The sequence below is a fragment of the Microtus oregoni genome, unplaced genomic scaffold, assembly GCF_018167655.1.
Source record: "Microtus oregoni isolate MIOR12 unplaced genomic scaffold, Mior012 000001F_ref0000356, whole genome shotgun sequence".
Classification (NCBI taxonomy): Eukaryota; Metazoa; Chordata; class Mammalia; order Rodentia; family Cricetidae; genus Microtus; species Microtus oregoni.
Genome location: NW_024543060.1, coordinates 887,742 through 953,443, shown reverse-complemented (window position 1 = coordinate 953,443; position 65,702 = coordinate 887,742). Strand labels below are relative to the sequence as shown.

The window sequence follows — 65,702 nt, the reverse complement described above, 5'->3', positions numbered from 1 at the left end:
GAATGCTATGAAAGCACATTAAGTTTCTCTGACTTTAATCAAGACAAAAAAATAAATCAAAGTTTCATTTCATTTTTGTTTTCTTATGTTTATTTTGGTTTTGTGAGACAGGGTTTTCCTGTGTGTTGACTTTGAGCCTAACCTGAAATTCATTCTGTAGACAAGGCTAAGCTTGAAATTACAGAGATCTGCATGTCTCTGGTACCAAGTGCTGGGATTAAAGGAGTGTACCATCACTGCCCAACTCAAATGTTTATTTCTAAAAGCAAGCTGCAAGTGTCTAGGGAAGGATTCAGTGAGTTTATTGTTTACATATGTAAGCATGTACAATGATCCTATGTCAGAAGGAAGCCCATGGAATTTGCTGCTCCAGTCTCACAGCTTCTTCTCTGCTGCTCTCTCACCTGAGGTAGAGCTCGGGGTCATTACTACCAAGGGAGGGATATTTCCAATAATTCTTTTCAGGGGAGATGATACCTGCTTTCATGAGCATCCTTTAAGCTGCATATAAGGCTGGGAACACAGATAAAACTAAGGAACTTCTTCCCTCAACAGGGATGAGGAGAGGAATCCTGTTGCACTCCCTTGAGCTGTTAGGTAAAAGTTTTTGCCCCTCTTCTCTTTCTTTCTGTTAGGTTATACCCTGATACAAAAGACAAAAGCCATACATGTAGTCCCAGTGGTAGCAGTTTGTACCATAAAATGAACAATTTTAACTAAAAAGCTGAACAAGAGTCTTAGTTTCCCTGAAGAACAAAAATGTGTATAGGATCATGGAATTTTTTTTTCCATTTTGAATCTGTTGTTTTGTTTGTGAGACACCATCTCATTGTTAGGTAGTTCTGGCTGTCTTGGGAATCACAGGGATCCACCTGCCTTTGCCACCCATGTGCTGGGATTAAAGTTGTGTGCCACCATCCAGACTCTAGAATTTTTCTCAAGTGTCATTATCCCAAAGTCAAACAAGAACCACAGAAGCTATTTTGTGACACAGTCAATTGATGCTTATACTGGTAAGGATGCTACTCTCCATCTGTCTGAGAGAGATCATTTAGGATCATCTCAATTGTTTATGGGTGGGTGTTTAACTTTAGGTATTATGCTTGTTAAATTTAAGTCTTCTTTTATTTGAAATATTAAGAAAATGAATGAATTCCCCATGAGGAAATTTCTTACAAAGGAGTATTTACTCTAGAATAATCTAGATTAATCTCAAAAAATTATACTATTTGTCTAATAATTTTATGTGTTATATTTCTCTAGCATTGTAATGAATTAATTTTGATTTTTTTAGAAGAAAATTTCAGCACTGACATAAAGCCTTCTTGCAGGTAAGGTCTAACAATATATAAAGACTAAGGAAATTCAAAGATAACAAGCTAATTATTGGTTGTATTCTCAGATAGATACTGATTTATACACTCAATTTTTGTGTTGTCTTACAACCCCACAGTTTTTTCAATGTATTTTTAGACTGAAAATTTATTGTTTTTAGATCGTGGACATGAGTTGTATACTCAACCATCATGTCCTGTAGTAATAGGGGGCGCGGCGGGGCTGCCTCCCCGGCACCCCGTCTGCCTGCTCGGCTAGCTTTACCCGAAATAATTACAAGGACACTGTATTTTTTTAAACACTGCTTGGCCCATTCTCTTCTAGGCTAATTCTCATATATTAATTTAGTCCATTTCTAATCATCTGTGTGTGGCACCCTAAGGTGCGCTTACCGGGAAGATTCTAGCCTATGTCCATCCTGGGTCGGAGCTTCATCCCGGGAGCAGGGCATGGCGTCTCTCTCAGGCATCTGCTCCAGAGCAGAGCTGTCGAGTCTGACCTCACTTCCTCTTCCTCCCAGCGTTCTGTTCTGTTTACTCCTCCCACCTATCCTCTAACCAATAAAATGGGCCAAGGCAGTTCCTTTATTAGCTAATGACCAATGACCTTCCTCCATCATTTCCCCTTTTTCGGTTTAAACAAAAAAAAAAGGCTTTAACTTTAACATAGCAAAATTACATATAACAAAACAGTTATCAAGTAAAAGTTACAATAATCTTTATCATAACTAAGGAAAACTATAACTAACTATTCTTAACTCCATCAAAGACTCCAGAAAGATACAATACTATATAAGCAAACAAGAAAAAAGCAACTTTTAAAACTCTAGAAATGACAGAGACATCTTGCTGCCTGGACAGTCACCCAAAGTTCCTCTGTACCGTTGGGGCATCCATCTTCAGCCTTCAGGCCCATGGTATCCAGCAGACATTTCCATAAAGCAGGAAAATTCAAAGTCAGTTCAGTCACTATCTGTTGTGTCCTGCAGAATGTCTCGCAGACTCTTTCATGAATCAGGAAACCCGAAAGATCATCTCACCTTAGGCAAGTTCAGTAGTCCTCTCTCTGCGGGTTCTCTGTGTCCAGTTTATACAATAGTCCAGGCAAGAGCAGTTTCTTGCCCAAATGGCTATCAAACTCCATAAGGTGCCTCTTTGATGCCCATCTTCCTCTTGAAGTAGATTGGTGCTGCCAGGAGCAGAGTGTCTCATTGTCATGAAAAGTCCTCAGTTATTAAAACATTAAATGTCCTATTCTATAATCTTTGAAAGACATGAAGAATGTCTATCTAAAATATATCTCTATATATCTAGAAAATCTAACTAACATGACTACAAGCTTTACTATTATCAATGATTATCCATTAACAACCTATATTTCTTAATTATTCAGTACATATTTAAATGAACTACAAAATCACAATACCTTAATCAAAATCAGAAACACTTATAGATATAACAAAATTGACCTTAAATCTCTATCAATAAAGCAAAATCTATACTAATGCAAATTATTCATATCTATATCATATCCCCCTTTAAATGTAAAAGGACGTTTATAAACCATATTTGGGAACATGGGCACAGTTTTTTCTCTCCAAACTGCTTCCTGCTGAATGGGGGCATTGTTAATTAGGTCTTTCATGGTATAACCTGTGTGCTAGTTTCATCTCAGTTAGCAGTTGAGCGAAGCAATTTTTTGAAGGTGTGCACAGGAACCATTCAGGAGGACGTGGTCCATCATACCAAATCGGAATAGAAGAAATGAACAGCGTCTCATCCTCTGTGAAAACAAAATAAGAAACTCCTTTCCAAAGTATCATATCCTTAGATCCAAATTCAAAATATCTATGTTGGATTAGTTCAGCAGCATTTATAAATAAATATCTTTTAGCAGCTCTTGCTCCTTCCTCAGGATTCAAACAATTCAAAGAGAGCATAATAGCATACAATATCAAGATTCTCTGTGTATTTTCCATCTTTGTTCGTTTTATTTTAACCTCTATTTTGTTTATTTTTACTTTTAACTTTTTGCTTTTTGAGATAGGTTCTCTGTATCTTTGACCTGAAGTAACTCTGTAGACCAGGCTGTCTTTGAACTCTCAGAGATCTGCCTGTCTCTGCCTCCCAGGCATTCGGGATTAAAGGTGTACACTACTACACCTTGAACTCACAGAGATCTGTTTGTCTCTGCCTTCTAGGCACTGGGATTAAAGGCGTGTGCTACCACACACAACAACTCTCTTCCTTTTTTTATGTTTTTTACTTTAAGAACTTCAACTTTTAGTCTGCATATATTTTTAACACACTGTAAACCATTTAAAAATTTTCTTTGTCTTTGAATCTCTCTTTACTGTATATCTCTCTTTTTCTGACCACATGAGTCTTTAATTTACCAAGCAATCTCAGTAGGACTAAAGGCTTGGCTTTGCCAGCTAGATCCAGTCCATTTCTTAGCTTTCCAGCCTCATGGCGGATATACAGGCTGTAGCTATGTTTACTGCAACAACTGTATGGCATTTCAAGGTCCCTGCCAGCAAGTGAGCTACAACAGACAACACTCAAGTCCTCTCTCGGTAGCTGGCCCTCCTGCCTCAAACAGTCAGAGTTTGCCCTGGCAGGATGGCCCAGAAAGCCGGCATTTTTAAACGGCGCAGCTTTTTTCCTGCTACGGCTGAAAACCGAAAAGCATGCGTTCAGCTTTTAGTCAACACCGTTTAAGTGTTTCATGGCAGGACCTCTTAATGAGCTACAGGCTTTGCAGCTAAAGCTGAGTCAGGAAGCCTCTCTTAGATGAAAGCGCATGCTTGCCTCTAACAAGCAGAGCAGACCCGAGAACACTGCGAGTCTAGTTGCCATCAAACAAATCATAGCACTTTACTCCAAATGCTCTATTCAAAAGCTCTGTCTCCCGCAGGAGCCAGACAGAGATCGCAATGGCGGCACAGCCCCAGGAAGTCGCGCTTTAAAAGGACACAGCGTTTTTTCTGCTACTGTTGCCGAATCAGGAAATCTCTCTACAGCACGCCACCAACAGCAAAAATCTGTGATAAACTCTCTCTCCCTTATTTTTAAGACTTCTCAGGTTTTTTAAGTGGGTTTAGTCCATCACCTGGGGTGCCATTTGTAGTAATTGGGGCGGCGGGGCTGCGTTCCCAGCACCCCGGCCGCCTGCCCAGCTAGCTTATGCTCTGAAATAACAACACAAACTGTATTCATTTAAACACTGCTTGGCCCATTCTCTTCTAGGCTAATCCTCATATATTAATTTAGCCCATTTCTAATCATCTGTGTGTAGCACCCCAAGGTGCGCTTACCGGGAAGATTCTAGCCTATGTCCATCCTGGGTCGGAGCTTCATCCTGGGAGCAGGGCATGGCGTCTCTCTCAGGCGTCTGCTCCAGAGCAGAGCTGTCGAGTCTGACCTCACTTCCTCTTCCTCCCAGCGTTCTGTTCTGTTTACTCCTCCCACCTATCCTCTAACCAATAAAATGGGCCAAGGCAGTTCTTTATTAGCTAATGACCAATGACCTTCCTCCATCAATGTCCCAAGTACCAATTCTGCATTTTGGAAAATGAGCCTGCTGATGATAACCACACTCACTATGTCCATCTGACACTTAGTGCCTTTTCAAATTTTTTCTGAAATCAGCTAGTGAACTAGATCTTCATCGCATTTGTCATTCTGAGAGCTGACAGGATTTGGGATCATTCTGCATTATCACACAGTGTTACAAGAAGCCAACAAAGTACTTTCTTCCTTTGACACCATCTCCACATGCAGAGGCCCTTTTGTTCTGTGTAGGACCCTTTTATAGATGGTGGAAGATCCCATGCCTTCCTCCTACCACAGTGCTCCATCCATCACTTTTCCATTCCTTTGAGCTGTTTTCTACAGTAATGAAGTCTCTGGATCTCAGTAGATTATCTGGATGTAGAGAGCCAAACTGTGGCATGTTTACTCTTTATGTGTCTATAAAAGGGGCTTTGTCTTCCCCATCAGTAGGACATGAACATAGAGTAAAAGGCCCCTTCTGTCAGTGATCTGCTATCTCAGACACTGATTTGGCAGAAAATTAAAGGTGGTATGTCAAGCTAGTTCTGTGCTCATCTTAATTGATTACTTCCATAATAGAGGACAATGGTGTTATCATTTGTGGGAACATGTATCATAAAGCATTCGATACACATTTGTAAATTGCTTATTACTAATTATTTATTAATAAATTACTCCAAGTTAAAAGGTCCAAAGTGCAGATTCATAAATTACAGTAGCTACAACTGTTCAAAGACACACCTTGTAAAAACCATGTTCTCTTCTACTAAGAGTTCTAAACTGTCTCAAGCTGAAATTATCCACTGAGTTATATTGTTGTTTGTTCATATTTTTATCTCGTTAAGTGAATAGCAATGCTCATTTGGCATAGAAACAGGCCGATTGTAGTTTCAAGTCCACTCATGAATGGACTACTAAGGGACAGCCTGAGCATATCCTAGGCCATGGTATCTTGTCAGAGTGCTAGCAGAAGCAGGAATCTATTCTATGGTCCACAAACAAACCTTGTGAGAGATAGCATCACAAGCATTGAGAGCCCACGAAGTAACCTGAGAGAGACGGGTTCTGTGATGCTCTAGGAGCAGATGATAACATGACAAGTGGAATCGGGGTACTAATTACATTGAGCACAAGAGTGACCATCAGTTACTACAGCATTAAAAAAGTTCTGTGGAGAAACTAGTGTCTTTCTTCGTGTGTGTGTGTGTGTGTGTGTGTGTGTGTGTGTGTGTCTTTCTATGTTTTTAGTGGACTAAATTCTTTTTTCACATGAGAAAAAGTGTTTAGGAAATTGTCACCAAACCTAATCAACTGATTGAAGGACAATTTAATGGCTAATGGTAAATCTCTAATGTATTTTAGGAAAACATTTGGTAAATGTTTTTATATGAATATTAAAATATTACTTTTTAAAATATGCCACAGTGCAGTAAGACCAGCAAGACAGCTAAAATCCCTATTGAAGAAGTCTTTCCTGATTAAGAGAGGTAAGAGTAATGGTGAATACTTGACTACCAACTCCCTAATTTCAAAAACAGCTTGGTTTTTTCAAAATATGAACAGAGGAAATAATATAGAAATGTAATTCCATCTTCTTTTGATCTGCCTTCAAATGGGTTTGCATTCAGAATTATTTAAGTAGTTTCTGAGAAATTGTCAGTCTCAAACTTTATCATCTGAAACATGTTTGTTTATTTAATGTGAGTTTCTGATGTACACGGTATCTTTGTATAAATAAAAAGATCTCTAACTATTCCACAGTATGTGTCCTCTATGGTCATGTAACCACAAGTTGGCTTGTTATAAATGGATTTTTTATTAAAACCACATTGTGTTTATGCTACATATTATTATATACATCAATGTCAATGTCAATAAGATGACCATATTAAAAAACCAAAAATAAAGCATTCAATTATTTTAAGTTTTTTGAGAACTAAATGCTAATAAGTTTTTCTGGGTTTTGTTCCTTCTATAATTTCTCAATTTAGACATATTAGACAATTCACATATGGTATTATGTTTATCTTTAATTATCTGTTATTTAATCTGAATATATCTTGACAAAAATCTTGACCTAAGAAATAATAGACTTGCCCAAAATTTAAAGAAATAAATGGACTTTGAGTCCTGTAGGCAGTTCGGGGGATTGAACACTGCTCTTATAAACATTCTCCGGTAGCGCACGCCCTATTGACTATATTGCCAGCACCTTTTTCCTTTGGTTTTATTAGTTAGTTTAAGATATGATGATACTTGGTTTATATGATGATAGACATAATTTCCAGAGCAATTTGCCACAATAGGAGGAAGGCTGAGAAAGTGCATCATTCTACAGTCGACAGCACTGATTGATGCATTGAGTATATGGTATCTATCTAAAAAATTTTTCATTTCTTTTACATTTTCCAATATTATGTAGTACAGGTTTTGTAGAATGACCTAATGATTTTCTGAATTTCCTCAATGTCTGTTGTTATGTCCTTCTTTTCATTTCTGATTTTGTTAATTTGAATGATCTCTCTCCATCTTTTGATTAGTTTGGATAACAGTTTGTCAATCTTGTTGATTTTTTTTCAAAGAACCAGCTCTTTATGTCATTGATTCTTTGTATTGTTTTCTGTGTTTCTATTTTGTTGATTTCAGCCCTCTGTTTGATTATTTCCTGTCTTCTACTCCTTCTGAGTGAGTTCTTTTTTTTTGGGTGGGGGGTGGAGTGTTCTATAGATAATCAGTTAAGTCCATGTGATTCTTTACATCTGTTAGTTCTCTTATTTCTCTCTTAAGTTTCTGTCTGGTTGAACTGTCCATTGGATAGAGAGGAGTGTTGAAATCTCTGGGCGATGGTGGCGCACGCCTTTAATCCCAGCACTCGGGAGGCAAAGGCATGCGGATCTCTCTGAGATCGAGGCCAGCCTGGTTTACAGAGCTAGTTCCAGGACAGGCTCCAAAGCCACAGAGAAACCCTGTCTCGAAAAAAAAAAAAAAAAAAAGAAATCTCCTACTATTAGTATGTGTGGTTTGATGTATGATTTAAGTTTCAGTAATGTTTCTTTTACTAAGAAACATTCTTTTAGTAAGATTTCTGTGGTGTTGTGGGTGTAGTTAGCTTCCTTGGGTGGAAGTTTTCCTACTAGTACTTTCTGTAAGGCTGAGTTTTTGGATATGTACTGTTTAAATCTGCTTTTGTCATGGAGTATCTTGCTTTATCCATAGATGGTGAGTGAAAGCTTTGCTGAGTATAGTAGCCTGGGCTTGTATCCATAGTCTCTTAGTGTCTGCAACACATCTATCCAGGACCTTCTGGCTTTCATGGTTTCCATTGAGAAGTCAGGCATAATTCTGATAGGTTTGCCTTATAGATTACTTGACCATTTTCCTTTGCACCTTTTAATATTCTTTCATTATTCTGTATGTTCTTTGTTTTGATTATTATATGGCTAGGGGATGCTATTCTTTTGATCCAGTCTATTTGGTGTTCTGTAAGCTTCTTGTGTCTTCATAGGGATATCCTTCTTTAGGTTGGGAAAGTTTTCTTCTATAATTCTGCTGAATATGTTTTTTGTGCCTTTGAGCTGGAGTTCTTATTCTTCTACTCCTATTATTCTTAGTGTTGGCCTTTTCATGGTAGCTCAGATTTCCTGAATGTTTTGTGTTAAGAATTTGTTGGATTTAATGTTTTTTGACCAATGAGTATTTTCTTTATAGTATGCTCAGCACCTGAGATTCTTTCTTCTATCTCTTATATTCCCTTGGTTATACTTGTCTCTGTAGCTCCTGTTCATTTACCCAGATTTTCCATGTCCACAATTCCCTTGGTTTGTATTTTCTTTATTACATGTATTTCAGTCTTCAAGTCTTCAACTGTTTCTTTCACTTCTTTGATTGTTTTATCATGGGTATTTTTGGGTGTCTTTGAGGGATTTATTCATTTCTTCCAACTTTGTTTATCTTCTCTTCAATTTCTTTAAGGGAGTTTTTCACTTCCTCTTTAAAGGTATTCATCATTTTCATAAAGTTATGTTCAAAGTCGTTTTCTTCTACTTCTGGGTTAGAATGGTCAAGTCTTCCTTTTGTGTGTCTACTGGATTCTCGTGTTACCATGCTGTGTTTTAGGATATTGGAGGAATTTTTGCATAGGCACCTACCATCTCTTCCTTCAAATGAGGCCAGCAGTGTCTTGGCATCTTGGTCCAATTTTTGCTGTGGCTGTCTCGTAGGTCTCTTCAGTATTGGAGCAAGCTATGTTTCAGAATTCCACGGAGCTCGCAGGCTCTTGGGGCCCGTCAGTGTTGGAACAAACTGTGTTTTAGGGTTCCACAGAGCTTGCAGGTGAACAGGCACCACCTTGGATTTTCATTGTGGTAAAGAGGGTTGATGGAGTTCTCCCACATGCTAAGCCTCATTGGCAGGCCATTTGTTGGTGGGGCCAACACTCTGCTTCAGCCATAGGCAATGCCAAGGAAGTTATATTACAGTTTATATACTGTGAATAAAATAAACAAGAATTTGCTTTATTCCTTTTCAGAGGGCGGGCTTTTAGCATGCAGTGGAGCTTGATACATTGTCTGTGGGAACTCTGATGTTTCCTGTAAGGTACTACTACCATGGAATTGCTGCTTGGTCCCCATGTTTTTCCATGCTTCTCGCCCTAGAGATACAGTTCAGGGTGCATAACTACTGCAGGGGGCTTTGCAATAGCTCTTACCATGGGAGGTGATAGCTACTAATGCTGAACTTCTTTGCACTGCCCATTAGTGAAGGACCAGAAGCTAGAACTGAGGAGCTTCTGCAGCTTCCTCAGAAGCACTTAAGGAGAGTACACACCTTGACCCCTCTCTGGAGCTTTGCCAACCTATCAGTTTGAAATTCTTTGCAGGGGCCATTGTCCTTCGTCTGCTTGTGGTTTTGTTTTGTTTTAATTTTGCTATGCTGCAAAGGGCAGTCACCATAGACTTAGCTTCCTTGTGTCTGGAATTTTCATCTTCAATGGAATAAGGTCAACTCAAACCTTAGAGAAACTCTTTTCACTTCCATACAAGATGAGTATACTCACTTACAATTCTCCTACCACCACTAGTCCAGAGACAAAGCAACAGCAGCAACACTGTGCTACTGCTTTAACACTTCAGCTTGTGATATTGATTCTGGCTAAGATGTCTTATAGTGCTCAAGATCATAGGTGTTTTGTACACCAATTTATTATAAGTAGTAACTTTTGATAAGTTTGTCTCTATTTGAAACATACAAAGAAGTCTCAATTAAGAGTTATCTATATTTGTTTTCTATAAATCAATATTCGCTTTAAATTTTAAACTCATTTGGGGACAAAGTATATGTAGTAAAAAAAATATTGGCCTTGGCATTTAATGCTCTTATATTTTACAATTGATTATAACATATTTTGGTTTTCTACTTTATAGGTAGTCGAAGACTAAAAGATGAGGTCTCACTCAGGTAAGAATGTCTGGATTTTAAAATACACTGAGCATGTAGCGAATATAAAGTTTAGAAGCTGCCACCATGTTTTTCTCTGTGTAAGGCAGTTTCAGCTTCTTGATTATATGCTAATCAAAGCTGAATATTTATCTATGGAGAAGCATATAGTTTTAAATAACTGATTATTCCTCTGATACAGCATGAAATGCTATTAGGACTCCCTGTCTGTGGAGGTGATTCAGTGGGTAAAGTGCTGGCTGTGTATATGGGAAAATGGGAGACGGATTCCCAGGGTCTATATGAGGCCTGTTGGTCTTGTGTGCTTCTAAAATTCTGGTGAGGTTATGATGAGATTGCACGTGGACAGAGAGCATCTCCTGACATTTTCTGGATTGCTTGCCTGAGGTTTGCATTCATGAGTGAGAGATCCAGCTAGTAAACTAATGCTTAAGGTTAGGGTCAACTCCCAAGTCTATATTCCAATCACCACACCTACACACTGGCATGTATTTATCTTAAATCACACATACATAGAAATACACAGCATATAACATATTTTGCACATATATGTAAAAGGATCAATTTTCAAGTCATTAATCTTTTTCACTAATTTGTTTGTTTGAGTTGTCTGTGGGAAGAGTGTGAATAATATGGCAAGGTTCAAAACTCTCCAAGGCTTTGCTAAAGATTACCTCAGAATGGCCTTATAGACATGCTTCTGTCCAGCAGGTTAATAGCTTCCTTAATGAGTTACCCAACTGTGGTGATTCACAAGGTAGGTGAAGTCAGAAAAACAAACTGGTTAGTCCAGAGCTTACCAACCAGAAGCCCTGAAATTTGGAGCTCTTAGCTGTAGTTCGGATGGAGTAGAGCTGAGGGTACTGTATTGCTCTGCAGTGCCCTGTAAATACTCAAGACTTGTGCAGGAAGTACTGGCCATTGTGTATAAAGAGGATCCTCATAGATCAAGGTGGTTTTGGTGCATGCTTTTAATCCTAGCACTCAGAAAAGCAGAGGCAGGCGGATCTGTGAGTTCAAGGCAAGCGTGGTTTACAAGAACCAGTTCCAGGACAGGCTTCAAAACTACAGAGAAACTCTGTCTCAAAAAACAAAACAAAACAAAAAAAAAGAATTTCATCATGTACTTGCGCACAGACTACCAATAAAGCAGCTTCAAATCACCAAAATATGGTGAATTCTGATATTGTTGGCAGCTTGAGGTTTAGATGTTTAGATTTTTCGATGTTTGATGTTTAGATCAAGATGTTGCTCCCGAAGCAATATCTTGGGAGAGAGTGAGTGACTAAATGTAATGCCTAAAAAGTTTCTTGACAGAAAACAGGACAAGGTGCTGTAGGTTTAGGGGGAGAAATGAAATAGGAGCATTACGTACTTAGAGCATAAAACAGTCAGTTACTGCAACCATCAGAACAAAGTGTGTGGAAAAACCGCCATTCCCCTGTCTTGTGTGCTTGGATGTGTGTGCCTGAGTGTGTGTGTGTGTGTGTGTGTGTGTGTGTGTGTGTTGTTTTAATCAAGAGCTAAATTTTCTATGTTATTCTCCATGAGGAAAGGTGGAAAGGAGAGCAGTCATTAATCATCACCAACTGTTGAAGAATGAATTCAGAATTATTTGGCTCGGCCTCTTTGCCCATGCCTTTAATCCCAGAATGTGGGAGGCAGGAGGCATAGATCTCTTTGATTTCAAGACAAACACGAAACATATAGTGTATTAAAAGTTAGCTGGAATACATAATGAGATCCTGTTTCAAAAAATGTTTTTGTAAATATGTAACGTAAGATGTATGAGGGACTCAAAAATAAAGAATTTATGTAATATGTAATATAAGATGTATTAGGGACTCAAAAATAAAGAATTTATAAACATGCTAAGTGTTTTTATATGGATAATTAAATGATGATCACTTTCAACATATGTCACAGTGAAGGAACAATGACAAGAGAGCCAGAGCAGAGAAAGAAAAAGTGTGTCACCTTCAACAAAGGTAAGAATTACTCCATCTGTCCTACCTTCCCCGAAGAAGAAGGAATAAGGAAGAGTAAAGATTTTTAGACCCCAAAAAGGAGTTAAGGAAAACAAGTATAAATCAAGCACTTTCAAGTGTGAAGTATTTTTGTCAAAACATTGCTTATTTCACTTTAATGCTGATATCTGTACAGCTTTTGAATAAATGAGAAAACATCTTTACACAGCACATGTCTTCCATAGTCACATTGCAGCAAATAGGATTGTCAGAAATACAGATTCTCCTTGAGTTTATGACAAATGCCTTGTATTTTGCACTGCATATCGCTAACACATCTCACTGCCACTAAAATAAAATTAAGTCACAAAAAACCTTAATCAATTATTTTCATTAACTAATTTCCTACCTTATGATGTTATTAAATCATCTGAGTTCTTAAATGTCTGTGAAAGTTCTCAGTTTGGAAAGTTTTGGCATACTGTATAATTGTTTTCTTTAGAAATCTCCTACTTTAGGGTGGAAGTGTTTCTTTTACAGTGAATGCATTGATTTTAGGAAGACTTAACAATCCTTATATGTTTTCCTTTTCTTTCTTTTTCTTCTTCCTTTTTCTTGGTCCCTGCCTCCCCTCGTTCCTTCCACCCATCCCTAAATCAGTCCCTCCCTCCCTCCCTCCCTCCCTCCCTCCTTTCTTTCTTTCTTTCTTTGTTTGTTTCTTTCTTTTCTCTGAAGTGCTAGAGGTTGAACATAAGGCTTTGGGAGCATTGTAGGCAAGCACCCTACCCATTATCTCTGCCTTCTGTTTTTGTTAAAAAGAACATGGTAAGGGTGTATATCATTTCCATACTGCAAAGCATGATTCAAGAATAAAAACTGAAACAAGGAGCTGGAGAGATGGCTCAGAGGTGAAGAGCACTGGCAGCTCTTCCAGAGGTCCTGAGTTCAATTCCCAGCAACCACATGGTGGCTCACAATCATCTGTAATGAGATCTGGTGCCCTCTTCTGGCCTGCAGGAATATATGCAGACAAAACACTGTAGCTATAATAAATCTTAAAAAAATTGAAACAAAAAGCAAAGTGAAGAAAATGACATCATTCTGTATTTCAAATAATTATCTGCTTCTCCGTTGAGTCTGGAGAGACTTTGTGGCAGTGGCAGGAGCACCACGTAGTATTTACTTTCATCAGCTTTCATCACAGTGTCTGTCAGTGACAACCACACTAAGTAGAGAATGCAAAACCCTCTTCTCTCAAGAGGTAAGATGAAGAGAGTCAATATTATTGTGATGGAGACAGCTTTGTGTCACTGTATTATGAAGTTTGCTGTTCATGGCATCTGTGGTGGTGAGAACTGACTGAGGCCTCCTGCATAATAAGCATAGGCTTTCCTACTGAGCCGCAATCCCAGTCCACTAGTTGGTGGCTGAAATGGCTGTCCTGAGACATGGGGGAATGCTGAAAAGGCACACTAAGTTTCCTTGACTTTAAACAAGACAAAAATGAATGATTTCATTTCTTTTTTGGTTTGTTTATGATTATTTTAGGGGTTTTTTTGAGACAGGGTTTTTCTGTATGTATATTTGGAGCCTTCCCTTTAATGTATTCTCTACACAAGCTTGTCTTGAACTCCAATAGAGCCTCCTGCCTCTGTTTCCAAGCACTGGGATTAAAGGTGTGAGCCACCACTACCAGCCTCCAATGTTTCATTTCTAAAAGCAAACTGCAAGTGAACAGTGAAGGACTGAGTGAGTTTATTGTTTACATATGTGAACTTGTACAATGATCCTATGTCAGAAGGAAGCCCATGGAATTTGCTGCTCCAGTCTCACAGCTTCTTCTCTGATGCTCTTGCACTTGAGGTCGAGCTTGGGGTTATTACTCCCAAGGGAGAGATCTTTCCAGTAATTCATTTCAGGGGAGATGATGCCTGCTATCATGAGCATCCTTTAAGCTGCATATAAGTCTGGGAACACAGATGGAACTAAGGATATTCCTTCCCCAAAAGGGATGAGGAGAGGAAGCTTGATGCCTGCCCTCCCTTGAGCTGTTATGTAAAGGTCTCTGTCCCTCTTCTCTTTCTTTCTGCCAGGTTTCATCCTGATACAAAAAGACAGAAACAATACATATAGTCCCAGTGGTAGGAATTTGCCTGATAAAATGAACAATTTTAACTAAAAGGCTCAACAAGGTTCTTTGTTTCCTTGAAGAACAAAAATATGTATAGGCCCATGGATCTTGTTTTCCATTTTGAATCTGTTGTTTTGTTTGTGAGACACAGTTTTATTGTTATGTAGTTCTGGCTGTCTTGGGAATCACAGGGTGATTGTTTATTTTTAGGTATTGTGCTTGATAAGTTTAAGTCTTGTTTGATTTGAAATAAACAAAATGGATTAATTCTACATGAACAAATTTCCTAAAAAAGAGTATTTAGAATAGTCTAGATTAGTCTCAAAAATGGATACTATGTATCTAATCATTTTATATGTTATATTTCTCTAGCATTGTAACAAATTCATTTTGATTTTTTTAGAAGTACATTACAATACCAATAAGAAGCCTTTTTGCAGGTAAGGTCTAAGAATACAATAATACTAAGGAAATTCCAAGATAACAAGCCAATTATTGATTGTATTCTCAGATAGATACTGATTTATACACTCAATTTTTGCTTTGTCTTACAATCCCCATAGTATTATCAATGTATTTTAGCAAGAAATATTGTTGTTTTTAGATCGTGGACATGAGTTGTATACGCAACCATCATGTCCCAAGTACCAATTCTGCGATTTGGAAAATGAGCCCACTGATGATAACCACACTCTCTATGTCCATCTGACACTTAGTGCCTTTTCAATTTTTTTCTGAAATCAGCTAGTGAACTAGATCTTCATCGCATTTGTCATTCTGAGAGCTGACAGGATTTGGGATCATTCTGCATTATCACACAGTGTTACAAGAAGCCAACAAAGTACTTTCTTCCTTTGACACCATCTCCACATGCAGAGGCCCTTTTGTTCTGTGTAGGACCCTTTTATAGATGGTGGAAGATCCCATGCCTTCCTCCTACCACAGTGCTCCATCCATCACTTTTCCATTCCTTTGAGCTGTTTTCTACAGTAATGAAGTCTCTGGATCTCAGTAGATTATCTGGATGTAGAGAGCCAAACTGTGGCATGTTTACTCTTTATGTGTCTATAAAAGGGGCTTTGTCTTCCCCATCAGTAGGACATGAACATAGAGTAAAAGGCCCCTTCTGTCAGTGATCTGCTATCTCAGACACTGATTTGGCAGAAAATTAAAGGTGGTATGTCAAGCTAGTTCTGTGCTCATCTTAATTGATTACTTCCATAATAGAGGACAATTGTGTTATCATTTGTGGGAACATGTATCATAAAGCATTTGACACACATTAGTAAATTGCTTATTACTAATTATTTATTAATAAATTACTCCAAGTTAAAAGGTCCAAAGTGCAGATTCATAAATTACAGTAGCTACAACTGTTCAAAGACACACCTTGTAAAAATCATGTTCTATTCTACTAGGAATTCTAAACTGTCTCAAGCTAATAACCTGAAATTATCCACTGAGTTTTATTGTTGTTTGTTCATATTTTTATCTCATTAAGTTAATAACAATGCTCATTTGGCATAGAAACAGGCCAATTGTGGTTTCAAGATTCACTCATGAATGGACTACTAAGGGGCAGCTTGAGCATAGCCTAGGCCATGGTATCTTGTCAGAGTGCTAGCAGAAGCAGGAATCTATTCTATGGTCCACAAACAAACCTTGTGAGAGATAGCATCACATGCATTGAGAGCTCACAAAGTAACCTGAGAGAGAGGGATTCTGTGATGCTCTAGGAGCAGATGATGACATGACAAATGGAATCGGGGTACTAATTACATTGAGCACAAGAGTGACCATCAGTTACTACAATTTTAAAAAATGTGCTGGAAAGAAACTACTGTCTTTGGTGTTCTCTCTCTCTCTCTGTGTCTCTCTTTCTCTCTCTATCTCTTTCTGTCTTTCTCTCTTTGTCTCCCTCATGTGTGTCTATGCTTTCGGTGGACTAATTTCTGTAGACTAAATCTTTCCTTTCTTTCACATGGGAAAAGTTTTAAAAAAGTGTCACCAAACCTAATCAACTGATTGAAGGACAAGTTAATGCTTGACTGTAAATCTCTAATGTATGTTAGGAAATCAAACAGCAAATAATCAAAGCATTTGGTAAATGTTCTTGTATGAATATTAAGATATTACATTTTAAAATATGCAACAGCGGCATACGACCACCTGGAGAGCTGAAACCAATACTTAAGAAGTCTCTTCAGATCAGTGGAGGTAAGAGTAATCATGAATACTTTGCTGCTACTTACCTAGTTCCAATAGCAACTTAATTCATTCAAAAAAGGAACAAAGTAAATAAGATATAAACGTAATTTCATTTTTTAAAATTTGCCTCCTAATGTTCTTCACATTCAAAATTATTTCAGAAATGATTTTCTGAGAAATTTCAGTATCAAACTATATTATCTGAACCATGTTTATTTATTTAACATAGCCACTGATGCACACAGTATCTTTGTATAAATATAAGGACCTCTAACTAGTCCACAGTATGTGTCCTCTAGAGTTATGTGACAGCAATTTTGCTTGTTATAAAATGAATTTTTCTTTCATTTTTATAATAAATATATTACATTTTTGCTACATATATATTAGTGTCAATGAAAGGTGATCATGTAAAAAACAGAAATACAGTATTCAATTACTTTCATTAAGGATTTTGAGAACTAAATTAACTACATTTTATGGGTTTTGTTCCTTTCTGTAATTTCTCTACTTAGACATATTAGAAAATTCACATATGGTTTTATGTTTATCTTTAATTATCTGCTATTTAATCTGACTATTTCTTGGCATACGAAATAATAGGCTTGATCAACTTTTTTAAAAAATGGACTTTGAGTCCTGTAGGCAGTGCTGCGGATTAAACACTGCCATTCTAAGCATTCTAGACTAGCGCTCGCCCTAATGGCTATACCGCCAGCACCTTCTCCTTTGGTTTTATTAGTGGAGGATATGGTGATACTTGGTTTATATGCTGATAGACATAATTTCCAGAACAATTTGCCACAGTAGGAGGAAGGCTGAGAAAAGAGCATCATTCTGCAGGGGACAGCACTGACTGGTCCACTGAGTCTGGATAAGATTCTAAGAGTGGAAGGAACACTGCAGAGTTTGGGCTCTCCGCTGTCACCACAGTGTCTTTCACACCTGCTTTGCCTATAGAGAGCACAGCATCAAGTGAATAGGAGTATGTGGAGTGTAGAGGGTCTGAAAGACTTTATTGAAAAGAGTCAGTATTATTGTAATGTGGGTGACTGTCCTTTACATTATTTCCACACTAAATTTCCTTTGTGGTGACGATGGTTGATGGAGGTCTCCCACATGCTAAGCCTCATTGGCAGTCCATTTGTTGGTGGGACAAATGCTTTGCCTCAGCCATAGGCAATGTCAAGGAGGTTATACTGCAGTTTCCATACTGTGAATGAAATAAGCAAAAATTTGCTTTATTCCTTTGTAGAGGGCAGGCTGTTAGCATGAAGTGAAAGCTGCTCACTTGAAGCTGTGTATGTGTGGACACAAACGTTTCCTGTGAGGTACTACTCCCATGGAATTGCTGCTTTTTCCCCATGTCTCTTTCATGCTTCTTGCCCTGGAGATACAGTTCAGGGTCATAACTACTGCAGGGGGCTTTCCCATAGCTCTTACCATGGGAGGTGATAGCAGCTAGTGCTGAGGTTCTTTGCACTGCCCATTAGCAAGGGACCAGAAGCTAGAATTGAGGGGCTTCTGCATCTTCCTCAGAAGCACTTGAGGAGAGTACACACAATGCCCTCTCTCTCTCTGTATGTAGCTTTGCCACCCTGGCATCTGGAAATTCTTTGCCCTTGGTCTACCTGTGTTTCTTAACTTTTGCTATGCTGCAAAGAGCAGTTCTCATAGACTTAGCTTCCCTGTGTCTGGAATTTTCATCGTCAACGAAATAAGTTCAACTTAATCTTTAGAGAGGCTCTTTTCACTTCCATGCAAGATGAGTATGCTCACTTGCAATTCTCCTAACACCACTAGTCCAGAGATAAATCCAGCAGCAGCAACACTGTGCTACCAATTAACACTTCAGCTTGTGATATTGATTCTGGTTAAGATGTCAGTTTCTCTGTTTGATAATGCTCATGATCATAGGTATTTTGTATACCAATTTATTATTAGTATCGACTTTTGATAAAATTGTCTCTGTATTTTAAACATACAAAGAAGTGTAAATTAAGAGTTATCCTTGTTTTTATTGTCTATAAATCAGTATTCACCTTGAAGGCTACACAGATTCAAAGTATATGTAGTAACAAAGCATTGGCCTTGGCATTCAATGCTCTTTTTTCTACAGTTGCTTATAACATATTTTGCTTTCTACTCTGTAGATAATGGAAGAAATCAAGACCAAATCCCACTCAGGTAAGAATGTCTGGATTTTAAATACAGTATGTAGAGAATATAAAGTTCAGAAGCTGGCACCAAGTTTTCCTCTGTGTAAGACAATTTTAGCTTCTTGATTATTCGCTAATGAAAGCTGAATTATGCCTCAGATACAGCGTGCAATGATGTTAGGACTCCCTGTCTGTGGCGGTGATTCAGCAGATAAAATGCTGGCTGTGCATATGGGAGAATGGGAGATGGATGCCCAGGGTCCACATGAGGCCTGTTGGTCTTGTGCGCTTCTAAAATCCTGGTGAGCTTTGGTGAGATTGCAGGTGGAGACAGAGCATACTCTCACATTTTTCTGGATGTCTTGCCTGGATTGCTAGCCTGGGGCTTGCATTCATGAATGAGATTCAGCCATATAACTAAGGCTGAGGGTGAGGGTCGACACCCAAGTCTGTACTCCAATCACCACACCTATACATTGGCATGTATTTATCTGAAATCATACATACTTACAAATACACTGCACATAACATGCAGTTACATATATGTAAAAATATTAGTTTTCAGGCTGTTAATCCTGTTTACTAGTATGTTTGGGACAAGGTGTTTGCTGGGAAGAGTGTGGGCAAAACTCTCCCAAACTTTGCTGAGAAAATCACCTCAGAATGGCCTTATAGACATGCTTCTGCTTAGCAGGTTTATTTCCCTCTTAATGAGTTCCGCCTCGGTGGTGAATCCCTAGGTAGGTGGAAGTTACAAAAAGAAAGTGTTTGATCCAGAGTTTGTCAATCAGAAACCCTGAAATTAGGAACTTTTAGCTGTAGATCCGATGAATCAAAGCTGAGGGGACAGTGTTGCTCCCTAGTGTCCTATAAAATGACTCAGAAATACCCTTGAGTATAAAGAGTTTCAACATATGCATGTGGACACACTATAAAATCTTCAAGGCACCAAAATATGATGACTTCTGAGACTGATGGCAACTTAATGCTTAGACATAGAGTCCATTTCATGTTTTCCCAGAGCAACTCTTTGAAGAGAGTGCTATGAAATGAAATGCCTAATTTTTTTTTTTTTTACAAAAAACAGGCCATGGTACATTAGGTTTAGGGGAACAAATGAAATAGGAGCATTAAGTGCTCAAAACCATCAGTTACTGCAACCATCATAACAAGTGTGTGCAAAACTCGCCATTTCCCCCTCTTATGTGATTGGATGTGTGTGTGTGTTGCATGTGTGTGTTGCATGTGTGCATGTGTCTGTGCCTGTTGCATGCTTTGCATATTTTTTTGTGCAGACATGAGGGAAAGAGGAGGATATTGGTGTCTTGAATCATTCTCTAACTTATCCACTTGACATAAGATCTCTGACTGACCCTGGAGCTGGTCTGGCAGCCAACAAGCCCAAATGGTAGCCTGTTCCACCCACAGTACTGGGGTACATGTGCATGTGTCCATGCCCAGTTTTTTATGTGGATGCTGAAGATTCAAACTCAGGTTGATTTGTGTTGGCAGCAAACATTCTTATTGACTGAGCCATCTCCCAAACCACTGGCTTTTTAAATTTTCATTTTTAAATAGAACTATGAGTGAGTCTTCACTGAATGTTACATAGATTGAGACAAGTTGAAACTGCCAAAGTAAAAACTTTTTAAAACCTGGGTCAACGTTGAATTACATAAATGCAAAAATATAGTGCACAGATAACAAATCTTTCAAGAGAGATGCTCTAAGGACCAAACTCACCCCTCACTGCATGCTTTTATTCTAAAGGCTCTCTGAAAACCCTCATGTTACAACAGAGGACACGGCCACCACCTCTGCTATTAAGGTAAAATTCTCCTTTGTGAAATTTGTTTCCTTATGAATTTTGTTAAAATGCAGCAGTACTCTACCTATCACAGTTTTATATGGAAATTTGGTCAGAGAAAAGTGTTTGGTATCAGTGAACCATCCTTTCTATAAATTCCAGTGAGCAGTAAGTCCTTGCAGATAGCGGTGGCTCAATAGGAGAATGAACTGGAAACACAGGGAGTGGAAGATTGAGTGCAGTTCTCATATATTAGAAGATGCCTGGTGCTTGATCAAGGATGGTTTGCAGAAATAGATACACATTAGACTGATTTTTAAAACAACTGTGATGATACATCTGAATACATTTTAGAGGGTCCGGTTATTGTAGTGGTCCAGGCATCACCCAGGTGCCTTTTCTCTCAGCATAATTGCAGGTAGGTTGTCTCTTCCCTTGGATAGTCCTATTTCAGGATCACAGATAAAAGCATCTCCTCCGTTTGTCTCTTTTCTTCTGTGTTTATATTAGCAAGAAATTTTGGAAATTTAGATATTTGTAATCTGTTCAACCAAGTTTTCATTATGAAGAGATTACAGACTGTTTTCTATTTGATTCCACTAGGAGGATATTGACAACTCTTCCTCCAGGTGCACAGTAAGTATTTTTCCCCAATTAGCCAGCAATTGTAGATGTGAAGATTCAATTACCATATAGTAATACTTTGGTTTCTGGATATTTGCTCTGTACTTGACAATAATATACACTCTGATTCTTTGTATCATGTTTTTATTTATTTATTTTACTTTTTTTTATTCTTTAAGACAATCTTTTTTATTTTACATACCAACCCCAATTCCCTCTCCCTCCCTTCTGCCTGCTCTCCCAACACCCCACCACCCCACTCCACACTACCCCACTCCCCATTCATTCCTCATAGAGGATAAGGTCTCCCACGGGGAGTCAACAAAGTCTGTCATATTCCTTGAGGCAGGATTAAGGCTATCCTCCCTGTATCTAGGCTGAGTAGAGTATCCCTCCATAGGGAATGGGTTCCAAAAAGCCAGTTCACATACTAGGGGTAAATAAATACTGGACCCACTGCCAGTGGACTAACAAAACTGACCAAACCATATGACTGTCACCCACATTCAGAGGGCCTAGTTTGGTCCTGTGCCAGTTCCCTAGTTGTCAGTCAGGAGCCAGTGAGCTCCCACAACCTTGGGTCAGCTGTTTCTGCAGGGGTTTTTTTTTTCTATAATCAACCTCATATTTGATCACAAAGCAAATCTCAACAGATTAAAAAAAGTGGAAATAACCCCGTGTCTTATTGGATCACCTATGGGTTAAAGTTAGAATTCAACAAGACTAATTGCAAAAATTCTACGTATTCATGGAAACTGAACAATTCTCAACAGAATTACCCCTGGATCAAGGAAAAATAAAGGAAGCCTTCCTAGAATTTAATGAAAATGAATGCATGACATACCCAAATCTTTGGGATACTTTGAAAGCATTACTAACAGGAAAATTCATAGCACTAAGTGCCTACATAAAGAACCTGGAGAAATCTCACCCTAGCATCTTAACAACACACCTGAAAGCTCTAGAACAAAAAAGGGAGTCTCACCCAGGAGGAGTGGATACCAGGAAATTATCAATTTGAGGACTAAAATCAATAAAATAGAAACAAAGTAAATGAAACAAAGAGTCATTGGGACAAAGAAATGGGTTTTTGAGAAAATCAGCAAGATAGACAAACCCTTATTCAAACTAATCAAAAGAAAGAGAGACAAAATCCATATTAACAAAATCAGAAATGAAAAGGGGGACATAACATCAGACACTGAGGAAATCCAGAGAATTATCAGGTCATATTTCAAAAATCTGTATTTGAGAAAAGTGAAAAATGTAAAGGAAATGGACAATTTTCTTTTGTGTTTTAACCCTTCAGAAGGTATAAAGCAAACAGAAGAGCTCGCTCTGTTTGTATACCCTACTTAACATTACAAATGGCTAACAACTAGCTAGTTACCTTGAACCATCTAAATTCAACATTAGGAGAGACAGGGGCAGACTTGACATAATTATGACACTTAATAAAACCATTAGTAACTGTAATTTTAATATTGTCAGAACCAAACTCAAATGCTCTTTCTTTTAAGCCTAATCCAACTTGGTTTCTGAATTAATATTAGCTATTATGTATGATCAAAGTGAGTCATTGGTCAAGGGAGGTCTTAGCAGGGAGACAGATCTCAAGTGATTTTAATAAACAGACATTCAGTTGCCAGACATCTTCCAAGATTTCAGTGAAAAATCATTAGCATATAAATTGACATGATTAATACAAATGCAAATTTTAGACTAATGTCAAAATTTTAGTTTGATACAGAAAGTAAATGGTAATGTGATGAGTGTGGCAACCATGGAGTGTTCCCCTTGGCGTGAAGGGACCAACATCTTGGATATGCAAAGGATTAGAATACAAACCACAATATACAAACCACAATATCACTAATAGAAATGAGATCTTAGCACAGAAACATTGCGAGACCCTGTCTCACCCAGTGAAAGCAGAGAGCTGCCTCCTGAAAGTTATCCTATGCCCTTCACACACACACACACACACACACACACACACACACACACACACACACACGTGCACGCACACATGTATGCATGCACGTATACACACACGCACTAGCATAGCACAAACAGGCATATTAATTCAAGCACACAAGCAAACACACACTCCAATAGTAATTTTAGGATAATACAATATTGATTATTCAGATAATAAATGGTATCTATATATTCATTGGCACTCCTGTTGTGTAACTAACATATAAGGAAAATATTTTCAGGGTCTTCTCTGTCATCTTCAGTGTTTCTAACTTCCATGTGACATGTGTCCTGGAAAACTATACTTGTACCATGTGGCCCTTTCATTCCCTTTTTATAACTGGCATAAGCATATTTAGTTAATGATGAAGCAATGAGTGAAACATATGGCGTGTGAAAATGTGTCTAAGGCTCACAAATCTCTAGCTTTGATGTGTTCACGCTCATCATTCTCAAGGAAACCAAATGCACTGAACATTTTCACATGATGCCCTTGAGCAGTTCGGACACACATGTAGTATGTTACTTCCTCATCTGTTTTCCTTTACAAACAATGCTTCTCAAGCTATTTTGTTTACCATCTCCACGTTACATTGTTTGATCATGTTGAGTAAGCTCTGGAACGTTTGAGTATTTCACATAAGTAGCACAAATCCTCCTCAAACCTGGTACAGAAAGGTAAACATAGACTGCTAAGTTAGGAGTCTCCCTGAGATGTCATGAATGATTAAGGCCTAGCATCATTATTTGTAATTGGAATAAAAGTTGGGGAGGCTCTCCTTCTGACAAACAGCATCAAATGCATTTTCAAAACTGGCACTTCCTAAATATATTTATTTATTTATTAATTAAAGATTTCTGCCTCCTCCCCGCCACCGCCTCCCATTTCCCTCCCCCTCCCCCAGTCAAGTCCCCCTCTCTCGTCTGTCCGAAGAGCAATCAGGGTTCCCTGCCCTGTGGGAAGTCCAAGGACCACCCACCTCCATGCAGGTCTAGTAAGGCACATGGTTCCAATGGGATACATACAATTTCATCACCACCGTGATTGAGGCCGGCAGGCATGGTGCTGTAGCAGCAGCTGAGAGTTACATTTAAATCTATACAAGGAACCAAGAGCTCACTAGAAATGGCACCAGTCTTCTGAAACCCAAGACCACACAACTCCTCCAACAAGGCCACACCACCTATCCTTCCCCCCAAATAGTTCCACTACCTGGAAACCAACATTCAAATATACGAGCCCATGAGTCTGTTCTCATTCAAGCCACCACAGAGATGCTGGAACAGGCCATCGCATTCATCAGCCATATATAAAAACAGTCATAGCTAAGGAGTAAGAGTTTGGATGGCATCTCCCAGAACCCTTCCTTCAGCCCCATAGTTTCCATGTGCTGTGGGAAGTGGCACACTTTATTCATGCATTTCAAAAGTCACCCTCACTATTCTGTTATCCCGGGAACCTAATGGGCAATTGTGAAAGCCATGGGGAAAGCAGTAGTGTGGTGCAGAAGAGCGAGGTTCTTTTTGTTTCCGAAGCCCCCGATTGTCACATTCTCTTAATCTGGATGGAATGTAAAATCCTTGTCATAAAGACAGGAGAGGACACATTGTGTCTTTTTTTCCATCTTTCTTTTATAGAGCGGTAGCAAAGAACAGTAGAAAAGAAGGCATAAAGCTGAATAGATCCCCTTTTAAGATTCTCAAACTCTGGGCCTTTGACTAAACCAATGGAAGCAAAAGTTTCAGGATATCAGCGGTTATGTGATAAAATTAGCCTGAGAAAACAAACATTTGGGGACTCTAAATCAAGACCCTGACATTAACAGATAAGTTCTAAAATGAACAAAAATAAGTGAGATTTTCAATGAAATCTAACATCTCAAAATTTCCTTAAAGGTTGAAACAAAGAAGGGAGAAGATTTCCTTCCTCCACCTAATATGCATGACATCGTGCCCCAGCCTCCTGCCCATGCCGATGCCACATCAACTTCTCATGTTAGTGAAACAGGTGACAATCGTCAGTCATCCGAGGAAACTACTGTTAACACCACCAGCGTTAGTGAAAGAGGTGACAATCTTCAGTCATCGTCATCTAAGGAAACTACTGTAAACAACACCAGCGTTAGTGAAAGAGGTGACAATCGTCGGTCATCTGAAAAAACTACTGTTAACACCATCAGCGTTAGTGAAAGAGGTTACAATATTCCATCATCTGAGGAAACTACTGTTAACAACACCAGCGTGGATCACACACCTCCTCTAGGTACTTATACTGGGCATGCAAGGGGGAGAACACATGCTGTCCCTGACCTTGCTCCTGGTAGCCACACTGGTGACACCATGGACCCTGTGCAACATTCTGACCCTGTTCTTGATACCTGCTTAGAAGAGAACACAGTGTCTTAGCTTCACTACTGACCAGAAATCTGCTCTTGTTTGTATCCCAGGTGACACGTTGGACCCTCAGAATGCTCATATGCGGGTTCTTGCTTCACGTCCTGCTCACGGCACCAGCTATGCAGCGAATACTCCCGTCATGGTTTTTCCAATTTGGGCAGCAACCACATCCTTGCTCCTCCTAACATCGTCAATGTGGTTGCTGCAGTTGGTGGCTTTGACGATGCCGTGGGTATGGAACCTAATTTAGAAATCCTGCACAGTTAAAGTTAAAGGAGCTTAACAAGGTAAGTTAGACCACACCAATGGCTTAAAATAGATAAATATTTCTGTGCGGGAAATCCAATTCTCTTTGGCTCTAATATGCATGATGATAAATAAATTTCATACTTTGTATAGGACTCTTTAGATATTACCTATAACTAGAAAAAAATGATTATCTTTTCTAGTCATATTGAAAATGCATCACATAAAATTAACACAATCAGTTTAGTCCAACCAAACTGACCAAGTAAAGTTGGTAAGCACACAGTTGCCTCCCATGCTGGAATGAGGAAATGATTTTCACTCTTAATGTGAAACTTGTATTTTCTGAATGGCGAAGCAGGGAAATGTAACTGTTAGATATTAGTTGTTATTTTTCTGTGTCCATACACTGTGACTTATGTGGACAGCATTATTTTGGAAACAAACACCCCAAAAGAAACAACCTCTGAGAATAAAACCAGTGAAACAAGACTCCACATTCTCACCATTCTCAAATACAATGATACTCATTGTGACATGACACTACATAGGATTCTATGGGTGATGCCTCTGTTATTGCTTATCTTGACGATGCTACCAATGATGTTCTTGATACTACTGATAATTCTTGCTTTTCTTTTTAGTTTCTGCTGAACAACCTATGAAGAGCTCCTGTTGTCAAGTGTCAGAAATATTTTTTGAGGTTTTTTTTTTTCATTTTATTGTTTGAAGAATATTTTCAGTTTACTCTTTGACATTTTAATGTATGTAATTCAGATCATCCATGTTGCTCATATCTTCCCCATCCCTGTCCTCTGCCTCCATCCCATCCCCTAACTTGTCCTCATCCCATTTTTGTGTCATTTATCTTAAGGAGTAAGACTTCCAGTAGGATCCCCCACAGCCAAGTGCATGTGGACATTATCAGTTGGACTAAGTGAGTTATTAAAAAAGGGAGGGAGACATAACATCCATCTTTCACCAGTTTTGCAGATAAATTACATATAGTGTTTTGTTCCTTGAATTACTGGCCAGTTTAAAACATTAACTCTTATCTAATTCTATAGACCTTATTATGCTTTCAGTACATGTAAAGCTTGCTAAACTTTCATTCACCTATTTAAACATGTACTGTACATGCATCCCCAGAGAAAGAACACAACTCAAGGGGATACACAAGTCAATAGGAATTTGACTTTATCTAGTGGAATACACTGATAAATTCTGAAAGATAAACAAAAACACTTTGCTACTTGGACTTTCTTACTCCTTGATCAGAAGCCTCCTAGTTGTGCGGAATTCTAAGGAGGTTAAGGAACTGTAATGGAGAGTTGAAAGGAGCAAAGGGTCAAAAGTATTTCCAAGAGGTCAATAAATTCATTATTCTGCCATCCGATAAAATATTGAAATCAATTTCTGCCTAGAATGAATTTCATGAGATTTCCAGAAAAGGAGTAGAGTTGTTCATTTGTAACAAAAGATGACAAATATTAGATGCTGAGTTTGCCACATCTTTATGAATACAAATATAGATATGTATGGGTTCCTTGGCACCCTATTGTTCAACATTCAGGAATGAAAAATTCCACTGAGAGTTGTTGAGGCTAAGAGGCTAGGGCTAGAATATAAGAATCAACATGGCTTATGTGTGTGGGGGTTTATATATTTATATATGTACAATTAAAATACCTGGTCTTTTAAATGAGCTCAATATTTTCAGAATGCATGATTTTAAAACTCTTTTTGAGGAAGCATGTGGAATGTACTGCAGGGGATGAAAGAATACTATAAAAATATATAAAAAATAAATTATAATGTATTTCTGGTTCCTTCATATATATATATATATATATATGTAATCTAGTTCCTTCTTAGTCCACCTCCTTTTTGGTATTCTAAAAAAAAACCTATTAACCTGTTGTACATTATTTTGAAAGATTAAAGATATAAGACACCTTTAAAAATGATGTTGTTATGATATTATTACATTGGCTTTCAAGTGACAATCTGTCAGAAATATTTTATAGAATTTAGAAATTTTCCTCAATTGGACCTTGGGAGCTCAGTCCAGTGCTCCAATGTGGGTCTCTGTCTCTATCTCCATCCATTGCCAGATGAAGGTTCTATGGTGATATGCAAGATATTTATAAGTGTGGGACAGTTCAGGCGTCCTCTCCTCAGCTGCTCAAGGAACAAGCTGGGGACATCTCCTTGGACACCTGGGAACCTCTCTAGATTCCAGTCTCTTGCCAACCCTAAAATGGCTCCCTTAATTAAGATATATACTTCCCTGCTCCCATATCCACTCTTCCTCCATCCCCACCATCCCATTCCCCCAAACTCTCCCCATCCTTCCCTTCTCACTTCTCTCTCCCCCTCTCCACCTCACCCATCCCCCAAGCTCCCAATTTTTGCCTGGCTATCTTGTCTACTTCCAATATCCAGGAGGATAACTATATGTTTTTCTTTGGGTTCACCTTCCTATTTAGCTTCTCTAGGATCACGAAGTATAGGTTCAATGTCCTTTATTTATGGCTAGAATCCACTAATGAGTGAGTACATACCATATTCATCTTTTGGGGTCTGGGTTACCTCACTCAGGATAGTGTGTTCTATTTCCATCCATTTGCATGCAAAATTCAAGATGTCGTTGTTTTTTACCGCTGAGGAGAGAGAACATGAACAAGAAAGTCAGGACCGCAAGGGGTACACCCACCCACTGTGACGGTGGGGCTGATCTAAGGGGAACTCACCAAGTCCAGCTGGACTGGGACTGATGGAGCATGTGATCAAACCGGACTCTCTGAACATGGCTGACAAGGAGGGCTGACTGAGAAGCCAAGGACAATGGCACTGGGTTTTGATTCTACTGCATGTACTGGCTTTGTGGGAACCTAGTCTGTTTGGATGCTCACCTTCCTAGACCTGGATGGAGGAGGGAGGACCTTGGACTTCCCACAGGGCAGGGAACCCTGACTGCTCTTTGGACTGGAGAGGGAGGAGGAGGGGGAATGAGGGGAAGGGGAAGAAAATGGGAGGAGGTGAAAAATTTTAATAATAATAATAAATAAAATCTGTACTTACTCTCAGAAAAAAATAGAAATTATAATGTTAAATATTTCTCTGAAAATTGATACAGTATATATTGAATTTTGTATATAAGTTTTTAGTAGCTTTTCATTAAAATATACTATGAAAATATTTTAAACTATTTCTTTGTATTGTACAAGCTGATGGCATGACCTCTTGGTGACATGTTTAAGGAGAAAGCTTCTATTATAGCTATCAGAGATAGAACAGACAGTGGCACATCAAATCACTCAGAGCAGAAATAGATGTTGGCTGAACATAGTCAACTGCACCTGCCTATGATAGAAGCAGAAACAGAGCAGAGAGGCAGATGGAGAGAGACAGAAGAGGAGACACAGAGAGAGGGAGAGGAACATAGAGACAGGGGGAGACAGAGAGATAGGTTTAGAAAGAGAATGAGAAGCTGGGAGAGGGATGCTTCCGAACTAGAGGGAGTTTAGGGTAGGGGAGCAGGGTAGAAGACCTAGAACACGAGCATGGACTCTGACATGCACAGTGGGTACTGGTGCTACTGAAGGACCTGGAGGCTAGTCTGTACCTTGTTATAGTAATAGCCACCACAGATAGTCAACTTTTCCTACTGCCAGTGAGAAGAGAAATGACCCCTTTGAGAAGAGGAAGTAGCTTCACAAGTTTTTAAGGAATGTTGGATTTATCTACCCTCCAGAAAGCCTCCAAAAGTCCAGGTTGAGCCCATTTCTGGGTATCTGGGCCTGCAATTGCAGTTTTGGAAACTGGAGTTCAATGAATTTTAGTGGATTTTCCAAGGCACAGACAAGTCATGTTGAGGTTTCCCTTCTCACACTGCTCTCACATGAGTGAAAACACCACTCGAACTACTCTATTGGCCTTAACATCCATAGATTTAAACTGTGGCTGCTTACCTGCATTCCCTCTTTACTTTTTATGACATTCCATCACCCAGCACATATTAAGTGAGCAAAGTCCCTCACTGAAGGTGGGGCCTTATGAGCCCCTTCCTGTGTGTGATTATCATTGTGTCCTGGACACCATTTCACAGAAACAATCTTCAACCTCTGCCTCTCACTTCCAAAATTGTCCCTGAGCCTTGCAGCGTGTTGTGGTTCAGGTGTCCTGCTGAGGTCTGAGAACTGCACAGTTATGTATTCTCTAAACTTTGGCCAGGTGTGAGTCTGTGCAGTCAGCAGAGCCCACTTCCTAAAGAAGTCTCTCTCATTAGGGATCCCAGTTGCTCAAATGTATAGGTGTCAGGGAGAGTACGTAGAAGGCAGTTTGATGCCATGTAATTTTAACAAATCAACAACAGAGGGCCTATTGTGTGGATTCATCACATCAGTGATTAACTCAGAGTCACCAATACTGCATCAGCATGGCAGTAAAGAAATAAAAGCACTTCCACTGGGAGTCATTTCCAGGTTTGAATTTTCTCCATGTTCCCTGTCTTCCCTCCAAATCTGTGCCTTTCTGAAGAAGTGTGCCTGTCCCTTTGTCTGGTTGTGTGTGTGTGTGTGTGTGTCTGTCTGTCTGTCTGAGTCTTTGTCTGTCCCTATGTCTGTCTGTCCCTACATGTGTCCCTATGTCTGTCTGTCCCTACATGTGTCCCTATGTGTGAATTTGTGTGTCTGCCCCTTTTCTTGCTCTCTCTTTTATTGAATTTCCCCATAAGAATCACCTGGGGAAGGAGTGGGGTACTTTACAGAAATCATTCATGGAGTCTTACAAGGGATTAAGGTAGTGAGCACAACTGAACCCAATTTACCCAGCCTTAAAAAGAAATTACAAATACCATGATTGCCCAGTAATGCTGCTGTGCCCAACTGTTTTGGTGGATACTCATTTAGAAGTGTTTTCAACCTCTATGTTTGCTCTTTTATACAAATGATAAACATGAATTGTTCTGGATCAGGGGCACAGAAAAAGACATAATTGATTTCCAGAAAACTCCGTTCGGCTGGAAGAAGCCGCGCTCTTCCGGGAAAATGGCGACTCCCGCTCCCGCACCAGAGTCGCCACAGGCCGCGGAGCCTGCGCCCGCTGTGGGCCTCGCCGGGGAACCCTGCCCGCCGCGCCAGCCGCAGCCCGTGCACAATGTTCTCGCTGCCCCGCGGCTTCGAGCCCCCAGCTCCCGAGGACTTGGGGCAGCGGAGTTCGGCGGAGCTGCGGGAGAGGTTGAAGCGCCAGGAGAGACTTTTGCGCAACGAAAAATTCATTTGCAAATTGCCCGACAAAGGTAAAAAGATCTCAGACACCATCGCCAAACTGAAAGCTGCCATTGCAGAACACGAAGAGGTTAGAGCAAGAAGTGAACTGTTTCATCCTGTTAGTGTAGACTGTAAGCTAAGGCAAAAAGCAGCCACAAGAGTCGATACCGACGTAGACAAGGCCCAGAATTCTGACCTGATGCTTGATACTTCATCATTAGTTCCTGACAAATCATTCAGAACAACCTCAGAAACACAAGGACCTGCACATCTCACTCCCAGAGGCAACGAAGAGACTTTGGAGGCTGGCTGCACAGTGAACCCGGGTGCAGCTCCCGGCAGCAAAGCCAGGGCACCCTCATCTGAAGTTAACGAACATCTCCCCCAGCGCCCTGTTTCAAGTCAAGCGGAAGACATTTCCAGCGGCATTGACAGTCTGTTTCTCACTAAGTTGCAAAAGATCACAATTGCAGACCAGAGTGAGCCCGCAGAAGAAAACACCAGCACTGAGAACGTGCCAGGGCTCCAGAGAGAGACTCCTAAGAGGCCTCATTACATGGAAGTGCTAGAAATGCGAGCCAAAAACCCAGTGCCCCCTCCTCATAAGTTTAAGACCAATGTATTACCCACTCAACAGAGTGACTCACCAAGTCATTGTCAGAGGGGTGAATCTCCTTCTTCAGAAGAGCAGCGACGCAGGGCTAGGCAGCATCTTGATGACATCACAGCAGCACGCCTCCTTCCGCTCCACCACCTACCTGCACAGCTGCTCTCCATAGAAGAGTCACTGGCTCTGCAGAAAGAACAGAAGCAAAATTACGAGGAGATGCAGGCAAAGCTCGCAGCACAGAAACTAGCTGAGAGACTGAACATTAAAATGCAGAGCTACAATCCAGAAGGGGAGTCTTCAGGGAGATATCGAGAAGTGAGGGATGAAGATGATGCCCAGTCCTCGGATGAATTCTGAAGATGAGCACCAGGCGAACTCTGAACCTGACTGTTGAGCCACCATTGCCTCATAGCAAACTTCCTAACAAGTATCAAGATCAGTGTCAGACCTTGTTGAGGGACAACAGTTTTTAAAGTTACACAAAGGTAGCTACAAATAAGAACCCAGCTTGTCTTTCCGAAGATGATCTTCATGTGCTTGAACAGTTTCATATTTGCCATTGTGTTTGACCGTGTTGTATTACAGTTTTGCAGTATGTTGTGCATTGGTCTGATACTTTAGTGTGAGTAGAGCACACTTTTCTTTAAGATAGCTGCTTTCTCCTTATTCTTACTTTTATCAAATAGCATTGCTTATATCCCTTCTGGTGAAATACTTAGTTTTCCCAGGCACCTAAAATCAGTTAGGAAGACCTGGTTCCCTTTCTTGAGAAATGAAGGGAGCAATCTAGAAAATGGTACGCATGCTTGCATGGAGTTCCTGAGATGCTGGTGTGAAATACTGTGGAAGACACTCAGATTTTACAACAATGTTTATTTGCTGCTCCTGTCTTCTTTTGGGGTGACCGCTATCTTCCTGTGATGAAGATGGAGCACCTTGAGGAGGTACTGGATGGGGAGGGTCTTCTGAGCTGGTGTGAGGAGCTGCTCTTGGCTTCCCCCGGCACCTTGCTGTCTTTGATGATAGGTCCATGTACAGGGCGCTCATGTTTGGTCAGGAAACGTGTTTTTCTGAGAGTTGCGGTTGAATTGTCATATATTGCTTTTTTTCCTTTTTAAACCCAAAGAGGTGTTTATAGGCTGCAGAAACCTCAGTCTCTTGTATGTACACATTTGTGTTGTTTAGAATGATCATATGATCATCTCCAGCAAAGATAACAATATGTTATCAAAAAACCTTTGTCTATTATGTGGAACCTGTAAAGGAGAAATAAAATACCAATCAGAGCAAAAAAAAAAAGACATAATTTAACATTACAATTAAGTATTAGTTTAGTTTGTAAGAGGCAGCTATTATAAAGACCAAGGAAAGTGGTCGTAATTGTTACATTTTTCTCTTAAAAGTTGGCTAAACAATCAATTTGAGTACACAGTAGGATAGCAGCCTTATGTCTTAAGTGACCTCAAGATATGTTATGAACTCTGGCTGTGATGTCAAGCAAATGTTTCAGTCTCTAGAATAAGACATATTGTCATATTACATCACCATGGCCTCAGTCATTGGGCTCTTAACCAAGTTTACAGAACCAGCCAAGAGTTCCCTACTGTGTGGTAGACCTAAAATCAAATCACAGATTTCATTGTTCCTATAAGAGTCAACACACAGAGAATATCTTGCCAGGCAAGTTGTCACACGCAGGGTCTACAGATGGGTAGAATCATTGCCAACTTCCCTCATACAGTAGCTTGCATAGAAGTTCTAGTACTGTGAAAGCTAGCCAGCATGGACACAACATGACTTCTAAATGTCCTATATCCCAAGTGTGCAGTGTGTTCAGAAGAGTCCTACAATCTAATTCTCATGTGTAAATGAGGACATTGGCAAGAGCTTGTAATGTTTGACAGTAGCCCCCCCCCCCCTTGCTTCACACCTCAGAGGGAACTATCCTATAGTATTGGGGTCTTTGTTTGGTAAACTTAATCTTCTGAGAGGAACGTTATCCATGCATGCAGGGCTACTTCATTCAGTTGTTTTACTTAGGCTTCCAAGGATGCAGCTTCATTCATTAGGCTTGGTGGCAAACCACAGTCCATGTATGGAGGTCAGAGGATCATTTTCTGGGTCATTTTCTTACCTTTTACTATGTGATTTCCCAACGTTAAACTTAACATTATATGGTTGGCACCTTAACATGCTAAACTTAAACAATTTAAAATGTAATATTTGTCTAAAAGGATTTTTTCCTCCATGCATACTTTTGGTTACCCCTTTCCCCAACACCACACTTCTTCCATCCCTGGTTAAACCTTTCCACTTGCAAGATTCCCTCACCCCGTCCACAGTGCATTTCTTCTGCCATCCCACTCCCTCCAGGCCTGTTCTCCTCTAAGGGTCCATTTCATGCTTTCTGGCTTTAACAGGTACTCTAAATTAAAAACATTAATCTGAGAATTCAAAGCTTGGAACCACATGTAAAACAGAAGGGACACAGAAACATCCAGTCCATACAAAGATCCAGGGACATCATTGGCAGCGTGGCAGCTCCCTAATTACCAAGGCATCTGGGGCAAGCTTAAATTCAAGGATATTTGAGCCACACCCTCATCTCATTTGACCTAGAACAATCCTAACCACAAAGGGTCCAGGACCACAGCATGGCATGAAGCAAGACAAGGACCCATTTTAATGACCAAGAAACATGGCCATGCCTTAATACAAAGAATGTATAGGGTGCTCCAGATCTTATCCTTACATCAGATGATATTTTTGTCAAATAAGATGTATATTGCTTGAAAAAAACTTTGGATATATAAGCTGTGAAGAACAAAGAAACTTTGGAGCATCAGAGGAAAACCATGAGAGAAGGAGTTAAAATGGGCTAGAAGAATAATAACATCATGCATGAGAGAATCAGGAGCGAAACATCAAGAGTAAAGACAGAGTTAGAATGAGAGATGGAGAAAGCAGGGAGGGTAACAAAGGGGCATCATGAAAGCACTGTGAGAGAATAAAGAAGGAATCCCTCAGAATAGCTCTGAGTGTACATTTCCTAAGCCCTCAGATAAAGAAGTGTCAGTTTGTGCTACACTGTGGACTTTCCTTCAGTGCTGTCAGCAGCCCGGAAGCAGGTTCTTTCAGACTGTTGCGCGCACCTTGCAGTGCACGCGCCATGCTTGCTGGTACAAGTGTCAGCCTCACACAGGATATGCACCATGAGTGCTGCTGCAGCTGTGTCGGCCTCCTGCAGTGCATGCAGTGGAAGTGCTGGGCTACTGGTTTGCATTTGGGGCAGTGCATTCACAGTGAGTGGTGGGACATAGACATGAACTTCTGACGTACCTGCCCCATGAGTGATAGGTTAGCTATGTGAGTCTCCATCCACACATAAACCATTAGTTCTTCAGTCTCGCTCAGTACATTCACATTATTGCTGGAGTTTAGGCACGATCCTCCCACAGCACATGCACCATGAGTTCTGTGAGACTCATCTAAGTCTCCCACAGTACATTCACATTCAGTGCTGGTTTCCACCCATAAGCCCACAATAATTCACGAACAATGAATTCTTGGTTTTAAGTAAGAGTTTCCAGCAGGACATGAACCATGAGTGCTAGATACAACCATGATCCCAGCACATTAAAGGGAAGCTCATGCTTAAAATCCAGCACTCATTGTGAATGTTATGTGTGAGACTCAAACCAGTAACTGAGCGCAAGTCGTGTGTGTACAGCAAGAGCCTCATGCCTATATCCAAGCCTTCATGGTACAAGCACTATCGTGGGCTCGTGGTTGTATCCCAACACTCTGTGCATGTACTGTGGAGGGCTGACACGTTTCCAACCATGCATGGTGGTGTACTGTGACAGGGTCATACATACATCCCAGAATGTACTGTGGTGCTCTTATGTCTAGCTCTCAGCATTAATTGTGCATTTACAATGGTAACTGAACAGCTGTATTGCAGCACTTCTGGTGATCTGCTGTATGAGACTCAAACCATTAATCCATCATTCTTATTGAAAATAGTGTAGTGGACATGTGTCCTCAACCATGTTCTCATTGTGAATGTGCTGTGCCATAATGAACTCCAAACTCAAGCTGCATACACTGTGGATGGATCATGCCAATAACCTGGCCTCCATTGTGTATATACAATGGTAGGCTTATAGCTATAACCCCGAACTGATAGTGTATGTACTTTTGGAACGGATTTTCTATTACCCAGCATTCATGGTATAGGTACTGTTGTGGGCACTTGGCTGTAACCCAGCTCTTATGGTACGTACTGTGGGATGTAACGGTGTAAATGAATGCAAATAGATTGTAAAAATATATACAGCTTTAATGGGGAAATAGACTTACAAAACCACCGTTCTCATGGAGACCAGGAAAGCAGAAGTGACGGCTGGGAGCAAGCTTGCCAGATTTATAGGTAAACATTAGCCCGAGGCGAACACGCCCCCTAAGGGGCGGGACTTATCCCTACATCTCCCCTTTTTGTCTAAATAAGACAGAACTAAACCAAATACAACTATATACAATAATAACAAATAATAAATATAACAAACAATATTGAGAACAAAAGTTTTGCTAAACATTCTATCTCAAGGAGTCTAAATAATATAGAGAGTAACTACAATTATATAATCTTCAACTTCATCAAAGATCTGAGAAGGGAATAAATATTACTTAACAAACGAGATATATCCAAAATGTGCAACAATTGACAGAGATAACTGACTACCTGGGCAATCACCCAAAGTTTCGTTTGCAATGTTGAGTCAACCAACTTTGGCTAAGGCCTAACATAACTGACATAACATTATTAAAGGCAAGGAACTTTCTTAGAACTATCCTACCCTGTCTTGGCAGGATAAGACAATCCTGTTTCATTGTCAGAAGTTGAGGTATGGGCTTTTCTTAATCCAAAGGCCAGTTCTGCCAAGAAGACAAGCTCCCAGTGGAGTGTCTTTGGTGCTCAACATTCTCTCAGGAGTAGAGTGGCATTGCCAGGAGTAATTGTGTCTCGTTGGCACAGAATTCTAGGTTAGATTAAAGGCCATTTTCTACAGCTCTTCGAAGAGGATGAAGATTATACTATCTATCTTGAAGACTAAAAGAATAAACAACTGTGCAATATATGAAGAAAATGATCTTCAACTGTAAACAATGTCATTACATATCAAATGTAAACAATGTTATTATATAAATAGTATCAGAGGTAGAAATGTACGTTGTAATATGGTAGATGTATCAATACAATATAGACAAAATTATAAGCACACTCATACAAAAATAGAGGTAGGAACACTCACATTCAATATTCAATATATCAATATACAGGAAACAGTACCAATACAATTTTCTAAAAGCAGTAATTCACAAATACCAATCATCCCATCAAACCAGATAATCCCCCCATTTTTTTAAAATAGCCCTAATTCCATAAAATATCTCCCCATCCCCTCAACCCTAAACCAACCACTAAAAGATGTCCCTAACCCTGAGGGCAAACTCTGTTGGGAGAGGGGACATCGTCCTCTAAAATTGCTTCTAGCTGACATGGGGGCAACATTCTTCTTAGGGGCTCCTGTGAAAGCAAATTATGGTAAAATTCCCAAATCAATGTTTTTAAAATTGCAAATAGTCTCTGAGTATTTTGTGCAGGTCTGGCCAAAATGTTGTATAAGATGTGCACCATTTCAGCTAACCAAGTTGGAACTGTCTTGTGCAGCTGGTACCCAAAGCAGGTCTTGTAGTAGCGCTATCAGTATCATGATGTCATATCAACCAGGTGGAGTTGTTGTTATGGGGCCCCATCTTCTTCCTGGAAACTTTAAAGATTACTGTAGGGAAAGTTGTTTGTTATGGGAAATTTAAACATTAACAACAAGGATATATACTGACATATAAAGAAAGACACAGATATGAAGAAAAGCAAAGAAAGTTTATCAAGTACATAATTATTCTTATTCTGTCCCATTTCATGGATATTGACCTGAGACAGAAACTCTGAAATATCTCTTATCAACAGGCTTGGGATTGAAGAGGGACTGAGCCATAGTCCAACTCCAAAACCAGCTCTACATATTTATAAAGAAATGTTTAATAAGACATATATTTATATATATATAATTAATAATTACAAAATGTGTCCATCCATCAGTAATTAAATATTCAGGGTCCCTTAATTTCTTTGAAGATGAGTATTTTCCTGTGGAGATAAGAAAAAAACCCTGTCTTCAACCTATCTGTATTTCTTGCCATCAGTATGCTCGCCATCCTTGTGAATGAATTGTTATTTATCTTTTCCAAGTGGCTTCTCTTCTTCAAACCGAACCTTTATTAATTTTGATGGTATCCACAATTTTTCCTCACCTGTGGAGATACGAGCAAAACCCCTTCCCCAACGCAGCACATCTCCTGGCTTCCATTGTGAGGTCAGCACATCCTTGAAATAAACTGGTTGATTTAGTTCAGTAGACTTTTCCATTATCCAATGTCTTTCTCCAGCCGTCGTTCCCTTCTCATTAGCGTTGAGAAAATTCAAGGTTAACAAAGCATTATGTAACCTATTTCTGGGGGTGTTTTCCACCCCTTTCTGTTTGTTCAACATATCCTTAATAGTTCGATTTGATCTTTCTATGACTGCTTGACCTGTAGGATTGTATGGTATACCTGTAACATGCTTGATATTGTAATAATCAAAAAACCGTTTCATTTTCCTAGAGACATAAGCAGGACCATTATCCGTCTTTGTTTGTGTAGGTATACCCATGATAGCCATGACTTCTAATAAATGAGTGGTTACTGAATCAGCTTTTTCTGAACTTAAAGCAGTTGCCCACTGAAAGCCTGAATAAGTGTCAATGGTGTGATGAACATATTTTAATTTTCCAAATTCTGCAAAGTGGAACACATCCATCTGCCAGATTTCATTTCTATGGGTGCCCTTTGGATTAGCCGCTGCAGGCAGTGGCGTTTGGTTATAGAAAGAGCAAGTAGGGCATTTCTTTACAATCTCCTTAGCTTGTTGCCATGTAATAGAAAACTCTTTCTTCAAACCTTTGCTATTAACATGATGTTTTTTTATGAAATTCAAAGGCTTGTAGCACACTACCAATCAATAATTGATCAATTTCTGCATTACCTTGTCCTAGAGGACCTGGCAGACCCATATGGGATCAGATGTGTGTTATGTACAAAGGGCAATGCCTGTTCCTGATCAAATCTTGAACCTGGAGAAATAATGAGGTTAGTTCAGTATCATCAGGTATAAATTCAGCAGTTTCAATATGTAAAATAACTCTTTCTGCATATTGTGAATCAGTAACTATATTAATAGGTTCTTTAAAATCCCTTAGCACCATAAGAATGGCATATAATTCTGCCTTCTGGACAGAATCATAAGGACTTTGTTCCACCTTACCCAAGTCTTCTGATTTGTAACCTGCCTTCTCTGATTTATTGGCATCAGTATAGAATGTACGGGCTCCAGTTATTGGAGCATCACAGACGATTCGAGGAAGGATCCAAGAAGTTCTCTTTATGAAGTTAAGCTGCTTGCTTTTTGGATAGTTGTTATTAATGTCTCCCAAAAAATTAGCACAAGCTCTTTGCCATGGTTCATTATCTTCCCATAATTTCTTTAGTTCATCAGCAGTGAAAGGCACTATAATTTCTGCGGGGTCTATGCCTGCTAGTTGACAAAGTCTCCGCTTGCCTTTTATAATTAACTCAGAGACTTTTTCAACATAAGTTTTTAGTTTCTTACTTGGTTTATGTGGTAAAAAGATCCATTCCAAGATAATATCATCTGTCTGCATTAAAATTCCTGTAGGAGAAATTTTTGATGGTAGTATGATGAGAATACAATCGAGCTCTGGATTCACCCTGTCCACATGTGCCTGTTGTAATTTTTCCTCAATCATTGTCAGTTCCTTTTCTGCTTCAGCTGTTAATTCTCTGGGACTGTTTAAATCTTTATCACCATCCAAGGTTTTGTTCAAATGAATTATTATATCAGGTGTTATCCCAATAGCTGGTCGTAGACTGGAATTGTCTCCTAACAGTCTTTGAAAGTCATTAAGAGTCAGTAGGCGATCTCTTCTAATTTGTGCCTTTTGTGTCTTAATTTTTTGCAAACCTATTTTATAACCTAAATAATTAACAGAATCTCCCTTCTGAATCTTTTCAGGAGCAATTTGCAATCCCCATTTAGGTAAAAGTATATTTATTTCTTCAAACAGCCTGTTCAAGGCATCCATGTTTGAATCGGATAACAACATGTCGTCCATGTAATGGTATACTATAGATTTGGGAAATTTCTTGTGTATTATTTGCCTTTCTACCCTTTGCTCTTCTTCATCAGAATTTAGAAATTCCTCAATCTTTTCAATTCTATTCACTATTGCCTTCTGCAATGTCTGAATCTCCTGTCCAGAATTATGTTCCAAAGCCTTCATTGAGGATTCTAAAGTATGAAGTTTGTCCATTAGAGATAACATCTCATCTTTGGACATAATTTTTATGGCATAAACCGTGCCTTCTTGTATTGACAATATTTCTGCAAATCTGTCATAAGCTTTAGACAAAATCCGATTGTCACATTCAGCAGTTTTGATTCTCTCAGTTAATGTTTCATTTCCTACAGAAAGGGACTGAACCTTACGATCCAAATCAGCTGTTCCCTCTTCCATAGTAATGAATTTCTCCTTAACATCAGCCTGGAGAATTTCAAACTGATTCTTGAGAAGATTGTTGTCATTCTCAATTGTTTTTAAGCGTTCAATCTCTGCCTTAAGAATCCTGGATTTGTCTCGTAAAGACTTTATCATATTTCTATTATCAAACCATTTAGTGCCAATGAAAACTACGAATCCCAGAAGGATCCATAGATGTGGGGTGATAGACACCTCTTGTAAAATCTCCCACATGGTACAATTAAAAAAACTGTTAAATTCTTGAACAGTAACGTGTTCAGGCATTTTATTTATAAAAGAAAAATTTTTTACCTGCAATGATCGGTTCCTGCCAGTGGCGGTCTCTGTGTTTTTGGAGCCTGTCCTAGAACTAGCTCTTGTAGACCAAGCTGGCCTCGAACTCACAGAGATCTGCCTGTCTCTGCCTCCCAAGTGCTGGGATTAAAGGCATGTGCTACCACCGCCTGGCCGGCCTTGAACTCACAGAAATCCGCCTGCCTCTGCCTCCCAAGTGCTGGTATCAAAGGCATGCGCCACCACCGCCCGGCCAAGTCACTTCGTATCAGACCAAATCAGCCACTGTGGTGGTTTTTGTTGCAAAACCGCAGGTACTTGAGCTTCTGCTAATTCAGGCCGTAGGGTTCTGCTGCAAACTTAGCCAAGGCAGGCAGAATGGGCCTGTGTGGCCGAGTGTGTCTCGGACTCCGCACTGGGGAGTCACAAACTAAACAACAGCACCCGGTGCTGTGTTATCTAGTGGGCTACCCGCTTGAGTCGGGGGCAAAATAGCCCGACGTTGGACGCCAAAATGTAACGGCATAAACGAATGAAGACAGATTGTAAAAATATATATACAGCTTTAATGGCAAAATAGACTTACAGAACCACCGTTCCCGCGGAGACCAGGAAATCAGAAGAAATGGCTGGGAGCACGTTCGCCAAATTTATAGGCAAACATTAGCCTAAAGGGCGGGACTTATCACTACAGTTTCATCTTAGATCTTCAGACCAGGAGGTTTCACTGTGCAGCCCCATGCAGTTCACACTCACAGTCCCACAGCTAGGGAACAGTTTTGCCCCTAAGCATCTCTGGTACAGGTTACTCAACTTGTGTGAAATTTGCATACATGAAATCGCACACTCTGCATTCTCTTGGCACAGCTTTCCCACCTTGTGATGTCATGAGCATCAGTTTCCTCTTCTTTGTTTTCAGTGCACTTGGTTCACTATGTACCCATCATAGAGAGAACATCTGCTTCACTGTGCATCCATCATAGAGAGAACATCTGGTTCACTGTGTGTGCCCATCATAGAGTGAACATCTGGTTCACTGTGCATCCATCATGGAGAGAACATCTGCTTCACTGTGCATCCATCATAGAGAGAACATCTGGTTCACTGTGTACCGATCCTAGAGTGAACATCTGGTTCACTGTGTGTGCCCATCATAGAGAGAACATCTGCTTCACTGTATGTGCCTATCATAGAGTGAACATCTGGTTCACTGTGTGTGCCCATCATAGAGTGAACATCTGCTTCACTGTGTATATGCATCATAGAGTGAACATCTGGTTCACTGTGTACCCATCATAGAGAGAACATCTGCTTCACTGTGTGTGCCCATCATAGAGTGAACATCTGCTTCACTGTGTATATGCATCATCATCATAGAGTGAACATCTGGTTCACTGTGTACCCATCATAGAGAGAACATCTGCTTCACTGTGTGTACCCATCATAGAGAGAACATCTGCTTCACTGTGTGTACCCATCAGAGAATGAACATCTGCTTCCAAACACTTGTGGTGAAAAACAGCCACCATTTCTGGTGCCCACATCAGACATTCCGTGAGGTCTATGAGATTTCTATCTAGGGGTCAAATCTCTGAGTTACAAGGTACAGCTTCTAGAGATGACTTCCAACCCACAGAGAGGACTCTGCCACAAGAGGTGTGGTATGACCAACAAGCCAACTCTGGGACTACTCACTTCTTAGTCTTGCTTCTGGATGCCCCACCTCCACGAAAGCTCACCGAGCATAAAGCCACATTTGAGGAGTCGGTGAAATGGCTCAGAGGGCAAATGTGTCTGCCACCAAGCCTGACAACCTGGGTTCAAACCTGGGACCCACATGGTGGGGAAAACTGATTCCAGCATGTTGAAACATAACATGGGCCTGTCCAATCCTGGTACAGAACACAGACACCAAGTTTGTATTCTACTTCTCTCAGTCACCCCAACTGTTAAGGTACAAATTGCACTGTGACAAATCTATTGAAATTTATTTTATTATTATTATTATTATTATTATTATTATTATTTTTTTTTTGTTTTACGAGAAAGGGTTTCTCTGTAGCTTTGGGCCTATCCTGGAACTAGCTCTTGTAATATTGTTAAGGTTTAACAGTCAGTTGTGGTGGCACACACCTTTAATCCCACTGCTCAGAGGCAGAAGCAGGAATATCTCTATGAGTTCAAGACAAGGCTGGACTACAAAGTGAGTACCAGGACAGCCAGGACTACACAAAGAAACCATTTCTCAAAAAACTTTCTTTCTTTCTTTCTTTCTTTCTCTCTCTCTCTCTCTCTCTCTCTCTCTCTCTCTCTTTCTCTCTCTCTTCTTTAGCTAGGATCTACACTATGTCAACCAGACTTGCCTCAAACCCATGAACTGCCTTAGCTTGCCAAGTACACACAAACACCACTGCTTCAGGTACTGCTACTATTTTCTCCTGGTGCACAAATTTTAAAAAATTTAAGTACAAGACAGAATCATTTCTTTTACTTCTAGGTTTAAACCACTAACCCAAAGAGACCACTGAGAAGAATTAAAGCTGAAGGAAAATATATTTTTGGAATAAAAATTTATACTACTCCTTACACTATTCTGCAATATTCATTTACTTTTATTGGCATGACAATTATGCAAGTCATAAGAGTATCTTGTTAAACATGATCTTATTACAAGTGAAACCTTACCCGCCACCACCTTCTGTTGCTGAGAGGGCAACTCAGGGCCTTGTGAGTGCCAGGCAAGCACCACACCCCACAGCCCCTCTTTTCCTTATATTATCGTGTAATAAAGACAACAGCAAACAGCAAAGTTGCCACCTTCCAACCCATCTGTGATGGCTGTTTGGAACAACACTGAAAAACAAAGTATTTATTGGAATATCTGATCAATTCTGACTCACAAAGCAGAACTTCACATGGAATGTTTTGAGAATTTACAAGTGCTTTTTCCCTAAGTGGGCCCTTTGGTAATGTGTCTCCTTCAGCTCCATCCATGACTGCCACAGCAGCAGGCCAGGGATCAGAACCCACAAGCCATTAAAAAACAGCAAGTAGACCCAAAAGTAGAGCCAGCTCTCGGTGTTGATGTTGGGGCTTCCAACAAGCCACTCGGGGAAGAAGGTCATCCAGCCACCGTAGAGTTCACACACACACAAGGTGATCTGTATGAAATGCCTGTGGGAGAACACACGACATGAAGCAGGTACAGCTTGGGACTCTGAATTACGGCATCTTTTATTTAGTCTTTACTACAGAAACATGTGGGCTCCTGGGTGGCGCTTCTCTGTTGTAAAGGTGACAACTGTCCTTCCTCAAAGGGCACTGCGGAGAGTAAATGGACTATGTAGATGAAGGGTCTTCATTACCTGTGGCTGACACAGGTCATGCACATATTATCAGTGCTGGAGACAACACACATGTAAATTTGCAATGTGTCCACAAATGTGGTCATGGAGCCAAAACAATGTTAAAGCAGTCAAGAAAAATCACTGCTAACTATCTGTGGAAGTGGTGGGGAAAGGGGATTAAAAGCTGGAGGACTCTCTCAAATCTGAGATTTCATGACAAAGCTTTACATCTTGAAGTCTTACATAAAGCTCCTGTCTTGCTGGTAAACACGCTTGCAACTGCATCCAAACGTGGCGCGGGCACTGGGCAGCTAATATCCCCCCCTTCCCGCTGGATGGCAGTGAACTTACCGGTAATATTTCTCCTTGACTATGGCGTAAATGAGAACCAATGCCAGAATCCCATCCAAGACAACAGTCAGAATTTCCAAAGACACAATGGTTGGGTCAAAATACAGCCATCTTGCATCAGCCTTGCCGTATTCTTTCCCTAAAGACAAAATACCTGTGTTTATTCTCTCAGCTGGCAAACATTTTGTGTTGTTAATCTTTTAGGGAGAAGACAAACAAATGGGCTGCATCATGACAATTTCAGACAAGCCATCGGTTTATTCTGTTTATTCATGCGCGCCACCTCATTACCCCCTCTGCTGCTCTCTTTTCTCCCCTAAATGGCCGCTTTCTACTTCCATGCCCTGTATACCTCCTAATCTCTATTTGCAGAAATGTGGTCTTGCCCATTTATTGATTGGATGATTTGGTTTTGCCACTTAATTTGTTTGTTTGTTTGTTTTTCGAGACAGGATTTCTTTGTGTAGGCTCTCCTCATTCCTTACTGAGTAGGAATCTTTAAACTTCCTGCAATCCCATTTGCTAATACTTGCTATTATTTCCTGTGTTATTGGATTTTTGTTCAGAAAATCCTTGCCTGTGCCGATATCTTGAAGAGTTTTCCTTATATTTCTCTCTATTAGTTTAGTATTTCAGGCCTCATGTTAAGGTCCTTACTCCGCCTAGAGTTGGTTTTTATACAGTGTGGAAGAGGGGCTAGTTCCACTCTTCCTCATGGACTATCCAGTCCTCACACTCTTGTTGAAAGGTTGTAATCTTTTTTCCCAATGTGTGTTTATGTCAGTTTGCCCAACATCTGGGAGCTGTGCCGTTGCATGGGTCTGTTTCTGGGTCTTCTATCCTTGTCCACTGCTCTGTGACTAGTAAGCCTTTTTATGACAGTTAATGAGAACGACCATTGTCTTACAACCCTCTCAACGCCTGTGGAGGGCAAGGGCGATCTGGGGCTACTGTGCCCCTCACCCTTGACCTAAGGCACAGAGCTGCTCTACTTGTAAAATACAAGCACATCCACGTATGTGACTCTACCCTTGGCCCTCTTGGTTACAAGTTGCAGGAGTTGAAATTAGTTCAACACAGTCAAATTTTGCAAACACAATATTTAATAATGATGGTTCTAGAGCCTGGGGAGACAGTTCTGTTGCTAAAGCTCTGGCCTCAGAAGCATGTGGACCTGAATTCAATCCCCAGCACTCATGTAAAAAAATGTCAAGCAGGCGACACACACTTGCAATCTCAGCACTGGTAAAATGAAAACACGTTAAGCTTACTGACCCATCAGGCCAGCCATTAGCAATGAGTCTCATCAGTGAGCTCCAAGCCAAAGAGATACCTTGTGTGGCAGGAGGTGGATACCATTCTTGCGGCTACCTGAGGTTGTCCTCTAACGTACACAGGCAAGCAAGCACACCTACCTCGCAGTGTATTGTGGAATATTATTTTAACTGGTCAAAGATGTGTTATATATGTTGATGCTGTAGAATATTGCTTTAACTATGTAAAGGTTGTTACATTTGTTTCTGCTGCCTTTGTTAATGATATAACGATGTGTTACATTTGGGTACCCTGCATTTGTTTAATTATGTCAGAGACATGTAGCATTTGTTTCACCTTGCCTGCCTAATTGCACCTGATTGGTCTAATAAAAAAAAATGAATGGTCAATAGTTAGTCAGAAGAGGGATAGGCGAGGCTGGAAGGCAGAGAGAAAAAATAGAATTCAAGAGGAGAGGAGAAAGAGGAGCCTGGGGAGAACGAAGGGTACAGGCCTGGGGCTGCAGCCAGAAAGCCAGACAGAGACAGCAGAAAAGTACAATACACAGAAAAACAGAAAGAAAGGTAAAAATCCCTCAGGTGAAAAGAAAAATAAAGAGAAACAGATTAATAAGATCTAAGATAAGGCCGAACATTCATAACTAATAAGAAGTTTCTGTGTCATGTTTTGGGAGCTGGTTGGTGGCCCAAAGGAGAGCCTGGTGTGTTTCTTATCACAACCTAGGATCACATGGGAGATGGGCATCTGGGGCTGGGGCTGGGGCTGCTTTGCTATCACTAATGGAGGCGGGAATCCTGCCCACTGGGCAGGGAATCCTGGACTGTGTGAGGACTGAGAGAGCAAGCTGAGCATCGTATGCGTGCGTCCACCGCTCTCTGTTCCCGACTGTGGTTGTAAAGGGTCAAACTCCTGCAAACTCCCACCACAGTGACTTCTGGGCCACGAGGGACTGCTCCTGAGCTGTGAGCTGGGCAAACCCTTCTCCTTCAGGTGGCTTCTGTCATTTTATCACAGCGACAGGAACAGAAAGTAAGATACACATGCATGAAAAAAGGCAGGCAGGATGGCTCAGTGGGTAAAGGCTCCTGCTGCCAAGTCTCACAAGCTGTGTTCCACCCCAAGGACCCACGGTGTTCACACACACACACACACACACACACACACACACACACACACTAATTTAATTTTAAAAGTTAACAATCTTATGAAAACATTACATTTACTTCAAATATAAAGTTTTCAAGTGTAATTTAGATGTGGGAAATTATAAGGAAATATTTCTTAGAACACATTCTGTGGAACTGGAGAGAGCACAGTGACTGAGGGCACCTACTACTACTGCAGAGGGCCTAGGTTCCGTTCCAGCACCCATCTGGAGGCTGCCACCCCCTGTAACTGCAGTTCTAGGTGATCTGAAGCCCTCCCGCTTCTGGCTTCTGTGGGTAGCAGGCATGCATGTGGTGCACATATATACACATACATTCAGGAGAAACATTCGTGTACATAAAAACAAATAGATCTTATATAACAAAGCATATTCGTGCCTGGACATAGTGGCCCATGCCTTTAATCCCAGCACTTAGGAGGCAGAAGTGGGTAGACCTCCATGAGACCCTGTCTTCAAAATCCCATTTTGTGATTTTTGAATGTTTACTTAGTTTTACTAGAGAGAAGTTTCTGCCATTCCACCCAGGCTAGCCTTGAGCTTGCGATAGCCCACCTCTGCCTCCTGAAGACACCCGGCACACCTGCCAGCTGAAGACTGAGTGCTGAAGGCCTCAGATGACGCAGATATGTAATAAATAAATGAAGATAAAAGCAAAGTAGAATAACAACATAAAGAAAAGAAGGAAAAACAAAGATACACAGTAGACAATGCAGACTTGCAGATGCCAAACCTGAAAGCACTAAGAGATGCTGGCGCCTGGCTCACTGACTTAACCACACTGGTATAGAACACACTGGGAAGTCAATATTAGCTGTCTAAGTGTTGGTCAGTTTACACAGAATGTAAAGAAGATGGCAAAACTACTTTATAGCTCTATAGGGTAGGAGGAAATGTGGGATTCCCCTCTGTATGCTGTGAATACCATTGGTTAATAAAGAAACTGGCTTGGCCTGATAGGGTAGAACTTAGCTAGGTGGGGAAAACTAAACTGAATGCTTGGAGGAAGAAGGCAGAGTCAGGAAAAACTATGGAGCCGTAGCCATAGACAGACATGTTGAAACCTGGCCAGTAGGCCCCAAGCCTTGTGGTAAAATATAAAATAATGGAGATGGATTAGTTCTAGATGTAAGAGCTAGCTAGCAATATGCTTAGGTAATTGGCCAAGCAGTGATTTAATTAATACAGTTTCTGTGTGGTTATTTCAGGAGTCTGGGCAGCCAGGAAATGAAAAGTGGCCTCCTTACAACAAGGAAGTTTGGAAGCCCAAAGAGGCCAAAGGTCAGAGAGTTTGGGACTTGTTTCTAATTCATTGAAGGTTATTGTGCTTCTAACAAAGGTCCCACCTAGTTGTAAATCGGAGTTCTGCTCTTTCAAGGCCATTGTCAACAGGTCCTGCTCCTGAAATAGGGAAGTAGTTGGTTTCTACCTAAAACAAAAGTCTAAAGATCCAACTAAGTTCCAGTTCAATTATGGAAATAACTTGGGATTTCACCCAGGGAGTGGTTAGCCTACAGAGTGTTTGGTCTAGGGCATGAATCAAGGACATGAGCAAGGAATGTACCCTGCTACTTTCAATTTGTTGTAGTCGATGCAGTCTTTTGTCTTACTCCTACCTTTTGGGGCAAGGGGCAAATCAACCAGTTGGAAATTAAACACAGGCGAAATTTTAGTACTCACTGAAATTCCCTCCTAATACTATCCTACATGTTTCTGCGTTTTATTATTTTCATTTGTGTCTTCGTATTCTTTACTATATTTCTAAATCCCCACGCCTCCACTCTGGAAGAGGTATTTTTGTCAAGGCTGGCCCCCGACAAGGAGGGATTTGGAGAATTATTTAGAAGATAGGTATAGACATACAATCAAGGGCAGACTGTGGGCTGGAGAGATGGCTCAGCAGTTAAGAGTATATATATGTTTTTCCAGAAGACCTGAGTTCAGTTACCAGCATCCACACTGGGCACTCACAACTGCCTGACTCCAACTCTAAGGGAGCTGGTGCCCTCTTCTGTCCTCTGAGGACACTGTTCACATGACAAACCCACACAGACACACATGCAGAATTAAAAATAAAGTTTAAAAAGTAAATTTACATAAAATATCTGTGGAAGCACCCAGTTTAAGAACTGCAGGCCTTTTGGTGTCTTTTGTTTTATAGTGTTGTGTAGAGGCTCACACATGTTAGGTGAGCACTCAACCACTGAGCCACACCCCAGCTGTATACACTCTGTTCACTAATAGATTGCTGAGATGTAATTCACATGGCATACAATTCCAATTTTATTACGTCACAGATCTGAATAGACACAGTCTAACTGAGAATGTTGCAAACAAGAACCCTCACCCATTAGCAGTCACCCATCTTTCTGCCCACAATCTGACTCTCATCCCCTGCCCCGGGCAACCACTAATTTGCTGTCTGTCTCTACAGATTCACCTGTTCTGGACAGGACAGGACAGGTCAATGGAATCATACAATATGAGATACAGACATTCGGTTCATAGTAGCCATTCTTGCAATTAATCTCCTCAGACATTCAAATGTAAACGTTTTTAATTACTTACATAAAGATGCAATCAAGCCTTGGGAATCTGCACCGTTTCCTACTAAAGACAAGTAGACGAAAGCGCCTTCCTAGAGGGAAGAAAAGGGAGACAGGCTCTGTTTAGCCTCACCACCACAGGGCACGGCAGACACAAAGGCCCTGCATGGCAGCAGCTCCCCCTGCCCCTCTGTAAGGTGTTCAAATCTTGGTCCAAGGACTTGAGGACCGCAGCATCTCTGGAGGCTAACCAGAGATATGAGCATGACCAAAATTAATAATAAATGTTACTTTTTAATGATTGGCATTATCAAACCAGAGGTGTGTTCTTATGTAGAAAAAAAAGTGAAAATTTCATGGAGAGTGCTTGACTGTTGTACAAAATAAAAGTTAGCTTTAGATTATTCCAAAGATCTTAAATCTTCAAAAAGACTGGCAATAGTTCATTTTTTTAACCTTAAAAATGAAACACATGTCCATTTTGGTTGTTAACACAGAAGACACTGCACATGGATTAAATTCCCATCCTGGTTCTGCAAGCCTATGCAGTTACTTTCTCTGTTTTATCTGTCAGTGCTTTCTAAAACCGGAAAAGCCACTTGAGCCATTCCTACCGTGCTGGTAGAGGTGGTGTTCACTGCAGGGGACCATGGATCTTTTTCTTTACTGACCCAGTGTCTTGACCCTGTGTCACTTTGTGGTACAGTTAGAGGTGGAAGGTCCTTCCCTACCTGTCTCAAAATCACACTGTATTAGTTTGCTTCATATGTGGGCTAGGACTTACTAGTGAGAGATGTCTGTCCATCCCACAGTTTCTGACTGTCTGTCCTTCTCTGATTTTCACGTTATCTCTTGACTGTCATTCAGCCCCTTTCCCGCTCTAATCTCTGCTAACACAGGCTCGGATGCAGATCTATGCTACCTTTTCTTGACTCTCTTTCTGGGTCACCTAATTAGTAAATGTGCTTTGTCTGAGTAAATCTAAAATGCATCTTCTTGATAGGAGATTTAGACCAGGCATGGTAGGAAAAAACCTGTACACAAGTCAATGCCAGCATAGTCTACACTGTGAGTTATAGGCTAGCCAGAGATGAAAGAATAGGGGTGAGGAAGAGCATGAATGAAAGGAAGGAAGAAAGAAATGGAGAAAGAAAGGGAAAAGGAAGACTCTAAAGCGTCCAGACTGAGGACGCAGCGCAGAGGCAGATCACTTTTCTGGCGTGCACAAGAACCATCGTTCCGTTTCTACTTCCCAGGAAAACCAAGAGCAGCTGAAGGGTTTAAGATATATTTTATTTTTAATTGTATGCATGTGTCTGTCTGTGTGCATGTTAGTGCAAGTGAGAACAGGTGCCTAGGAGGTCAGAAGAGAGAGTTGGGTCCCCCGAGGTGAACATTTAGGTGGTTGCTAGGAGCCCAGTTTGAGTCCTCTGCAAGAACAGGATGCACTCTTGATCACTGCACTGGTCACCAAACCTACCCAGTTTATTTCAGTTAGCCCCCCCCCCCCCTCTCTCTCTCTCTCTCTCTCTCTCTCTCTCTCTCTCTCTCTCACACACACACACACACACACACATTACAATTCATAAACAGTAGCAAAATTACATTTATGAAGTAGCAATGAAATAATCATATGGTTGGGGTCAGCACAACATGAGGAACTGTATTAAAGGGTCTCAGCATTAGGAAGGTTGAAACCCACTGCATTAGGAGGTAGAGGCAAGAAGATCAAGACAGTAAAGCTAGCCTTAGCTTTCTGGTGAGTTCTAGGCTAGCCTGGGACACATGAGGTCTTGTCTCAAATAGAAGATTAGCAGACTGCATCAACCTGCATCCAAGGTGTGATGGTGTAGAGTACACTGGCATATCACAAAGCTGTGATAGTAAACTGTCATCTCACAGGTGTAGAGTAACTGTCATCTCACAGGTATAGAGTAACTGGCATCTCACAAAGCTGTGATAGTACACTGTCATCTCACAGGTGTAGAGGACACTGTCATCTCACAGGTGTAGAGGACAGAGGACCCTGTCATCTCACAGGTGTAGAGTAACTGTCATCTCACAGGTGTAGAGTAACTGGCGTCTCACAGGTGTAGAGTAACTGGCATCTCACAAAGCTGTGATAGTACACTGTCATCTCACAGCTGTAGAGTAACTGTCATCTCACAGATGTAGAGTACACTGTCATCTCACAGGTGTAGAGGACACTGTCATCTCACAGGTGTAGAGGACACTGTCATCTCACAGGTGTAGAGGACACTGGCATCTCACAGGTGTAGAGGACACTGGCATCTCACAGGTGTAGAGGACACTGGCATCTCACAGGTGTAGAGTAACTGTCATCTCACAGGTGTAGAGTAACTGTCATCTCACAGGTGTAGAGTAACTGGCATCTCACAAAGCTGTGATAGTACACTGTCATCTCACAGGTGTAGAGTACACTGTCATCTCACAGGTGTAGAGGACACTGTCATCTCACAGGTGTAGAGGACACTGTCATCTCACAGGTGTAGAGGACACTGGCATCTCACAGGTGTAGAGGACACTGGCATCTCACAGGTGTAGAGGACACTGGCATCTCACAGGTGTAGAGGACACTGTCATCTCACAGGTGTAGAGGACACTGTCATCTCACAGGTGTAGAGGACACTGTCATCTCACAGGTGTAGAGGACACTGGCATCTCACAGGTGTAGAGGACACTGGCATCTCACAGGTGTAGAGGACACTGGCATCTCACAGGTGTAGAGGACACTGGCATCTCACAGGTGTAGAGTACACTGTCATCTCACAAAGGTGTAGAGTAACTGGCATCTCACAGGTGTAGAGTACACTGGCATCTCACAAAGCTGTGATAGTACACTGGCATCTTACAAAGCCGTGATAGTACACTGGCATCTCACAAAGGTGTAGAGGACACTGGCATCTCACAAAGCTGTGATAGTACACTGGCATCTCACAAAGGTGTAGAGTACACTGGCATCTCACAAAGGTTTAGAGTAACTGTCATCTCACAGGTGTAGAGGACACTGGCATCTCACAAAGGTGTAGAGGACACTGGCATCTCACAAAGCTGTGATAGTACACTGGCATCTCACAAAGGTGTGGTCTCCAGGGCCAAGGGAGGAGGCACCAACTGTGAGCAACTGTGAGGTCTTTCCTCAAGGTTAACAATGAGGGCTGAGAAACTCTCTCCTTTCTCTCAGAGCAACTCTAATCTGGTAAACCTTCCCAGCAAGCACATTAGCCAGGCATCCACTACCACAGCAGCTCCCCCGAGAAGGGCTGACTTCAGAGGAAGGGGTCCCTCGGCTCACCATTTCAGGGTGTGATGGTCTGGATGGCCCAGCCTACAATGGACAGAGAATGGTGGAGTCTATGTGGAAGAGAAACCACATCTCAAACCAGGCTTGGTCCTTTTACAGCAATCCTCTGTGTGAACTGTCAATGGGTCCCATGAGGACTACCATATCCCTCAATGACCTTCCCTTTAGATATCACCTCTTTCAGATGGTATTTCTGGAAGGTTCTGTGACTTCAGCCTGGTCTGTTCTTACACTGAAAGAACTTGGAGAAACACAAACAGGTAGGCAGAGGGCCACAGCAGCAGCTACCCTAAAGTCCACAGACGCCCCAACAACACGCTGAGCAAGACACCGGAGGCAGAATCTGGACACACAAGGAGACCAGTGACTTGGGTTCTAAAGATTCCTGAGGACCCCTGACCAAGTCTGCTCTAACCACGCAGGAAGTATACCAGAAACCATCTAGTGTGATTTCCCAGGGGCCAACATTGTTAAAAAAGACCTACAGGGCTCCTGACATGAATCCACTTTGCTTGATGAACTGAAAAGCTGCTTTTTCTACCCCTTCAAGTTATTTTAGGCTCTGAAGCTTCAAATATGCAGGGACCCTTTCGTAAGCAGCACCCAAAGTTACTAGCTTCAGAAGTTTTACATCATAACACACACTCCATATCCAGCCTTTCAGATTAATAGCCAAAGTATACGGGAACTTAAAAATAACCAAAAGAGTAACAACAATTTTAACACCAAAACAAGTCAGTGAATCAATAAGCAAATGGACAAGCAAACAGCATTTCCCAAGGTTCAAAGGGCCACAAGCATGCGACAAAATCTTCAACACCTTTAGCCATCAGGGACAAGTAAATCTGAACTACATTGAGACTCTATCTTACATCAGGTGGGATACCTAGCATACAAGGAATGGGTGCTAGAGAGACATTCAGAGTGGTTAAGAGAACAGGCTGCTCTTCCAGAGGTCCTGAGTTCAAGTCCCAACAACCAGATGGCAGCCCACAGTTATCTATAATGAGACCTGATGCCCTCCTCCAAATGCAGAAAGAGCACCCATATACATAAAAATACATTTAAAAAAATCTAGCTGGGCACAATGATAGTATACACCTTTAAAATCTCAGAACCAGGCTGAACCAGGAGGATCTCTAATTCCAGGCTAACCTGAGCTACATAATGAGACCCTTTCTCAGAAATCAGGCTGACATAGCTGGGCGGTGGTGGCGCACGCCTTTAATCCCAGCACTCGGGAGGCAGAGTCAGGCGGATCTCTGTGAGTTCGAGGCCAGCCTGGTCTACAAAGGGAGTTCCAGGACAGGCTCCAAAGCTACAGAGAAACCCTGTCTCGAAAAACCAAAAAAAAAAGAAAAGAAAAGAAATCAGGCTGACAAAATGATTTATCAGGTCAAGGCACTTCCTGTCCAAGCTGGTAGACCTGTTTGAGCCTAGAACCCACATAGAGATGGAAAGAGAACCAAGGCCACAAAGTTGTTCTCAGACTTTCACAGAAGCGCCATGGTAGATACACATATACACACATGGTAATAATACTAAAAAACCCACACAGAAACCTACTACTGTAGAAACTTCCTAAAACACATACATACATAAAAAAAAATTAAATGCAGTCAATATGTAATGGAGGAGACAATACTCTAACTAGACATCAAATGGTACCACGTAAAGACCCCAGTTATAGGGATTGGCATCTTTTGATTCACTGGCCAAAGAGGACTTAAAGGCCCACCATACTCTATAGACTATTGCCAGTGCTGTTGGTTACCATCCACAACCTTATAGTAAGGCCATGTTGCAGGGAGACACTACATACTTTTGGCACAGAACATGGAGAAGTCAGGCTGGTGCTCAACTGGAAGCTTCACCACTACTGGCTAGTGTCCATAGTGTTAGAAGGTGCTGTGCACACAACCAAGTGAGAAAAGTCATTATCAGTGTTATCCAGGGATGAAACCAATGAGAAAGAACAAGAAGTTGGGTGGGTAGGGATGGAGCCTGGAGGAGATGGGAGGAGTTGGAGGATAGGGAAGAATGTTATTAAAAAATATATATATAGTGTATGAAATTCCCAAAGGGGGAAAAATAAAAATAACCAAACAAAAACATTACCCATACCAACCACTTCCTGCACAGCTTGGTCTTGTTAGCTGGACTGGGGTGATGAGAGAATGAACAAAGACAAGACACAAACACACACACACACACACACACACACACACACACAAGCACGCCCACGCACACACATCTGGGAGTGTAGTCAATGCATTCCGTGTACTCTGTCAACACTCACACATGGACCACAGGGAGGCTAATTCCCTGAGTTTGACCCGGGGGAAGGCTTTGCCATTTTCATGGATCTGATGCACTGGGTCCTTGACATAGCTGTGTCACTAACACACATTCACTCAGGGCTTCCTCTGCTCCCCACACATGCCCAGATGGGAAATGACCAGTCATCAAAATGCTCACCCCTGCCTCAGGTTGTAGAAGGCATATTACTCTCCAATGAGGTCTGCAAAAGGTGACCAAGTTTGCTTATTTAAAAAAAAGTAAGGTTCTGAATATCAAGGTATTTGGCCAAAAAACAAAACAACAACAATAAAAGCCAAGATAGTTCCTGTTGCAAGGCTAAAACAGGAATGAGCTAACTTTGTCTAACTGAGAAGCTTGCAAAGCCACTTTAAATGGACCTTGGCAGATGAAGTTAACAAAACTCTGCCTCCTTTTTCTTTTCAGGTATTCAGACTTGTGGCTTGTAACAATGTATTTTATAGATTTCTAGGATCTGGGAGTCAAAAGAAGCCAGCGTCTTGCTACTGTGATCTAGGATTGAGTAACAATTGTACAAGAAGTGGTGCGTGCACTCATTTAGTCCTCAAAGAGATGAAAAAAGTGGCTTTACCGAGACTAAAAAACAAAAACACAAAATGAGGCCAGTTTGTATGTAAAACATCTTGGCATTTTTTGGTTTTTTTCTTTTTTGCTTGAAAAGTATTTGAATGAAGACTCAGAAACAATGTAGCACTCTGCATTAAGAGTGGAGAACAAGGTGGAGTGGGTTAGCACACACTAACCCTGGTGACACTTATCAGTACTTTCAGATCTGTCCAAGTGTCTCAGCCTCATCACACTGGGGTTGTCATGGCAACAGCCTGCACCACCATTCAAGGGAGGACCAGCTGCAGCAGCCCCTCCCCCAGGCTTTACTGACTTTAGACATGTCTAGTGACAGCTGCCATTCTCCTATTGAAATGACACTCCTCTTTGATGGAGTCTTTCCCAGCCCCAGCAGACGGATGTCACCTGACATTACCAGTGGATAGGGACGGCTCCTTCGGAACCTTGGTGTCAGTCACACTAATTCTACTGCACCCGTGGTACTGGGCTTAGTGTTGGATTTAGGACATGGGAACCTCTGTCCTCTTAAGAGAATCCTCATTTCTGCTGAGACAGCTGTTCTCAGGCTAAGGACCAGCCGGGAAGCCTTGAGGATCACTGTGACTGGGCATGGGGATTATGCTGTCTGGTACATGAACAGGATGGAAAGGGCAGAGGGGAGTTGGTGAAGGATGCAGGCAGAGGCTGGGGAAATGTCAGGCACTCTGTGTCCTTGCAGCCCTGGTCCTGGAATCACAGATCTCCTATGGGAGTTTGTCACCAGTGCAGAATCTCAGCTAATCCCAGTGTGACTGTGTACATGGTCAAGTTTGAGAAACGCTGCTTGAAATCACAAATGGTATTTAATCCTTGTTGTTTGTTTGCTTGTTTTGAGGCAGGGTCTGAATTTGTGGTGTGCGCTAGCCTCCATCTCAAAATCCCCCTGTCTCAAACACTGAGCTTTTCAGAGTGAGCTACATGACTCCTGGGTTTGCAGCACCCTTTGAAAAGAATGATTATTTCCATGTTTTAAGGATGCTACTCAAGACTGGAGAGATAGCTCAGAGGTTAAACACACTGGCTGCTCTTCCAGAAGTCCTGAGTTCAACTCCCAGCAACTACATGATGGCTCATAATTATCTGCAATGAGATCTGGTGCCCTCCTCTGGCATGGAAGTGTACATGCAGGAGGAACATTGTATACATAATAAATACATCTTTTAAAAACGGATGCTAGTCAGCTTCAGCTGTCGCAACCATCTGAAGGAGTTTCAACAGAGGAATTTCCCAGCCCAAGAGTTGTCTTGATTGATGTGGGAAAGCCCAGCTTGCCACAGGAGGCCAGCTTACTGCACCTGGTACCATCTTGCCAGGCAGGTGAAGGGGATGTACAGGAAAGCTAGCAAAGTAGCCTTCCTTCTGCCATGCCTCCTGCCTGATTTCCCTCACAGGTGGACTGTGGCCTGGAGGCAGACGGTGAAATAAACCCTTTTCTCCCCGCTGCTTCTGGTCAGAACATCACAGCAACAGCAAGCAAACTAGGAAGATGGATAAGGAAACAGAGAAGGGAGTTTCTATCCCTCCTCCTCTTCCTCATTACTGGAAGGGTTTACTGTGGGAGGGGCCTGCCTGTGCATTCCCAGCAGGCAAAGCACAGCACTGGGCTCAAGTGCACATCTGTTCTTCCTCACACCTCACATCCTTCCCTCCATCCCCAGAGCTACCAAACTGAACAGTGAACGAATACTTAATAACTGACCCTGAGCTTACCTTATTTTATTGGTTTTTTTTTTACAGGACAGGGTCTCACTATATAGCCCTGGCTGTCCTAGAACTCACTATATAGACCAGGCTGGCCTTGAACTCACAGACATCTGCCTACCTGGGCCTCCCGAGTGTTGGGACTAAAGGTGTGTGCCACTATGCCCACCAATCCGATGTGTAAAGAGGAATCTACAGCCGGCAGGAATGGGGGAGGACAAGAAGAGTGGCCAGCTAGCAACTTGTAGACACATGACCTCACTACCCTTGGTTACAAGTGAATGCTGGGCTGGGCCTGGCAAAGAGAAGCCATCAGAGGTCAATTTCAATTCCATATCAGAAAGACTTCTACAAATAGGGCTGCTCCAGCCCGAGAAATGGTGCTCACTAAAGCTCTCAGACAAGTAGGTGTGTCAGGAAGATCCTGGCTTCCAGGACCAATGGAACCACTAGGGACTTAAGACTGTTCCTCAGACCCAGCTGCTACCACCTTCTTTCTTCGTTACATTTATTTATTATTTATCACATTCATGACATCTTTTTGGCTGTGTGTACATGTGTACACACATGGAAGCTGGAGGACAATTTTTGGCAGTCAGTTTTCTCCTTCTAGCATGTGAGTCCTGAGGATTAAACTCAGTTCTTTAAGCTTGGGAGAAAGTGCCTTTACCAACTAAGACATCTTGCCATATCTCTGCTATCACCTTCTGTCCCTGCACCTGGTGCCCCCGGGACACATCTAAGTAGTATGTGCTGTGCTTGGCATGAGCTCATCCAGCTTCCAGTATGTCAGTTGTCTTAGTTTTCTATTGCCATGACAAAATACCATGACCAAGGCAACTTATAAAAAAATTAACTTGGGCTGGAGAGATGGCTCAGAGGTTAAGAGCATTGCCTGCTCTTCCAAAGGTCCTGAGTTCAATTCCCAGCAACCACATGGTGGCTCACAACCATCTGTAATGAAGTCTGGTGCCCTCTTCTGGCCTTCAGGCATACACACAGACAGAATATTGTATACATGAAAAAATAAATATTTTTTAAAAAAGAAAAGAATTAACTTGAGGGACCAGTGTTCTAGAAGGTTAGAGTCCATGGCAATCATGGCAGGGAACATGGCAGCAGATAGGCATGGTGCTGCAGCAGAAACTGAGGGTTTACATCTGGATCCAAATACATAAGGCAGGTTGGAGAACTAACTGGGAATAGTGTGGGCTTTGAAACCTCAAAGCCTCCAGTGACGTACCTCCTCCAACAAGGGTATATCTCCTAATCCTTCCCAAACAGTTCCACCAACTGTGGAGCAAATATTCAAACAGATGGTCCTATCAGGGCATTCTCCACAACAGCTATGGAGGACACAGGTGACTGGACCAAAGATGAAGATAGAACATACCAACCCTCGAGGAGGTTGGACGGCTGGTGGAAAGTAGTCACCTGTAAAGACTAGCTGGTAAATGACATCTTTGCCCTCTGAAATACAGTCTGAGAAAGAGAAGGAAGAAGTCATGGGACTCCAGGAAGGTGGCTCAGTGGATAAAGGCATTTGCCGCCAAGTCTGACGAGCTTGCTCCCCAGGGTTTCCATGGTAAAATAAGAGAACCAAGGCTTGCAAACTGTCCTCTGACCTCCACATGCATGCTGTGGCAAACACATATGCCCCTCCAAATAAGTAAATAAATAATAAATAAATGTAATAGCAAAAAAAGAATGGGTGGCCAGAGCCAATCAGAATGTACACACACACACACACACACACACACGCACACCAATGCTGTGGGATGTCCTTCTGTATATATGTTACTCTTATTGGTTAATGAATAAAGCTGCTTTGGCCTACTATGTCAGGACAGAATATAGCCAGGCTGGAAGAGATATAGAGAATAGGCAGAGTCTAGGAGACACCATTTAGCTGCTGCAGGAGAAAGTCGCCATGGCTGGAACCTTGCCAGTAAACCACAGCCTTGTTACAATACACAGATTAATAAAAATGGGTTAATTTAAGATATAAGAGCTAGGTAGGAATATACCTAAGCTATTGGCCAAGCAGTGCTGTATTGATATAGTTCCTGTGTGATTATTGGGTCTGGGTGGCCAGGAAATGAATTAGCAGTCTTCATTTACAAAATGGTGTACACCATCTGGGGCATGAATCCACATAAGACCTAATAAAAGCTTAAGGGAAAAAAAAAAGAGAGTTTCTAGACTCACAAAAGTGGAAGCCACGTGCAGTTTCTTGGTAGCCATATTTTTTCAGATAGGCTTTGTTTGCTGGCAGCAAGCAGAGGTGTAGCTCCTTTTAAGAGTGGGCTTCCTGACTCAGCACTAGCAGCAAAAACTGCACAGCCTCTTTAAGGGAAGGTTTCCTGATTTGTGCTGGCAGCAGGAACTCTAGCTCTTTTGGGAGGTCCTGAACTTTTGGGAGGGTTTTGAGAGCAGCATGCTACTAGTTGCTTAATGGATACATAGACCGACTGCATCCGGGGAGCCAGGGAAATGAGCACAGCTGGCAGAGGCGGTGAACAGACCTCTACCAATTTGGATGGAGTGAAGCCAGCAGCCAGGGCCATGGAGTTGGTCCTAGTCATGTCTGCTTAGCATTTAAAAAGAAAGAAAAAGGTGTTCTTTGTCAGAAAATTATTACAAGCACGTAATAAAGACAGATTCACACAAAAAACCCACCTCTGAATGGGTCACAGTGTTGGATAACTGTAATGGGCTTATGAAAGAGAAGAAAGAGTACAGGCAGTCATCGATTAAAGGAGTAAGGATAATAAAATAAATCTTAAAAGTAATAGAATAAAAAAGCCACATAAAGGTGAAAAATACACAGAGAGTCTGGATTATGCATATTATTGTGTTTTCTTTGAATTTTTTGACTGCAGAGAGACATTTGATTCTGGGGGCTACTAAGTTAAACCAACATAAAGGTATCTTGACTTCAAAATTTGGGTCTAAGAATATGCTGCTTTGGAAAAGAGGTTCTGCTTTTGTTTCTACAGAAGATGAGAACCTCTGGATTCCTTCCACGCTAATGTAGTTTAATGATGGAACAAGACCCACCCAAAGGTCTTCATGAACCTTAAAAGTACCTCGCCCAACAAACAGCAGGAGCAGTTTGGGAAAAACTATTTTTTTTGAGAAAAAATCCCAAAATGATTGTTTATAAATGTTTGTTTTCATTTAAAGGAAGTTAATTATAAGTGATTAATGGACAAGTCAATTTCAAAAAAGGGGGGGAGATATGATATAGAGATGAACACTTTCCATTGGTATGAATCTTGGTCTATTGATACAGATTTAAGGGCTATTTTGTTACACTGTATATATGTATATTTCTACTCTTATTTAAGTATTATGCTTTGACATCTCATTTAAAAATGGAATCTATAATTAAAAGTTGCAGATTAATAGGTAGTCATTCATAATAGTCAAACTTGTAGTCATGTTAGTTAGATTTTCTAGATATATTTCAGTTAGATAATCTTCATCACTTCAAAGACCTACAAAACATGGCATTAATGTTTTAAGAACTTAATACTTTTCTAGACAATGAAATGTGTCTGCTTCTGGCAGCACCAATTACTTCAGAAAGGTTGATGGGCATTGAAGAAACTTGCTATGGAATTTGCCTTCAATGTGACAAAACTAGTAATTTGGGCAAGAAACTGCTCTTGCCTAGACTGCTTGATGGTGTGCTGTATGAACTGGAGATGCAGGACCCACAGAAAAATGACTGCTGAACTTTCCAAAATACAGAATGGTACTTCAAGGTTCCTGTTTCACAGAAAAAAACTGCCAGATATTTTGCAAGACACAAAAGAAAGCAACTAATGAACTTTACCATTATAAGGCAGAAAAGATCTGCAAATTTCCTGCTTCACTGAAAAGTCTGACAGATATTATGGGCCTGTACGCTAAAGATGGATGTCCCAACATTACAGAAGAACTTTGGGTGACTGTTCAGATAGTGAGATATCTCTGTCAATTCTAGAACTTTGGAAGTTGCTTATAATGCACTTCCTGTTTACTCAGGTAATATAATATCCTTCTGGGGTCTTTGGTGGAGATAAAGACTAGTTAATTATAATTCTAGTTTTCCTTAGTTATAATAAAGGATAAATTAGATATAAAACTTTAGACTCACAAAGATATGATAGAGTATTTTCCTTATTTTGCCAAATACAAATAGACTAAAAACTGTAACTGTAATTCTTGCTCGATTTGTGTTTTATGTAATTTTACTATTTTAAAGATAAAAACTTCCTTTTTTTAATTAGACAGAAAAGGGGAGATGATGTAGGATGTCCTTTTGTATATGTGTTGCTTTTATTGGTTAAGGAATAAAGCTGCTTTGGCCTATGGCAGGACAGAATAGAGCCAAGCTGGAAAAGACATGAGAGAGAGTAGGTGTCTAAGAGATGCCATGTAGCTGCTGAAGGAGAAAGACGCTGCTGCCAGAACCTTTCTGATAAACCACAGCCTCTGGGACAGCAGTTCAAGCCATGCAGCCCCAAAGGCAGTTCAGCTCAAAGGTTCAAGCTATGCATCACACAGGCAGTTCACCTCAAGTATCCAACCAGAGTGTACTGAGTAATCATGATTATCAACCTGACTGGATTCCGAAGCACCTGGAGCTGAGTGGAGCCCCCTCTGTGTGAGGGGACTGGGGTGACAGATAATGAGCGAGGCTGTTACATGGTGGGAAGGATTTGAACAGGAACACAGGTGACTATACTACAACTATACCATGTTATACCTGGGAGGTCTAAGAGGCAATGAGGGAAGCCTGAGTACTAAGGGCGAAGCTTTTGATTCTCAAGGCTCTACCTTGTAGTATCAACTCATCCCGTACTTTTGGATACCCTTACCTATCAGGCTTCATTTGCAGCCAACTGCTAACCAAAGCTAATCCAGGCAAGTACTTACAGGCCTCACTGCTAATTCCTGTCCTCCCCACTGATCTCTAAAGACACCGGGCAAAAGCACTGTTAGTAACTGCAAAATGTCCATTAATGTGAGTTTATTAGGATGTGTAAGATTTGTCTTTATTTCAGAGAGATTAAAGTACCAACCAAGTGGCCTGGGCTTGTCAGTGATCACGTCCATATATGGAGAAAAGAATACCTCAGATGGGAAGAACTAGGGTAGGAGCAGGGTCATCACAAAGGAGCCCTTCCCAGCAGGCTATCAAAGGCTATTTGGGGGCATTTCCTTTATATCTGGAGAGGTGGTGGGGCGTGGTGTGGGCGGAGACAGACCATTTCTACACAGACCACATCTCCAGGTAGCGTGAATAGAGGCAAGTGCCATGTTACCTAGTCAACATAAACAGGGTTGCGGACATACAAGTATATTTTTTTGAGAATCTTTACACCTTTATATATTTCTGGAATGTTATCATCCCCTTTAAGTGGGACACGTTTGCTTGTTTGTTTTTGAGACAGGACATCATGTGCCCCAAGTTGTCCTTGAGCTGACTATGTAACCAAAGATCAATTCTTTAAACAAAGGCTTCGAGGGAAAGAACCTTGCTCCAGTCTCTGCACAAAATTACTAGGAAATTACTGGGAAAGAAGGAATTTCATCTTTGCGAACACCTGGTATTGACACATTAAACTGGAAATGCTCATTGACCTAAACCATTGCCAAACACCATGTCTTCTTTGTATTTCAAGACTATGGACTTTAACTTCACATTAGCTGAAGGGAAGGCCAGATTTTATTTTATTTTATTTTCTTGTTCAGTGTTTCTGTTTTTCTTTTTTTTAATTTATTTATTTATTAAAGGTTCTGTCTCTTCCCCGCCACCGCCTCCCATTTCCCTCCACCTCCCCCAATTAAGTCCCCCCCCCTCAGCCCGAAAAAAGGGGGTATTTAAGATTATATTTTTAAAAATTTGAGGGGAGTAGATTTCATTAGTACTATCTATGTATAGTCACATTGGCTATTTATAAAGTGGGGTGAGGGACCAGAGAGATGGCTCAGTGGACAGTGTCCCTTCAGCCAACTGAGGCGCAAAGTTTGAGCCGTAAAACTCAATAGTGGGAAGGACAGAAGTGACTGCAAGTTGTCTACTGCTCTCCAGATGTAATCCTGTGGCGGGTGCATGATCCCCCAACCCATCCAATTAAATAAATGAAAAAAAAAGTTATTCACTTTATTTTAGATGAATATTAAGGACACATTATGGTTAATCTGGACTGTCAACTTGATGGGATCTAGAATCACCATGGAAACAATGCCCTGTCAGGGATTGTCTATACTAGGTTAACTGAGAGGAAGAGACCCACTGTACATGTGGGTGGTACCATGCCGTCAGGGGGGTCTGACTGTGGACCCTAGGTGTGCAGCTGCCCCTGCTCTTGCCAAACCTTCCCTGCCACAGCGGACCACGGCCCCTTCACTGTGAGTCAGAGCAAACCCTTCCTTCCTAAAATTTCTCCAGCCAGGATTTTGTTGCAGCAATAACACAAGTAACTAATACAGGAACTTAATAACCTGACCATGCAGTTCTTGGGCCTTTGGAACTGGATTGTAAGAAGAATGAATAGTTTGAAACTTTGGGCTAGAAAAGCCCTAGAATGCTCTAAGCAACGTTTTATAGGCCATTCTGGCAAAAGTTTAGAAGACCAGAATACTGTGAGAAAAGATGAAAGTGGAAACCAGGCTCACGAGAGTCCAGGGATGTAGTAATAGGAGGAGCGGGCTGCGTTCCTACAGCACAGGGCTGTAAGGCCTCTAAGAAGCTGACCTAGACGCCATTCAGGTTACACCTTGACACAGAATCTGATTGCTTTCTAGCTGTATCTTGAGTGCGTAAGACCGGAAATGCACACACCACAACAGATTTGTGGATGAGTGGGTAGTTGAATAAATCAAGGAAATTTTAAAACATGATCTCAGAATTACGTGAAAATGAAAAATACCAAGCTTGTGGGATGAAATAAAAGCAGTACTAAGAGTGAAAGCTCTTAGCACCTACATTAAAAAAAAATCAGAAATAGTTCGAATAAATAACTTAATGATGCACCTCAAGAATTTGAAAAAAAAAAACAGGAATAAACCAAATTCCAAAACAGGAGATTGATTGGAAGAAATAATTAAAACCGAGGGAGAAATTAATAAAATAAAAACAAAAGAATCAATAAAAGAGAAAGCTGATTCTTTGAAAAGATTAGCAAGATTGACAAATCCCTAGCCAAAATAACCAAAAGACAGAAGACCTAAATTAATAAAATTAGAGATGAAAAGATCTCTTAACAGACATCAGAGAAATTCAGAAACTCGTAGGGACATACTTGAAAAACCTATTCTACAGAATTAGGAAAGCTACAAGAAATGGATTTCTGGATATATCTGTCACACAAAAGATAAACCAAGATGAATGGTGTTGGGAGAGGGGTGGAGGAGGTGAAATTCCTCTAGCAATTCTCAGGGGATACCTTTGATAGAAGACCAGGCAGCACCTGAGAAGAAGGGTTCGGTTTGAACCAGGAAATCAGCCTCGTTAAAGGGGGCGCCCTCTGGCCTCCCGGGACCTCAGCAGGTTCTCAAACTTCCTCCCGTGGGCGGAACCCAGGCAGTTGGCAAGGCGGCAACGCTTACCAGCACGAAGTGCACCAGGGCATCGTAACAGAGCCAGGCGAGCACCCCACGCTCCACCGCGCTCCGCCCGCGGCCCAGGCGCAGGCCCAGCGCGCACCCCACGGCCAGCAGCGCCGAGCAAAGCAGCAAGGAGGAGCCCGTCGCCATGCTCAGTGCCCACTCCTCGTTCACGGGTTCCCCAAATAGCCCAAATCTCTGCAAGCCAGGCAGCGAGACTGTCGTAGGCGGGGCTTCCCACGGACTGAGCTTCTCTGGAGATCCGTGCTCGCAGGTGGGAGGGAAGGAGGGACTTCTCGTGGGCGGGTTCCTATGGGCGGAGCTTCTCGCGAGCGGGCGGAGCTCCGCGTGGGAGGGATCCTGAGGGGTGGTGACGGGAACCCAGGGGCGGAGCTTCTCGTGGGCGGGCCTCCAAGGGGCCTGCCCGCAAAGCTGGCTTGGCCAACCTGGGCAGCTGACTGACTGGATGGTTCCTGGACCTAGGATCATGTTTTACATGCTTAACCGCTTCCACAAGATATGTGAAGTCTGACGTCTAACAAGGTTCGAAAGATTAAGCCACTGAGTGAAAGTCCAGACGGTGGAGATTTCGTCGGGAGACAGAAATCTTGAGAACAAAGGTTCTGAAGAGGCCTAAGCAAAGATCTTCACAGTCATTACAGGCCTTTCAACCATTGCTTCGTTTGTTTGAGATAGCCTA

General features: G+C 41.2%; 2 protein-coding genes and 2 long non-coding RNA genes across 4 annotated transcripts; 2 read left to right on the top strand and 2 right to left on the bottom strand.

Annotated features, from left to right (window-relative positions):
• Positions 1-12,289: 12,289 nt before the first annotated feature.
• Positions 12,290-21,246, top strand: LOC121461065. The gene is made up of 5 exons (XR_005976149.1): positions 12,290-12,334; positions 16,600-16,661; positions 18,806-18,839; positions 20,582-20,639; positions 21,222-21,246. It is a non-coding gene; the product is annotated as an uncharacterized LOC121461065 (long non-coding RNA).
• Positions 14,403-28,478, bottom strand: LOC121461069. The gene is made up of 3 exons (XR_005976150.1): positions 28,430-28,478; positions 25,642-25,874; positions 14,403-14,414 (listed from the first exon to the last, which is right to left on the bottom strand). It is a non-coding gene; the product is annotated as an uncharacterized LOC121461069 (long non-coding RNA).
• A 2,496-nt stretch (positions 28,479-30,974) lies between these two features.
• On the top strand, positions 30,975-33,046 carry LOC121461180 (DNA-directed RNA polymerase II subunit GRINL1A-like). Its single transcript, XM_041672087.1, has one exon. The coding sequence runs from the start codon at positions 31,026-31,028 to the stop codon at positions 32,103-32,105; it is 1,080 nt and encodes a 359-aa protein (XP_041528021.1). The 5' UTR covers positions 30,975-31,025; the 3' UTR covers positions 32,106-33,046.
• A 9,951-nt stretch (positions 33,047-42,997) lies between these two features.
• Positions 42,998-65,491, bottom strand: LOC121458243 (emopamil-binding protein-like). The gene is made up of 4 exons (XM_041667347.1): positions 65,006-65,491; positions 49,451-49,520; positions 44,443-44,581; positions 42,998-43,918 (listed from the first exon to the last, which is right to left on the bottom strand). Exons 1-4 carry the CDS (start codon positions 65,489-65,491, stop codon positions 43,678-43,680), a joined length of 936 nt encoding a protein of 311 aa, XP_041523281.1. The 3' UTR covers positions 42,998-43,677.
• Positions 65,492-65,702: the final 211 nt, after the last annotated feature.

Bases quoted from the DNA above. Each gene is read 5' to 3' on its own strand.
- LOC121461180 (XM_041672087.1), top strand. From the start codon at position 31,026: ATGTTCTCGCTGCCCCGCGGCTTCGAGCCCCCAGCTCCCGAGGACTTG.
- LOC121458243 (XM_041667347.1), bottom strand. From the start codon at position 65,491: ATGATCCTAGGTCCAGGAACCATCCAGTCAGTCAGCTGCCCAGGTTGG. The intron at 49,521-65,005 runs GTAAGCGTTGCC...TCTTCCCTCTAG, and splicing joins CCCTGGTGCACTTCGTGCTG to GAAGGCGCTTTCGTCTACTT. The intron at 43,919-44,442 runs GTAAGTTCACTG...GTTCTCCCACAG, and splicing joins GTCAAGGAGAAATATTACCG to GCATTTCATACAGATCACCT.